Consider the following 72,089-nt stretch of genomic DNA (forward strand, 5'->3'; position numbering starts at 1 on the left):
GTTTTTATATTTCATAGATAATAAATGGACAACTATTTGATATATAGATAGATAAGCATTGCAGTTAAGTGGGAGTTAAGTAGGAGTAAAATGCCAGGATGTCTGAGCTATATTTTCAAATATTGAAAGAAACTTTAAAAAAAATGTTTGGAGTTTCATTACACAGTTATCTTTTTAATGTAAATTTGATTTATTTTCAAGATAAAAATTATATTTATTTTTAAGGTAGTAAATTTTATAATATTAATTTTAAATGAAGGTGGGTGGGTTTTTATTTTTATTTTTGAAAAATTCATATGGAGAGAAAAACTAGCCCGTATGGTCTGGAAAAAAAAAATAGGTCATATATTATAACACTGGCCTAATTCTTTAAAAGCTGATATTAGTTGGAAAAGGAGGACTTAGGCTTGTGTGTATAGACTTTCATGAGCCCAAACTTACTAACATGACTAGCTAGTAAAAGTGGTAGCAAATAATTCGTATTGAAAAGCCCAGAACTCAGGAGGTTGAACTACTAAAATGCACACACACCATTATACTACCCAGGATCAGATTGTGTATATCATTGATGTGAAATATATTTGGTAAAAAACTGAGTATAAAATAAATTTGTTCTTCAAAAATCATAGTGTAAAAATATCACATAAAGATGAAATCTAGTTACATGTTTTTCATGAATGTTCTCTCCATTTAGGTAGTCGTTAATAGATAAAGTTTCTAAAATGAGATATCCCACTCCTCAAAGGCTGCATATAAGTTGAATATTTGGTTCTTTAAAAATAATGTTAAAAATTATTCAAATGTATTTCTTATTTCACAAAATGTCCAAAACTTTCTTGAACTTCTTTGAAGAAAGCCTTATTTCAGTAATGTCAAACAAAATCCTTTCAGGATAATCTAAACTAGCAATTGTTCACAATAGGTTGCTTTTAAAAATTATGCATTTAAAAATTTTCCTATAATAATGATGACTTCATATATATATGTGTGTGTGTGTGTATATATATATATCTCATGCAAAATTTTAGTCTACACAAAGAAAAAATAATCAAATAAATAAATTAGATGCCTAATTACATTTATTTTGAAATTAAAATGTCTCTGAATCACTACCTCCATAGGAAATTAAATTTAGAAATCTGATTTTAGGCATCTCTTATTAACTTAAACTTTGCTTTAATCAACATGCATCAAGTTGTTTTTAAAGTGATTTTTTGAAAAGATATCAGATAAATCCTAAACTAACCCTAACTTTAATGCATTTATTTCCATCTTTTATAGTCAGGTGAATTAGATTGGCAATGATGTGAGCATGAAACTGGATCATAATTACATCCATTTCGCATTTTTTTTTAATTTTAGTTTTTAGGGCAGCCTAATATTTTTGAGTAGCTAATGATAGACTGCAGAGGGACTGAGATAGACTTAAATGCCACAGCAGGTGAACAACACACAATCTTTGGGAAATATAATAAACAGTTTTCACCTCTGCCCCGATGTGTTTATCATGTCTCTGAAACTCACCCTTTAAAGCACAGACACTATGAAAGTAGAAGAAAAATGGCAAAGAATTGTTGAATTAAAAAAAAAAAAGACAACTATAGAACAAAGAAATGCTGTTATAGTGTGATTCTGCGATGGGAAAACAGGTATCCTCTCTTAGCTATTACCCCAACCAGCCATGCCATTTCCTTTACCTTACTGGGCAGTAGATGCTATCTGGTTTCTGCTTGGATCCTTCTAATGGACTATAGTTTCAGTAACTGTTGGACACTCCATTCTAATATTTGTCATTTTAGACCTGTGGACTTTTCTTTCTTGCATAGAATTCAGAATCCACCTTCCCGTAACTTCGACCCATTGATCCTACCCCTCCTCTTCCAATAATCAAGTCTAATTCTGTTATTTATGTCAGCTCTTGTCATTAAAGACCATATCATGATGATTTCTGCCATTTCACTTTAAAAAATCAGTGTCCTTGCAAATGGAGACATAAGGAAAGAAACTTATATTAATTATGTTTCCTTTCCAGAAGGATGTTCGTAGATCCTAGAGAGAGAAATATTTATATATACATATATACATAAATTATATAATATTTTATGCAATATTAATACAAAGTGGGATTCCTCTTTGTTTGTTTTTGTAACTGAGAGAAATAGAGTTCTGATTCAGAAGCAGAATGATTAAACTTGATCATCTTTGTACATTAATCATGTCTAGTTCCCCTCTACTGCCTTGGGGTTGAAGCAGACCTTTGCTGGTGTCCAGGAGATATTCAAATGTGCTTTGAACCCAAAGCTAGCAGTACCAATACTCTTGTGTTCTTGTTCCAAGTATTTCTAAATGTTTGCTCCCAGGGTTTAGAAGTTGAGAACATGGACTCGTGTTCTCAAAGCTTAAAGATTATTTTGTAGTAGAACAACAATGTTTCTAAGACAAGAAAAAAACTGAAGTTCATCGGTGATAACTATTTGGAGACCCAATGTTATGCTCAGAAAACTGCACTGAAATAAAGAAGTTCTTGATTATTCTAAAAAAAACACATTGTGTTAGTTTTATTCTCAAAATTTTATTAAACAAAATAAATTAAACAAAATAAAATCTTATTAAAGATTTCTTATTAAAAGTGCAGATTTTTGGAACCCATAGTCAGAGACTCTTTTGAAGCCATCTTTGTAGCAGTTCAAAAATCTTCATTTATGTAATACTCCTACCCCTAAGTGATTCTGACTGACATAATTAACCTGCTGGCTTAAACTTAAGAAATGCTGTTCTAACAAACACAGAAATCTCTTGTAATGCTTATAACTGCTTGATTTTCTCTGAAGCAGTGCAGAGAGGGGATGAAGGTAGGGGGGAGAGTATTTTCATGGCAAATGACAGATATCACTGTTCTTAAAGAGAGTCTTCCTTCCAGGAGAAGTGCAAACATTATCTTATCACTTATATTTTGAGATCAATTATGAAATTGCCTCGGATGAAAGTTAATAAGAATAATTACTTCTTATATAAACATTTTCTGGCACCCCACTCAATGGTAATTTATTTTTGACTCACACTGCACCATTCCATTCTCTTCACCTTTGTAACCTCCGGCAGGTAGTTAAAACCTATAATTACATCTCTAGCAGTAAAGAACATTCAAATTCATTCCACTCCTTACCACATTCTAAATGTGATCTCTTTGGTTTCCCATGGTTGCTTGGTTACACTTCCTGTTTGTCCAAATGAATTCTGATTAAAGCAGTGCAATGTGAGCATGCTCAGATATCTGTAAAGAAAGACCTTTAACCATAGGGATGGATATCCTACCCCTCAAGTTATTTTCAAAACTAGAAGTTGAAATGAACTTCTGTGTATTTTTCAGTCTCATCAAGTATCAGAAATAGAGATTCCTATTCTGTGAGTCTAGAAATATCTTGATGGCAGTCACTTTGTACTCCATCTCCCTCCCATTTTTTCATGTCTCCTTCATTCCCCTCTTTCCTTCCCTCTTCTCTCCTTCTTGCCTATCCCCTTCACCTCTGGCATAATTGCTAGTAGCAACAGCAGTGGCTATGAGAACCTGGACATGTTAATTCATATGTGCACCTGTTTTCTCATATTAAACTCAAGATAATAAGACCAACTTCATACTATTACTGTGAGGTCTAAATGAGCAATGTACACCCAGTGCTTAGAACTGTGCCTGCAACATAACAAGCATGCAATCGATATTGCAATTATGATTACTTTCATTATCACAACAACACCTACTACTCCTATCCTACACTTCCCCTATGGATGGAGAACATGCAACATGTGTGCCAGGTGTGCACAAGTAACTGCTTTCTACATTATCTTATTTAATCATAAGAATTCTGTGATGTATATATACATTTGATTTTTTGATTGAAGTATAGTCAGTTTACAATGTTATGTCAATTTCTGTTGTATAGCATGATGTTTCAGTCACACATGCACAAACATTTATTCATTTTCATATTCTTTTTCATTAGAGGTTACTACGAAATATTGAATACAGTTCCCTGTGCCATACAAAAAAAAACTTGTTGTTTATCTATTTTATATAAAGTAATTAGTATTTGCAAATCTTGAACTCCCAATTTATCCCTTCCCACCCCTTCTCCCCCCTGGTAACCATAAGTTTGTTTTCTATGTCTGTGAGTCTGTTTTGAATAAATTTGAATAAATTTTGTAAATTTATTTTAGTGGGTAAATGAAAACTGAAACCCAAGAAATTAAGTAATTTTGTGTTCTCATGCAGTGACCCAACTAAGCTGGTACAGCCCCTGTGCCTCTCAGAACCGGTGGAAAATGAGGGCATTGCTGAACTGATGAAGCTGCGTAAGAACCTACCAGTCATAGGTGGATTCTCTCCAACTCATGGCAACAGCTCCACGGTGAGCCCACCCCACTCCCATGTTTCTAGGGACCGAGAAGCTGCTTGGAAAGAGAAGTAGGAAAGCAGGAGTCTGGAGGATGTGAACCCTTTGGGTAGGTGGAAATCTCAGAGATCTCTGTCTTTGTTCAGAGGATAGACTGGTATCTTGTTAACAAGATGAGTATGCTAACCATCAATAGGCTTGTGATTAATTCTGCAGCTGCAACTGGGGACTTGGAAACCCACATATAAGCTATCATTGCTAAGGGATTCCCATTACCTTTGGCTTCAGGGCATCTACCTTCTAACATTTTGCCAATAGGCTCTAAGCATAAATGAGTAAAAAGAACCAGACTAAAAAGTATATGCCTTCTTTTCCCTCTCCTCTTGCCACAAAACCAGTATACTGATCCTCACTTAATGAAACCTTTGTTCACAGAACAATGGAGGCTTTTGAAGTGAGGAGGGCACTCAGAGGGTCATGCTAAACTTTGCTATGAGGTCCAGTTTTGCTAGCTAAGCCAATGATCACAACTAATAAGTGGCAGAATTGAGACTTGAATCCAGATCAAGTTGATTTTTAATTCCTTCACTCTTCTGTTACTTAATATTTTTTGTTTATTTTGGTTGTGTCCAAAACACACCGCCTCATACCACATTCACATACACTGTGCCTCTGCAGCACTGTATTCCTTCCCTCATCACAAATTTCAGGGATGATTTACTATTCTTCACCCACGTAGAAAGGGTGCCTAAAGGAGAATGGAAAACGGATGATTATTCTGTTATCTATTGTAGTGTAATAAACTGCTCCAAAGCTTAATGGATTAAAACAACAACCATTTTATTTCATCTAAAAATTTCAAGAATTCATACAGGACTCAGAAAGGTGATTATTTCACTTTTCATGGCATCAACCAGCATCACTCAAGGGCTGGTAGCAGAATGGTCAAGACAGTCAAAGATTACTTCACTCATACACCTATTACTTTGGTGAAGATCACTGCAAATCTTGATCGTCTGGGTTCTCCTTATGTAATCTCAGGGCCTCTATACAAAGTTTCTTTAGCATAAGGTCTCAGTACTCCCAAAACCATGTTTTAAAAGGCCTGGATAGAAGCCACAAGGTTTCTCATGACCTAGCCTAGAATGTCCCAGAGTGTCATCTCTGTAGTGTTATACTGGTAGAGCAAGTTACAAGTCCAGCTCAGATTTAAGGGCAGTGGTACTAGACACCACATGTCAATAGGAAAATTAGGGGGAAAAAAAGCATCCATCTTTAATTTATATGGCCACAAAGTATTTACATTCCCACCACATGCAAAACATACACTCCTTTTAAGGCCCCCCAAATTCTTATGCCATTATAATATCAGCTCAGGCTCAAGGTCTAGGATATGATTATCTAACAACTAAGGTCCACTTCTGGACGAAGCTCCTTAAATGCAACTCCTTGGCTGTGGTATCAATGGACTTGTAGACTTATGATGTGAAGAGACATGTTATTTGCCCTTTACATACCCAACATAGAGTGGTAAGGGAAGCATAGGATAACTGCAAGCTTGCAGTACATAATCTTGTTCCCAAAAGGTGAAATGGAAAGAGCATAGAAGCCCTGGCACAACAATTCCCTCACTGTCCTTCTAGTCCATCAACAGCCTCTTCCAGGCCCTCTGGTTCTATTTATTGCTGCGTGGTTCCAAAGCCATTGACACATGGCTGAAGTTGGCACAGTATTACCTCGATCTTCTTTACCCCAGATTCAAGAGAAGGAGAATGAAGCTGTGGCTCTCAATGGTTAGAGTACCAAAGAATTTTTAGCCTCCATTAATCTACTACAATATTATATTCAGTCTATATAAAAATACATACATAGGCATTAGATTTTGGATATCTAATATCTCCCTCTTCTTTCCTTCAGGGGATATTTTCTTAAATTCTCTATGGTTATTATTACTGTTATTCTTATTTTATTATTTATATCACAATACTCCCAGAAAAGGCCTTTAGACCACAGTTTCAGGACCTTTATTTAAAATTCTTTTTTCTTAATTTACAAGTGAGAGGCTAATTTCTATTTTTGTTTCAGTTACTTGCCTCCAGCTCAAATTTTATTGACTTTTCAGAAACATATTCAGTTTCACTCAATAGACATATGTATGTGGCATGATGTTAGGAATGTGTGAGTGTGTGTGTGTGTGTGTGTGTGTGTGTATGTGTGTTTTCATGGGCAATTTAACAAACTTCCTTGTAATGGGCTAGGTTCTGGGATATTAGACATGAATAAAACCAAATCTAGCTATTGAGCAGCTTATGGTTTGTTGAGGATAATCCACAGTATAAACATAAAATTTTAGAAGAATGGATTAAGGGGTTTAATTGAAGTATTCATAGAGACTGGCTACTTCTATTCCTGTTTCAAATCTTAGCTTGGTATCACAATGCCAGAAATAATATGTTTTGAGTGGAGTAAGATTATTTGTAGCCCACAAACCACAAAATTAATGCAAAACAAGAAAAAAGAAAAGCTGATGATAAGGACTTCAGTTTCAAGTGTTACTGACTCCCCAGTCATGTCTGGACCAGAATCGAAATCACAAAGAACCAGCTCTAAACTGAACTCTGATGGTGTAAATGCACAGTTCATCTATCAAACAGGGAAACACATGGATTCTGTGCAGTACACCTTAATAGAAATAAATTTATACCCACTTTAAAGGCCCTAAAAATCATGAATTGATTAAGAAAGATAAAAGTATCAGTTTTACTTAAATTCTAAGATATATATCGTAAATATATAGTGTATAAAAACTTGTAATACCAATAAAGTATAGTCATAGTAATAATAGCAATTACTTCAATAAAAACAAGCTAACATTCACTGAGAATTCCCTTGCTCCAGGCACTGTTCTGTGTTTTTTCATGAGAGTGACCTTTTAATTATAATCCTAACTGGGACATTCTTGAAAGTGAAAGGGCGTACAGTTTATTATTACTCTAAGGCTGTCTCATGCAAAGTGGGCTATATGACAGCCTAATGATATGCATTGCCTGATAGTCTTCGTACAACCCTGATATAGGAAATATGCTCACTGCTGTACGACAGATGCTCCATTACTTGCAAAAGGTCCTACAGGGTCCGTGGTGCTGCCAGAGCAGTCTATCTGACTCTAGACTTGCAGCTAACTAACCACCCCATTAACCAGATTCTGTAGGAGAAGGGTGTTTGTTCTCCTCTTTTTGCATATTTAACTGATTCTGTCACATCCATAGACAAACTGTCCCTCTATTTGTTTTCCAGATTGAAACAGCAGAGCTGAAAAGCACACGGTGGCTATGTCTCACCTCCACCACTATATTTTCTTAAACATCTTGGGCTCCAACACTAACCTGCTTTACACTGTGAATCTGATTAGTTTTCTTTTAAACAAGCAAATAAAACCGATATTGAACCTTGATGTTAGCTGTATTGAAGTGGGACCAGACGTTCAAGGATCATGGCACCATCTATTAATCACCACTGGCTCCCATGTGCCTACTGCACTCAGATTCCCCTCCAGTCATATTAAAATGTGATTTTGCATTTAAATGCCATTCTGTTAGCCTCCTTTAATTGCTATAATCACATAAAATTGTGTTTTTGCATTATCAAGGCTTTCAGTTCATAGATTCTACTTGACTTTTTTCCCCTTCAAAGACTTTTTAAAAGTTTGTCTTAAAAATTTTATATTTTATTATATATTTTTAAAATTTACTTCTATCAAGAGGCAAATTCTCACATATTGAAAACGTAAGAGTAAATATCATTTAAAAAAGGAATTATGTTCAATTGAATTTATGTTATTTTTGGAGAGATGTTAAAAATAGCTCTGGAATAGACTTAGGTTTTAATCCATTTTATGAACAGGGTATAGATGTGAGTTCAAATTCCAACTCTACTACTTCTTAGTTGTAGGACCTTGAGAAAGTAATTTAAAACAGATCTCTGGACTGCCTTTTTCTCATCAATATAAAGTGGATAACATTAGAAATCTATTTGGCAGGATTGCTGTAAAAACTAAATGACTAAGAAAATATTTGCAAAAGACATATCTGTTAAAGAATTGTTAGTCAAAATATATAAATGACTTAGAAATCAACAGTAAGAAAACAAACAACTCAACTGAAAACATGGGCCAAAGATCTTAACAGATACCTCAACAAAGAAGATAACCAGATGGCAAACACGTCTATGGAAAGATGCTGCACATCATACGTTATTAGGGGAATGAAAATTGAAATAACAACTCTATACCACCACACATCTATTAGAATGACAAAAATTCAGAACAGTGACATCACTAAATGCTGGCAAGGCTGTGGAGCAACAGTACTTCTCATTCATTGCTAGTGGGAATGTAAAGTGAGTGGTACAGGTACTTTGGAAGACAGTCTGGTAGTTTCTTACAAAACTAAACATACTTTTCCTGTATGATCCAGCAATTGTGTTCGTTGATGTTTACCCAAAGGAGCTGAAAAATTGTATTCAAACAAAAACCTGCACACAAATGTTTATAGCAGCTTTTCCATAACTGCCAAAACTTGGAAGCAAGCAAGATGTTCTTCAGTAGGAGAGTGGATAAATAGTGATATATATATTATATATAATGTATATAAAAACAGAATATTATTCAGCACTAAAAAAATGAGTGATCAAGGTATGAAAAGACATGGAGGGACCTTATACACGTTACTAAGTGAAAGAAGCCATCCTGAATAGGCTACATACTGTATGATTCCAACTCTATGACATTCTGAAAAAGGTGGAACAATGAAGATGGAACAAAAAAAAAATCAGTTTGTCAGAGGTTAGTAGGGAGGGAGGGATAAAAAGGCAGAACACAGAGGAATCTTAGCTCAGTGAAACTATTCTCTGTGATACTATAATGATGGATACATGTCTTTATGCATTTATCAAAACCCACAGAATAGTATCAAAACCCATGAGTGAATGGTACTATGGACTTTGGAGAATATTGACATGACAGTGTAGGTTCATCAATTGCAGCAAATGTACCACCCCAGGGGATGTTAACAAGGAGGCTGTGCATGTGTGGGGGTAGGAAGTATGTGGTAAATCTCTGTACTTTCCACTCAATTTTTCTGTGAATCTAAAATCGCTCTAAAAAATAAAATCTATTAGAAAAATTAAATAAGAGTTCAATTTTTATTTTTAAAATTATTTTTCACCTTTATTAAGGTATAATGGATAAATACAACTGTAAGATATGTAGGGTGTACAATGTGATGAGTCGATCTACATGTTGTGAAAGGATCCCTTCCTTTCACAGGAATTGATTTAACTAACACATTCTTCACAGAGGCAGGTGCCAGCCCCAGCAGGGGACTGTGGTTCTCAGTACATATCTCAGCTGGCCAAAGTAGCCTCCTGCAATTTCCCCCTGAGGAAACTGAGTAGGAGGGAAGTGCCTGGAAGTTAACATCCCGCAGGCATCAGCCCACAGTCACTGAGAAAAGGTAAATAGCTCATTTCTTGGGAGGGATACCTCTGAGGGTATCCCTGAGGGGCATTCCATAAGACCTAACAGAGGTCAGTAATAGGAAGGAGCCCCAATTGTCCATAAGGGTTACCTGCTCATTAGCGTACGTACTCCATATTGCCTTCCTTCTCTTGCCTGTCTAACTTCCCCACTCTCCTGCTGGTTCTTCAGGGATGATTTATCAAATCAATGGCTTGCACTCAATCTGTATCTCAGCTTCTACTTCTTCAGGAGCTCAACCTAAGACAATGCAATAAGTACTTAAGCAAACAATGAGTCATTCAGACCATGCCTCATGTGAAGTCAGTAAAGGAATCTTTCAGCAATCTAACCAACAATAAGCACAACAATGCTAGTTTTTAGGTAGCACTGTGCTAAGTACTTTCATGCATTATCTCATTTAATCACCTCAACAAGCTTTGTGGGACTGATAAACTATTCATTCCCATTTTACAAACAAGAAAGCAAAGTGCAAAGAGATGTTAGTAAAACTGCCAATATTATACAGCTACTATGTGTTAGAGTCAGGACTTAAACTCGGTCTATTTTAAAATCCATGGTATACTTATCCCACACTTTTTCCCATGACAGCTCCTACTGTCATCCTCTATAACTAGTTCTGTACAGACTAACCAATCTATCAGTCAGATACATGATCACAGTAGGAATCAGAATCAAGGTTATCCTTTCTTATACAGTCTCTCTACTTTCAATGTTAATCCATCCCATATATGATTCATCATGACGATGCAAGAAGGGCTTCTAATAGAATCTCATTTTCATTCTTCACAATTCTAGGTAAGTCATAATCATATTTCACAAGCCTTGGCCTCTCTTTACATATTGCAAGATGGCTAAGTAAATAACTATAGTGCTGGCATGTACATGTAAGAAAATTTAAATTGAATAACCAAGAATGGTTAAGGTAGTCTTTTATTCAGTACATGTTCTGACACAGGACACAAATATAACCAGATGAAGGGATAGTCTCCATTGTTTGTTTTCTTTAAATTTCATGCTGTTGTTGTAAACACTAAGAATTAAGAAGTGATGAACAACTAGTAAAAATCATCTACTTATAATGAGAATAGATGAAATATAGTAAATTATTTTTCATTATATCTATATATTTATATTTTAGGGCACCAAATATTTCATCATTTATTATTATCAAAACATCATAGATGGTTTGCTATATTTATTTTAAACAAAGCCTTTTGAACAGAGATCACACTAAAACCAGCTTTAACAAAATTATAAAGCTAGATATTTCTATTTATTTCTTATCATGAGACATGGGGCTCATCAGATCCCTAAGACATTCTGGAAGAGTTTACACATCCGAAAGTCAAATAGACACAGAAAAAAAAAATTCTTCTGGAAAGAACAGACAAATAAAAAGACTGGCAATCTTTAGAAAGAGAAAAGTAAAGGCACAGAGAAGTTATATGACCTCCTCAAGGTCACAAAGGGAATTAGTGACAGAGCCAGGAACGATGGCCAAATCTTTTGGACTCATTGTCCAATGCTCATTCCACCATACTTTACTCTCTCCATGGTGTGCAATTTACTTCTTAGCTCAAGTCACTCCGATGTGCTCTTTGGCAAAGTGGACTGTTCAAGGAAGTGGGAGACTTTCTTCCTCTCAAAGTCTCCCCTGCATTTGGCCCAGCAGGGGGGGCTGCCTTCCTTGTCACCTTGCCACTGCCTCCCCACAGAGATTTTCCACTGGGTGGGGCTCTGAGTGCCCAGAGAGCATGTTAATCCTTAACTTACACAGTTTTTTGGTATAGAACATCTGTGGATTCCAAGAGTGAGCAGATGGTGCTGAGCTGTGCCAGACTCAGCACTTCTCTCCTCCAAACTACATTCCTCTCTTAGAATCCACAAACCATGGCAGGAGGGACCCTGTGCTTCTGCAAAGCAAGAGGGCAGAACTATGGGCAATGATATGCTCGAAAAAAGATATCTTACTTAGTTCCTCTCATTTCTAGTATTAATTTACACTAAACGTGTGCCATCTTCAATTTCCTGAAGTCACCAAGCTGTGGGAGCATATGGCCAATGGAAGAAAGACTCATTTTATTGGAGAAGTCACTTTTCCCCATAGGTATTCTTTTAATTATATTCTCAGGATACACCTGTTGGAAACTTCTAGGTCCATGTACTAGAGAATGACTGCTAGCAGGATACCTTTAAAATATGCTTGTAACTATTTCATCTTACTAAATCTCAGTTTGGATAAGATAAAATCTCAATCCAATATTTGTTACAAAATAAAAATATTTTTCTTACTTTAGACAAAATAAAAGTCAGAAATTTGAGAAATATTATAAAATGTCCTACATGTGTATGGGGGGAGTTAAAAATCATTTTATTTTCCATTTTAAGAAAGCTGTTATTTCCTTTCTGGTTGAATTAAAATCAAAATAAAACACTAAATTAAATATTCACATTTTATCACTAACATTGACCTTCAAAATCAGAATGAAAATGCAAGACTCACTGTCTTTTAGCAAAGAAAAATCATGAGAGAAATTTAGGAAATTTTATTTGAAAAGCTAAAATCCAAATGTAGAAGCTAGGAAATCACAGCTCTTCATTACTGGGCCCAAGTAAACCATCTTCATCCTATCCACTCAATGTTTATTGAATGCTCATTACAAACCAGGCTGAGTTGGAGAAACTCAGTTTTTCACCTGTGAATCTTTCTCTGTGTGTCTCTTTTACTCCTCACACATAATAACTACACTTATAACATTTCACCTCTGATACTTCAAGTCACCAAAAGTGTGGGGTTTTTCCCTCACACCTAGCAATTCTCCAAGATACCAGCTGGGGGTCCTACAACATAACTTAATTATGACACCATCTACCTGAAGACAGCATCAGAATCCCACAAGTTAAGGGCTCAGTCCCATAGGACTGCCTCCCCGGCCCACCACAATCACACCTGCCCCACTTCAGATGCCAATTACAAGTCCGGAAAGTCACCTGTGCTTCTGACCAACTATCTACAGATTGGAGGTTCAAATGACCCCCTCCTTGGGTTTGATTAGTTTTATAGAACAGCTCACAGAACTCAGGGAGACAGTTTACTTACATTTACCAGTGATGATATCAATTTCTAAGTCCGAGATGGAGCCACTCCAGCCCAGGGTAACTTGCATGTTGTGGCAAATTCTGTTGGACCAGAAACACAGCATATCCAGTCAGCCAACCTCCAAACACCAGGCCAACTCTGGACCTTCTCACCCCAAACAAGGTTGACTGTGTGACCACAGCCAATCAGGTATTTTCTATTTGTCTATTCCTTGTTTTTTTATTCTTTATGCTATAAAAGCCTCCTGTCTTCTGCCTCATTTTTGTAGTTCTCTAAAAGGAGACTGTCCCCTTAATAAAATGTTAAATAAAGTTTGTTTATATCACCTAAACTGTCTTCTTTAATTAATTTTAACATTGGTTTACTATAAAAGAATATGATAAAGAATACAGATAAAAGTCCAGATGGAAGAGATGCGTTAGGCAAGGTATGTGGGAAGGGGTGCGGATCTTCCATGCCCTCTCCCAGCACCTCTAAGAATTCACCAATTCACAGACCCAAAAGTTCTTTGAACCCAGTCCTTTCTGGGTTTTGATGGAGGTTTCACTACATAGGTATGATTAATTAAATCTTTGGCTATTTGTGATTGATTCAACCTCTAGCACCTCTCCCCTGCCAAGAGGTCAGTGAGAGGTGGGGCTGAAAATTCCAACCTTCTATCTAATCAAATAGTTGGCTCTACTGGCAATCAGCCCAAAAGTCACCTCATTAACCAACAAAAGATAGCTTTATCCTCTCATCACTTAGGAAAATTTACAAAGGTTTTAGGAGCTCTGTGTCAGGGAGAGGTCAAAAACCAGAAAAGTAAGAAGGGAAGTGCCAAGATGGCAAAGTAGCGAGACTCACAGCTCATACTCTCCCACAAATACACCAAGAATTATATCTACAAACCCACTGAATCGACAGAGTATCTACTGAACTCTGGCAGAGAGTCTCTCACTTTGAAATACAAGAGGATTCTCACAAAATCCGGTAAGAAAAAAAAAAAAATGAAAAAAGAAAAAAATCGGTGCAGGACTGGTCTTGCAGGGAGGGAGCAGAAGAAGAAAGGTACCCTTATGCTGGGACACCCCCTCTCCAGCCTGGAGATCAGTGGGGACAGGAGCAGAGCATCCAAGGCTCAGAAGAGAAAGTGGCAGCCACTTAGCAGACAGAACTAAAGAAAACAGATCCCCAGCCCTAGATGCCAGCTGGCAGGGACAAGCAGGGATTGGCTGCTAGAGATTGGTGAGGAGCCCGGGCAGAGGGCTGGGGCCCACTGCACAGAGGCATCCTCAGGGGACTAGAGGGCAGTGTGAGCTCTGGCTGGGGGAAAAGCCTGGGACCCCCATAAAAAAGCATCAGTGCTGGTGTGAGCCGGGGTGAGGGGCACAATGCAGCCATGCCACAGCCACTTTCTCCGCTTGGTTCCATTGTTGGTGTGTTCTCTTGAGAAGAGAGGTGGGGCTTTGTCATAGCCATCACTGCTGTGTAGAGGCCAGGCTGAAAGCTGAATCCATACCTTGCAACTTCACAGACTGGACTGAAATTTGTTTACATCCCCAGAGAGGGTGGATTTGCTCTCTATGGGCCCTTTGTGGACTGGCGCCTATGTGATGAACAGGCAGTGAGCAGAGTTCTGACACATGATGGGGGCGAGTACAGGTATTTACAACATGCCAGTGTACCATACCATATACAGAGGTGGGGCTGGGGTCTGTGCTGAACTTGTGGTGCACATAGATTCAGGTGTGTGACAGCACGCTTGCTATGGCGGGTCCTAGCACCTGACATTGGCAGATCTGCACTGGTGGTTCCTGGGGCTCAGAACCTGGGGGACACCAGAGTGGGTGGCTAACATTCCTGCAGCTAAGGCAGGGACAAAGGCAGCATCAACAAAGAGTACTTGGTAAGCCCACATAGCAAGTGACAGACAACACAACAGAGGGCACTTCCCAGTAGACATCTCTTGCCTACTCTTCTTTCCACCTGAAGCGCTACAACCCTGCCTACTACACACCACAGCTCAGAAACAGGTCTAAAAGCCTCTATTCCAGCAACAGGAGAGCAGTCCCAGCTCCTGTCAAGGCTGTGACAACCACAGAACTAAAAAGGAGGCTCCACTCAACAACAACAATCAAGGCAGTCTCTGGTTACCACAACACCAACCACACCCCCAATCAAAGAGATAACAGCCAACACACATGGAAGAACGATGTGGCAACCATTCATCTAAGAACAGCCTTCACAACAAAACTATTAGATGTACACAGTCTACACAGGAACATTCTCACTTGAAATAAAAACAAACATAAAAGAAAACAGTCCTTCAAGACTACAGTAGATAACTGATACTCCTAAATTCATAGAATCAGAAAATATAAGTAAAATTAAGAATCAGAGGAACCACTCCCAATTAAAACAACAAGAGAAGTCCCCTGAAAGAACAAATAATGAAATAGACCTCGACAGTCTACTAGATCATGACTTCAAAAAGGGGGTGATAAAAGCACTAAAGGAAATAAGAGAGAATATGAATAGAGACAGAGAATACTATGAAAAGGAAATAGAAATTATAAAGAGAAGCCAATGAAAAACAGAAAACTCAATTGCTGAGATAAGAGCTGAGCTAGAGGCAGTCAAAAGTAGACTATATAATGCAGAAAAATGAGTAAGTGACTTACAAGACAGAATAACAAATCATTCAATCAGAACAGCATACAGAAAAACAAGTAAAAAACAATGAAAGCAATATAAGGGACCTATGGGACAATATAAAGAGTGCCAACCTACACAAAATAGGGGTCCCAGAAGGAGAAGAAAGTTAAAAGGGGATTGAAAAGGTACTTGAAGAAATCATGACTGAAAACTTTCCAAACCTAAAGAAGGAAACAGGTATCGAAGTACAGGAAGCACAGAGGGTCCCAAACAAGAAGAACCCAAACAGACCTACACCAAGACATTATAATTAAGATAGCCAAAGTAAAGATAAAAAAATGATTCTAAAGGTGGCAAGAGAAAAACAAAGAGTTAGTTACAAGGGAACCCTCATAAGGCTTTCAGCTGATTTCTCTACAAAAACACTGCTGGCCAGAGGGAGTGGCAAGATTCAAAGACCTGAATGAGAAAAAGCTGCCATCTAGGATACTCTATTCAGCAAGACTATCCTTTAGAGTACAAGGAGAGATAAAGAATTTCACAGACAAGCAAAAACTAAGAGAATTCAGCAATACTAAGCCTATGCTAAAACAAATATTGAAAGGTCTACTCTAAATAGAAAAGAAATAGAAGAGTTTGGCAAGGTAGCAGGATACAAGATTAACATACAGAAATCGCTGTCATTTCTTTACACTAACAGTGAAATATCAGAAAAGGAAAGAAACAATCCTTTTTAAAATTGCATCCAAAAAAATAAAATAAAATACTTAGGAATAAATCTGACCAAGTAAGTGAAAGACTTATATACGTGGAGAACTATAAAATATTGACTAAGGAAATTAAAGATGACTTAAAGAAATGGAAAGATAGCCCATGTTCTTGGATTGGAAGAATTAATATTGTTAATGTGGCCATACTAACCAAAGCAATCTACAGATTTAATATGATCCCTATCAAATTACCCAGGACATTTCTCACAGAACTAGAACAAATAATCCTAAAATTTATATGGAATCACAGAAGACCCAGAATTACCAAAGCATTACTGAAAAAAAAGAATGAAGCTGGAAGAATAACCCTCCCAGACTTCAGACAATATTCAGAGTAACAGTAATCAAAACAGCATGGTATTGGTACAAAAACAGACATATGGATCAATAGAACAGAATAGAGAGCCCAGAAATAAACCCACAACTATTAGTCAATTAATCTTTGACAAAGGAGGCAAAAACATACAATAGAGTAAAGACAGTTTCTTTAGCAAATGTTGTTGGGAAAATTGGACAGCTGCATGTAAATCAATGAAGTTAGAATACTCCCTCACACCATACACAAAAATATACTCAAAATGGCTTAAAAACTCAAACATAAGACAAGACACTAAAAAACTCTTAGAAGAAAACATAGGCAAAATACTCTCTGACATAAATCTTAGCAATGTTCTCCTAGGGAAGTCTACCCAACCAATAGAAATAAAAGCAAAAATAAACAAATGGGATCTAATTAAGCTATAAACTTTGCACAGCAAAGGATACCATCAACAAAGCAAAAAGATGACCTATGGAATGAGAGAAAATATTTGCAAAAGATGAGACTGACAAGGTCTTAATTTCCAGAATATATAAAGAGCTCATATAACTCAATAATAAAAAAACAAACAACCCAATCCAAAAATGGGCAGAAGCAATTCTTCAATGAAGACATACAAATGGTCAACAGGCACATGAAAAGATGCTCAATATGTCCAATTATTAGAGAAATGCAAATCAAAACTACATTGAGGTATCACCTCACACCAATCAGAATGGCCATCATTCAAAAGTCCACAAACAATAAATGCTGAAGAGGCTGTGGAGAAAAGGGAATCCTCCTATATTGCTGGTGGGAATGTAGTTTTGTGCAGCCATTATGGAAAACAGTATGGAGATTCCTCAAAAGACTAAAAATATAGACCTACCATATGACCCAGCAATCCCACTCCTGGGCATATATCCAGAGGAGATTCAAAATAAAAAAGATACATGCACCCCAGTGTTCATAGCAGTACTATATACAATAGCCAAGACACAGAAACAACCTAAATGTCCATCGACAGAGAAATGGATAAAGAAGCTGTGGTATATTTATACAATGGAATACTACTCAGCCATAAAAAAATCATAAAATAGAGCCATTTGCAGCAACATGGATGGACCTGGAAATCACTATTCTTAGGAAGTAAGCCAGAAAGAGAAACAAAAATACCATGTGATATCACTTATATGTGGAATCTTAAAAAAAAAAAAAGACAAATGAACTTATTTACAAACAGAAACACACTCAGAGACATTGAAAACAAACTTATAATTACCAGGGTGGGAAGGGAGTGGGAAGGGATAAAATGGGAGTTTGAGATTTGCAGATACTAATATATATAAAGTAGATAAACAACAGGTTTATACTGTATAGCACAAGGAAGTATATTCAATATCTTGTAACTTTTCATGAAAAGAATATAAAAACAAATATATGCATATTCATGTATGACAAAGCATTATGCTGTACACCAGAAATTGATACAACATTATAAACTGACTATACTTCAATTAAAAAATATATGTATATGCAAAAAAACTCCAGAAAGGTGAGGATGGCAAGACCAATAAATGCATTTTCTACTATCTCATACAAACACTGTTTCAGGTGTGAGAATAAAGAACAAGGCAGCTAAGAATCTTGCCCTCATGGAAACCACAACCTAATATAGAAATAATGGAGATAAATATAAGCCATACAAAATGATATAGAAAGTTTTTCATGAAATTTTGCTGTAAAGGGTATGTAGAAATGTTGCTCCACCACTCTCTGTCCACTGTATTAAACTTGCTGCAGCTGACTAAATTATTTGCCACTTGGTTTCCATGGTTTTGCACATCCTCTGCATATTCTTTATGAAATGTCATTCCCTTCCCTGTACTCAGTGTGCACCTCCAACCCTACTCAAGAGTGAATTGCTAGCAAACTATCTTCTCAAAGATTCAGAAGAAATGGGAGGTGTCAACTTCATTGATTTAATCCACCCCTGAAACATAGTAACTCTTGTCTTCAAGCTTTCATAGCAAATTGCATGGAGATATTCATCATAACAAAGCCCCTTGTCTCTTTAAGATTTGTTGTTCCAACTCTTCACTTAGCCTGTGATTTTCAGAAATGCATGGATTGTGTCCTTTATCTCTTCAGTGACTGATACTAAGCAAATGATATGATCATGTATTCACCAATCACATCTTCCTGCAATTCAAATCAATTAACCTTTTTAAAGATAAACAAATGAATAAAAAATAAATTAAAAAATGAAAAAACGTGGCCATATCCAAACTATAGCAAATAAGAGAAGGTGATGTATCCAAATTTAACTTTGTCAGAATCATTAGTAATTCTGTCTTTTGAATCTATTAGAAAAATGGAGGGGTGAAAGGCAGAGAAAAGAGAGAGAGAAAATTTTTAGAAAGAAGGGAAAACAAAGTATATTTCGTGATATAATTGCAGTTTTCTGGTGAACCTCAAAGCAATCACAGACTTAAATGAGCTATGTCCTAGTTTTCTTATTTTGTTAAATCTGTGCACATACGCCCAGCATGTGAGCTGTTCTGTAGGAATTTTTTAGGGGCTTTTGAAATCTGTATCAACATCACAGACCAGTTTGCCTCACTTGGGCAGTTCTGTTTTAGAGAACCTGAAGGCATACCAGTAGCCAAAGATGTAAGCTGAACTGCCAGCAAGAGCTGACACAGCCTCTGATGGATTGGGAAAGGGGTTGGGGTGTTTGGATTTTTATTCTGTTCTTATGTCCACAGATCTGACCTTGTCCTTTGTCCTTTAGCATTTCCATTTGCTTATCTCAGCTTGAATTTAAAACTGTTGGAGGCTAGGAGGAATAGGAGAATATTTTATTTAGATGAAATGTTAGGTGGGTAAGTATTTCCAAAATGGTCTCTGGTTTACACGAACATACCAAATCGGGAGATAGAAAGACACATATTTTAAGTGCCGCTTGCATGCTAACTGCTTTACATAACTTCATCTCATCACATCATTATTTTTAAGTGGATATTAGGACTATTTTTCAAAAACACACACACTGAGAATTAGACTGAACCACTCAAAATAGGTGACAGTACTAAGGAAGAGAGACAAGAATTCAAATTCAGGTCTGCCGGGATTGAACCCCATACTCTGCACTAAATCAGGCTGTTGCCACTGCAAAATGTAGTCTCTTAAAAACAAACAAAAATGTTCATTTTCAGGCGCTAGAGGTTAGGTGGGAGATCATGTTATTCCTTTACTTAGAGATCTTCCCCAGGGATACAGACAATTTTGGAAACAGGGGATTTCAATTTGAATTCTAACCTGTACATGAAGTTCTATAAATTATTCTTTCATATCACTATGTATCAAGTCACATTAAAGAAGGTCAAATTCAACTACTTACTTTGAATTTAAGCATCTTCTCAAACTGTTGTTTATTTTTGAGTGTCTGTGTGCATGTGTCTTTGTACTTAAACCTGACCACTAGTGAATTAAAAACTAAACTAAAAAATTTAAAGTATAAACTGAATAGTTCTTTTATTAAATGATTAACATAGCAAACTCAATATAAATTTTCTCAAATGAAACCAAAAACCAGAGAAGGACCAACGCCACTTCTTCATTTGCAAAATTTGGGTACATCTGTCTATAAAAAGGTAAATATAAATTCTATTAAACAATGACATCTAAAAATGCCTTGAGGTCCTCAAAAGAAAGCATCATTGGAATGCACTGTTGTTAAGAGAATAACAATGATATCAAGTGATTTGTCAATAACATAATTAAATCATGTGTAAAGGCAAAGATAACACAGGGGAGTAATTACAATTCTAAACTACTGTAGTTATTTTTGATATGTACTCTCATATCAAAATACACCTTAAAGAAGGCAGACATTTTCTGATATACTCATGACAGGAAACGTAAAAGAAGGAATATCACAAAATAGATTAGAATCCCATTTCTCTCTTCTGTATCCTCATGACACTTAAACAGATTTATTTGTATGTTTTCATAGCTTCCTAAGTGCTAAAATACAGAATTTGCCTTTATTAGTTCACAGGGGATTGTAAAAGATCTTTCTTTTCTATTTTCGTATCTCTACTTTCTACCATACAGTAGATACATACAGCTCAATAAATATGGGTTAATATTTACCTAAATGCATTACAGGACTAGATCTTAATTGAGATAAAACAATACAACTGGTTGGAGATACTTATAGAAAGAAACTGTGAATTACATGCTAATAGGTTTAATAACTTTCAATAATTCCCTACTGTCTGCCAAGTGAAGTCTGTAAAAGGATATCTCATGCATAGAGATGTGTTTTAAGGAAAGAACACTGGTTACAATTTGCAAAATGGATAGCATAAGTGAGGATCTGAGCTCCAGAAGACCACTTAAAACTCTATTAAAATATTTCGTATCAGATGTATTACAGACTCAAATTAGGATAGTGGTGGTAGAATATGCGTGATGAATTCTTGAGTTAGAACTGGGAGGAGTTGGACATTGATTAGATGTAGTAATGCAATAGACAGTGGCTATGTTTTTGGAATCAAATGATCCTGAGGCTGGTAGGCCATTAGAGAAAAATACAGGAGGGAGAAAGGAAAGAATTGCTCTAGGGAGATAAGATTTTTCCACTCTGGATACATATTCGTAATGACTTCTAGGCACTGCATATGTGCCTTGCTGCTGTTATCTTCTTTAAATAAAAGTGATGCAATTTTGACTCATTTCCTTCACAGAAAGTGTTGTCAGGTTAGCCTTTAATAATTTCCTTTGCCATTCTAAATTTTTAGTTTAACTATCCATCAGGCTTCCATCATCTGGCTCAATCATCATAATCTTTTTACTTCAGCCTTACGTAACTTGAGCCATATATATTTTAAAAACCACCTCTTTTGGCACAATGTAGACAAAAATATAGGCTGCACTCCATTAAAGTAAGAAAATCCTTCTCAAGGTATGACATTCTAAGATTGGGAGGATAGACATGATGCTCACGGACTGCCATTGTTACAGTTAATTCATAAACCTGGGTACTATTTAAGGGCAGACGCTCCTGCCAAGCTTCTAGAAATTCTTCACTTTATTCATTTGGAGGGGAGGGGCAGTGCAACACCCTCTAGCAGCCTACTCAAAGCAAATCTTCCTCAGGGAGGCCCTCGATGGCTTCCATCCTTAGGCAAATCACCTATCGTATCCTCATATTCCTCTCCATCACAGCATTTTACACAATTGAGAATTTACTTCAAAGTACATAATTATTTGATTAAAGTCTGCTTTCCCCATAAGACTATACCTTCATGAGGTTATATTTATTATTACTCAATATTATATTTATAATGCTCAGTGTAAGCCCTGGCAAATGAAAAGAGCAATAAATGAGTGAAAGAGGCTGGAAAATTAATCTCAATTGGAAGAGCCTTCTGAGTCTAAAATACATGATTCCATTTTTCCATTTAACTCTAAGAAACTGATTTGTTACCCTGTCAGAAAGTTTTGGAATATTCAGTTTTTAAAATCAGCTTTATAAATGAAGAAAATATATATTACAGGAATTTCAGATGTATATATATTTCATTAACAATAATATGACCTTAGCACAAACACAAAATAAGCAAATGAAGATAAAGTCTTAGACAAGAAATCTTATCTGTGTATTAGATTTGCTGTCAAGCTTCACAGGTGTATGGAATAAATTGTTGATCTACTTATATGCATGAGATAGTTTGTTACAAACATTTATTTTTAGAGATTGTTATTTTCTAACTGCACAATAAATTGCTGTTATTTGCATAATAGAACTGTTTGCTTCTTTGATTTTCAATCCAGATTGGGAATTATTAATATTTAGTCATACTTGAGATGGATGCTTTGTCACTGAGTATGTTAAGTGTAAAGTATATATCCCCATTATAACTTTTATTTTCACTATCCCACTAAAATACACATGCATTTCATGGCTTCAACGTGGCCTTGTTCAATGCCTGACATAGCTAACAAATGTTAATGAATTGATGTTCAGTAAGGGTCCAAGGAGTAATGAGTCAACTTTCAGTTGTAAGAATTTTATAAGATCAGTAGCATAATTGCTTTATTCAAATTTCTTATTGGTAAATTTACATAACAATTTTATGCTTGGTAAAAGGACATTTTCTAATGCATTTGATTTAATTAAAATTAAGAAATTATTAAATTTTTAAAATTTTCTAGGCATTTTGTTGAGCACAAAACTTTTTTAACTTTAAAATTATATACTCTATTATAGTATCACATTTAAGCTGATGAATATGCAAATTTCATACTTGGTGTTTTGTGACTTTCATGCCATTTTTACTTTCTTTATGTATTCCGAAATCAACAAACGAACAAATATCCCACCCCCTCTCAATAAATGGGAAAGAAATTCGAGTACCTGATACAATGATACATTGAAAATTATTTTCAAGAGGAAAACAGACTAGAAGATATACACTCTTGTGCATTCTTTCCTACTGAAAGATATGGTGATGGGAGGATATTGAATACTGAAATGCAGAGAGTCTACAGAATTGCTTAGAAATACAGAGTAAAGACGCACTGTATAGTTTCAGGGAGTCAAAAATATTAGTGAGGACATCTTTGAAGGCTGACAGTCTTCCAGCAAGAGGGTTCCCTGGATGCTGAACAGAGTTAACACTATTGACTAAGCCACTTTAAGTCTTAGTAGAGAACAGTAGTGCCAGACATTAAATTATCAAGTCTCCTTTCTGTGGGAGGCTCCTTCTCCAATTCTAGAAACTCTCCCAAACTTCCATTTTCAGGATCTTCCATCACAAAACTTGGCTGTTATAGTTCTAAGTGCAATCCAAAAAATCACTCTGACAATGTATCTTACTGCCATAAATAGAGGATACAGTCTCTCTTTACTGTACTTTAACTGCTGGGAAGATAAGGTCTGTGTACTACTCACCCTTATATCCCTAACACCCAGCATGATGTCTAGAGCTTTGAAGGTGCTCAGTAATGACAGCTGAATGACTAAAACTATATTTTTAATAGTCCCCTTTGACTGAAAATTTAAAGTATACAATGTGCTATGCTAGCATATAATCTAGTGCATGGTATCTAATTTTATTTTCTCAATATGAAAATAAAATGTAATAAGTGATTCTTAGAAAAATTTTCTCCTTTCCTAAAATGTAATAAGTGATTCTTAGAAAAATTACATTACATTACAGAACCTTGGATACAGAATAGATCTATGGTATGTCTAGGCGTTGCAGTACTTTGGTTGGAGTTCCACAGTAGCTTTCTCAACTCTATTATCATAAAAACAAGTAATGCACGTTTTATGGAGTATTATTTAACAGGCACTCTGGGAACAACTGGGGTTTAAAGTCAACTATCATAGTTAAATTAATTTTGTCACTTGGTATTTGGATCCTCTGAGGGAAAGTGACTTAACTTCTTCGAGTATCAGCTTTTTTAGATAATTTCTACCTTACAGACTTTTGTGAAGAGTAAGTTAATGCACTTAAAATGTCCAGCACAATGTTTAATACAGAGAAGACCTCGATAAATGGCATTATACATATTTATTACTTCCTCCACTGATACTTTTTAAATGTTTAAGCTAACATTAGAAAACAAATCAAAATGAGGACAAGAATAACAATAAACTTCTTCACCATATTTTAAAGTATATGTAAGACTAAGGAAACTACCAATCTGGAAAAAAAAATTAAAGTCAGGTTGACATTTACTTTGGAAATTTGAAGCATTGTAAGTAAATTATATCCAATAATTTTAAAGTAGGTAGTTCAGTTTATGCACAGACACAGTCTGACCTTTTTAAAATTTAATTGGATATGTGTATGATATACCTACCAAGCTTTCTTAACAAAAGCTGGGGAAAGGGCAGTTCACACAGTGCTGGGCATGGAATGATTAAATGAAATTCTTGTTAGCTGTCACAGTCCAGTGGGTGGGAAATGTTTAATGATATTACTCTGAGCATGGTATGATTACACAGGAAATGGCATGGTGTTACACAGGAAGTGGTGCCAGTACCATATTTCTGCCCAAAGGCTTAAGTGTAAAAGTCAACCAGGAAGATATTATCTATGACTGAAAAAGCAGAGTTAATATGTCTCTTATTTCAGAGTAGAAAAGGGGAGAACAAAGAACACTCAGAATACAGTAGGGTAAAACTTCAGGAACTGTGCAAACAAGGACATAAACCTTTCCCTACAAAAATGTAAAGTCCAGCAGCCATTTCAGAACTACATAGTTAAGGAAGGCAAAGCCATAGGAATAGGATGGTTAAAAGACTAAAGATCACATGAATTTGTAGCAATATTAGTGAGTCTGACCTTTCCTTCATATGAGCCCTGAAAATAATACTGAATCCTAATGTAAACGAGGAAAGGATGGCAGCAACTCGGGTTAGCGTAAGAACTTGGATACTGCAAGAAGAGGAGCGAGGCAGGGCAGTTCATTCCTTAATCCAAAATTAGTTCAAGTATTTTGCCAAGTTTTTAGTAACAAGGGAATTAGAAAACATCATCAGAATCAACTTATATAATTTGAACTTTGTAATACAATTACACATGTAAGACAATTTGTAAAGTATAGAGCACAGAGTTCTATATGCATTATTTGGGTAGTTTTTAACAGTTTCTTTTAGTATTAATATTCAGATTAAAGTACTCCTCTGGGAAGTCACAGAGATAAACAATCTATCAAACAGATTAAATCTGAAAACTTACATGTAATGTAATATCATCCTCACAGGATAATACCATACTGGGCTTATTTAGTATGATATGCCCATGTCTCGAAAGTTATGTATTTAAAGGAGACATTTCCTTTGGAAATGGAGTTTAAACATAATAAAAATCCCTCTGGAAAATCTCCAAAATCTTACTTGTCAAAATTATTTGCCAAAACGCTATGTTTATTTTTAACACTGAAGTAACAAGTTCTTTTTATTTTTTCTAAATGGAAAAATTCTTCTATATATTCTTCCTTTACACTAAATTGAGAAATTTAGCTTCAACCAAGAAATGCCACCATAGTGCTGTGGCACTAATAGCTAAATATCTCAAAATTTTTCTTTAATAGAAAATGTGGTGGTGATACACAGAAACAAACAAACAAGATTGAAAGCTTAAACATGTTTGATAGTATAAAAAGGTGTTAGCTTATTATCATGTAATGAAGTTCATTTTCAGCTATTCATTGGTATTATTTGAAAGCATGGATCTCTCCTGAACTCCTTGGCACAAATCCACAGAGGAAATCAAAATCCAACTGCATATTCTGTTAGTTGGACTCAGACCAAAAAAAAAAAAAAAAAAAAAAAGAGTCAATAAAGCCAATGGCTGGTCAATTCAGCAAAGTTATTTTATCCCACAGTTAACAACGGCCATTTCTCCAGTAATATTTATTGAGTGACTCACATATCTGGACTTATCCCAGCACAATGGAGATACCAGTCTAGTAGGAAAGAAAATAAAGCCAAAAAAAAAGGCAATTACAATGCATCATAAAATGCACTGTGAAGAAGGACATTAGAGGATGGATGACTTTTAGTTGTAGAAAATGTAGCTAAAGAATATGTCCTGGGGAATTTGAAGAAGGATTAGGATACTTCCAGGACAATTTAAGGACACAAGAGTACACATGTTGATCTCTCCATCTAGAAGAAAAATCAGGACTGAGAACAGAAGGCATTCCAGTAAGATCAAAGTGTGTTCAAGACAATGGGAGCTGAGGCAGAGGTGGGGAAGAACATATCTGTATCAAAGCCCCTCCATGATCAGATCTCTGATTTCTACTCCTGTTTACAGAAGGGAAGTGGGAAGCCATTAGGAGATGTTAAGTAATTTAAAATTTTGCAAACACAAATACAGTCACTTTATCTACTGTTGGAGAGGACCAAGGCTGACTCTAAGATCATGTCAGTAGCTATGGCAGTATTTCAAGTGAGTGATTACAGTGGCTTCAGAGAGGGTAATGGTGGTAAGAATTGAGAATTTAGATTACTTGAGAGGTGGTGTGGAACTAACTAATAAAACTTAGTGACAATTTTTCAATGTGCAAAGTTGAAATTGTTCTAATTAAGGGTGTGGACAAGAGCGTGTGCAGTGATGTCATCCAACATCATACTCAGAAGTGACATGAAGTATCCATTGATCTTAGCATGACCTTAGTGACACCACTTTTCTGCTGGTCTTGACAATACCAAGCAACATCCACTTAGTTTCTTAACTGCAGTGTACCTGTGAGTCAGCAAGGCTAGAAGCATAGGAAACTCCTTGAGGCTCTGCTCAGAATTACAGAACATGATGGCATCAGGACTGCGCTGGGCTCTAGATTTAGCTCACTATTTACTTTTGGTTCTGCCACTACTTTCTCCCCTTTATCTTGTTTTATTTTCCTTAATGGTGTTTCTTACAACTTTATATAACATATATTTATTTGTCCACTTATTGTATGCCTCTCTCATTATCAGTCCCCTCATTCCCAGGCAATGTAAGCTTAATGAGACTGAAGAATGTATGTTTTTTCCTTCTAAGTCTTTGTAGAATGAAGAAAGGAAGGAAGAGAGGAAGGGAGGAAGGAAGCAGAAAACACAGCAGGAAAAACTTTCTTAGTGTAAGCAGTTTCATATAATGTATTTAGTTTAGTCATAAACTAGAAATGTTTTTACTGTTAATATATTTGCCTCTTGTCTGAAAAAAAACTGAAGATAATAATATGCCATTAATAGCCTGTACAATCTGTGAAATCTCTGTTATTTATATCTATCTCCTGCTATTGAAACTGCAAGCTTCTCTTAATCAGGGATAATTTTTCTACTATCTTTTCAATGAGAATATGCAGAATATTAAACAAATAATAATTTGGTTAGCTGAGTTAGAGTTATGATATTCTTCCAAAACACAAAGTAATTTTAGGTACAAAATTTTGTTTTGTATTGTACTATAGTAAACAAGTTGACTATGGTAATAAGTAGAGCCAAAAGCTACCATTTATTGATTAACTAGTACTTGTCAGACAGTATGCAAGCTACCATATACATGCTAATAGATTCCTTACTCAAAATAAACCTTTAAATTAGATAGTGTTCTCATTTCACAGATAAAGAAATAAAAGTTTAGAGAAAAATGCCAAATTAACATGACTCATTAACAGCAAAACTGAAATTAAATTCTAGGTCTGTTAATTTCTGGTGCCTATATTTTTCTCAACACAAATACTTGTTCTTATTCTGATTGGTTATTGTAGATGCCAATAAATCTAAACTTTCTAAATAATTCAATAAACATTTACCAAGTGCTTTTGCATATGCCTGCTTGCTGACTATCTCTGTATCTATCATCTATCTATCTCTATCTGTCTACTTTGTCACCCTTTTTAAGCTGCCTTATTTCCTTCTCATAACAAAGATTTATTCAATACAGTAAGATAAAATTAATTTTAAAATAAGTGAGAAAAATAAAGTAGGAGAGGAGTAGGTGTGACTAACGAAGATGGAGGAAGAATAAGGTTATTCTGCTACATAATATAAAATCTGATAAACTTACTTAAAGCTAGCCAAAAACTGACCTTTAAATCATTTCTAATAGTCAATAGGGAATATCCACAACATTTATAGTTGATAATATGGGGAAAAAAACACAAAAAATTCACAAACTACATTTTGGGTAACTATAATTATCCCTGATGGGAAGAATTAAAAATGTCCCTTCACAATTAGCATCGTACTTGTCCATTAGTAGCCACCCAAGGCGGACTCAGTGAATGAACTGCTGAAGTCATAAACAGCATCCTCTAGAACACACAAAGATTTCTTGGGGCTCTTTCAAATCAAGGCCCTCAACATAGCTAATGGCATCATGCCAAAATCTGATTTACCCATTGCAGTTATATGGTAATTGAAATTAGTGCTATCAGTATGATACGTGACAGGTTTAATTTGCAAATAAATTTTAGGACACAAAGGAGAATGTTTCTATCATGTGTCAGGCAGTGTATAAAGCACTAAGAAAATAGGTCTGGATGGTGCCGTGTGTTGTTTGTAACCAAAGGCAAGAAAAAGACAAAATAAGTATAAAAAAGAGTAAATTAAAATCTGCCGTAATGAGGTGGATATAAAATACAGTGGTAACAAGTGAAAATTCCTTTTCAGAACTGGATTAAAAATACATAGTTACATTAATATTGCACTTTTAGTGAGGATGAACTAAGTTTTCTTCTGTATATAAGCATCCCTCACCCCAATCTCCAGTTTAATGTAATAAAACTTTTATTTCTCACTCAGGCTCCATGTCAGAGTTTGATAGGGGACACTGGTGATCCTTTGTGATCTTCTGTTGAGTAGGGAAACTGATTTTCACCTGATTAGTAGAATGTGGAAAAGTTGACAGTATGCCACTTCCACTATCACATTTTATTATAAATTTTGCTAACAGAGTGCTTTCTAGAGACTCTCCTTGCTGGCTAAATGAATTAAGTGTTCATGTTGGGAATGCACATATGGCAAGGAACTGTGGGAAGGCTCTAGGAGCTGAAGATGGCTTCTAGTTAACAGCCAGCAAGAAGCCTAGACTATCAGTTTTACAGCTGCAAAGAAAATTAATCCTGCCAACAACTGGAATATGTTTAAAAATGGATTCTTCTCCACTGAAGCCTCCACATGAGACTATAGTGCAGCTGAAACCTTGATTTGCAGACTACTGAGATCCTAAGCAGAGAACTACTGAGTCTAAGCCAAGTTCAGACTTTCGACCTACAGAAACTGTGAGGTAATAAATGTGCCTTGTTTTAAGCCAATAAGTGTGTGGCTATTTGTAATCAGCATAGAAAACCTCATCTCAATATGTGCTTTCTCTATCCTGCAAAAGAAAATGTATATAGTATTTCATGCCACAGACTCTCAATACATCTATTCAGAAGCAACACACATTGCTTTAGCTCACATTTTATTATCAGACTAAGTCATGCAGTCATGTAAAATATCAAAAGCATGAGAAAATGCATTACTTCCATATACCTAAAAGAGGGGAAAAAAACCTAGAATATATGTATAAATGGCACTGATGACAACCACATGAATTTTATACTGGGAAATTTTCTGTTAAACAAGACATAAACTGTGAAAGAAAAAGTATCTTAAATTAATATAATAGAAGGAGAATTACTAGTGATAAATCAGAGCTTTTCTGACAGTCACAGTTCTTCACTAAATCTGTGATTAAAATTCTCCCTAGAATAAGTGCAATCAATAAATATTCCTCTTTCAGGAAAGCATCATCAAAACCAAATATTTGTTAACCACAGTAAACACTTTAACAAATAAGTATTTTATAGATAAATAATAGGATACTACTACTCATTAGAATTCATTATTTTATTTTCCCATTATACCAGCAAATACATCAAATATGTTTTAAAAGGCAGCGTCACACTCAGATCCTCATTTTTTTCTTAACCGTGTATTTCAAGATATCATTCAATAAATCTCCTCAGCAAATGAAAAAAAAAGTCTCTTTTGTAAAATAAATCAATTTTTGGTTCCCTGGTTACCATCCAATTTGACCTTTTAGTTCAGTATTTATTTTTCAGCTGACTTTCAGAAAACAGTTCCAATCTAACAAGTACATAGACCTCATGCTTAGTCTATCTAACTAAATCCATATAGACGTCCTAACCTTGATTTTCCATTCTGCCTCAAAAATTTTAAATGACATAAAAATCTAAAGTCATGCTAGGGTCACCTATCTCATGCTTATTTGAATTCAAGAACAGATTTGAAACATTCTTGGTCAAGGTTTAGGGTTTGAAAGTCTTTCATTTTCAAGATCATGATGGTAAAATTGGTGTAAAAATGTCTCCCAAAACAAAACCCAAATATATTTATAGGAAAGATGTGTAGAATGAGAATAGCTTGATATCTGCTTTCACTCTTTTGGTATAAAATCTGCTTATTGAAAAAAAAAAATGAAAATCACCAACTTGTAAAAGTATCTATATTTGGCCCTGAATGTTTAAGAAGAAATTTAATATAAACCTACAATCATATTAAGTTCACAGCCCATAAGGGGAAGAATGTTCACATGATGTCATAATTATATTTTTTATGTGTAAGTGTAAAAATAAAAAGATAGTTTATGTATTTTATTTAGAGACTATTAACTAATAAAAAAGCACAAATTTGGTACCCAGTGTAGATGGTTGATCATGGAATACTTCCTAGAGAACCTTAAAATAATCAATAAAATAACAAATAGCATTATTTTATAAGTAGTATTTTTGAGTGGTTAATATTTAGTGGTTAATAACAGCATTTTGAGTGGTTAATAACAGCATTTTGAGTGGTTAATGAACTTTGCTAAAAAACTTTAAACAAATTTAGCTATCATCATAAAAATCTTATTAAGTAAATGTTAGTGGCACATCAATGAGGATATTAGGGTTTAGAGAGATTTATAAGCTGGTCAAAATCACATAGCTAGTAAGGGGTGGATCTGGGCTTCCAGAAGACGAGATTTTATCTACTTGACCATCCTACCTCAAAAAGGGTGAATGAGAATCTACAAGAAAGTGCAGAACCTTCCAACATAAAGGTGGACAGAGGTAGCTAATAACGTGGTAGAAGCCATTCTAAATGAATGGAGATTGGAATGAAATTAAGGAAGCAGAAGTATTATTATAGGCAAAGCTGAGTTCATTATTAATTTTATAATGGCATGGTATGTGATTCAGCCTCAGTCAGGAAATTGTGGATAGACAGTGCTGAATTATGAAGCTAGAATAATAGAAACATCTCTTGCAGCAAGGACTTAAAATTTAGAAGAGGGGTATATATATATATATATGGAGAGAGAGAGAGAGAGAGAGAGAGAGAGAGAGAGAGAGAGAGAGTAGAGGGTTTAAGTTCAATATATCAGTATAGTAAGCCTGCAGCAGTAGAATTTTGAGATTAGGAATGAAGAAGAAAAGAAACAAAAATAGTACAGGTGAGAAAGAGCAAAAAGAAGAGAGCAGAGAGGGATTCTTTGGAATTATTTGCACCACTTCATAAAGAATACAGATATATTCAGGCCTCCATGATGAGACCCCAGGTACTCTTCTATAAGTTCTGCATAAGACAAATTTAGCTTAGCTCTTGAATAATCATTCACCGTCATTATCACCTGTGGCATCCACTCCCAAGATAAATTACATTTCCCTCTTACTAAAATCTAATAAAAACTGCACCTAAAAAGAGTCCCAAAATACATATGGCAAAATTGACATAACTGAAAGGAGAAACAATTCAATGACAGTAATGAAGACTCCAATACTCCAATTTCAAAAGTAAATAGAACAGTTAGAAAATCAACAAAGAAATAGAAGATGCGAACAACACTAAAAAAAAAAAAAAAAAAGAAAAATACCTAACAGACCTCTATATAGCATTCCATTTAACAACAGCCAGAATACACATTCTTCTCCAGTTCATATGGAACTCTCCCAATAGATCATTATGCCATAAATCAAGCTTCAATAAATTTAAAATGATTAAAATTATACAATGTGTGTTCTCCTAACACAAGAAAGTGAAACTAGAAATCAAAATGGAAGAAAACTAAGAAATTCACAATATATGGAAATTAAGCAACACACTCTTGGTAAATGGGTTGAAGAAGAAATCACAAGGAAAATGTGAAAATATTGTGAGATGTATGAAAACAAAAACACGATATATCAAAACTTATGGGATGCAGCCAAAGTGCTTCAAGGGAAATTTATAGCTCTGAGTATCTATATTAAAAAAGAAGAAAATTCTCAAGTTAATAATCTAGCCTTCCAATTTAAGAAGATAGAGAAAAAAGAGTAAATTCAATCCAAGCAAAAAGAAAGAAAATATAAATAACGTTAGAGTGGATGTAAATAACAAAAGAATGAGAAAATAATATGAAAAAACCCCTAAAAGTTGGTTCTTAGAAAAGAATAACAAAATCAATGAACTTTTAGCTAGACTGATGAGAATGAGAGAGAAAGGGAGAGGGAGAGAAGAGAGGACTCAAATTACTAAAATTAGGAATAAAAGAGAGGGCATTAACATTGAAAGATGACAAGAAGGGATTATAAGGGAATACTATGAACAGTTACATGTCAACAGATTAGATAATCTAAGTAAAATGAAAAATTCCAAGGAACATAAACTACTGATACTGACTCGAGGAAAAAAATTGCATAATTTTATAACAAGAATGAATTAGTAATTTTAAAACTTTCCACAAAGAAAAGCCCAGAATCAGATGACTTCACTTGTGAATTCTAGCAAACGTTAAAAAAAATTAACAATGACCCTTCACAAACTTTTCCACAAAAAGAAGAGAAAGGAAAATATCCCAACTCAGTCTATAAATTTAGTATCAAGCTGATCCCAAAATCAGATAAAGACATCTCAAGAAAAATTCAAAGCAATATTCCTTATAAATATAGATGCAAAATCACTAGCAAACTATTAGAAAACCAAACCCAGAAACATAAAAAAGGGAAATTACCCATATGACTAACTGGGATTTATTTCAGGAATACATAGGAAAATGTATTCAATATATGCATATGAATTAATATAGTACAGTACATTAATAGACAAAAACCATATGATTATCTCAATAAATGCAGAAAAATCATCTAGAAAAATTGAAAACCCTTTCATGATTTTAAAAAAAAGAATTAACAGATTAGGAATAGAGGAGAAATTTTTCAACCTGATAAAGCTTATCTCTAAAACACCCAAAGATACACATATCTGTGAAAAGACGTGAAAGACATAAAGCTTTTCCCCAAATCAGGAACAAAACAAGAATGTCTGATTTCACCACTTCTATTCAACATAGTTTTGGAGATTCCAGACAAAGCAAATGGGCTAAAAAAAACAAATAAACAAACAAACAAACAAAAAGAAAGAAAGAAAAGAGGGAAGGAAACAAAGTCATCTAAACTGGAAAGGAACAAGTAAAACTATCTCCATGTGCAGATGACATGATATTGTATGTATAAAATCCTAAGAAATTCACCAAAAATAGGGAGAGTGGGGGAAAATATCAGAACTAATAAAGGAGTTTGGCAAGTTTGCAGGACACAAATCAGTATAAAAAAACAAATATATTTTTATACATTAGCAATTAACTATCTGAAAATAAAGAAAACACTGTCATTTATAGTAGCATACAAAAGAATAAAATTCATAGAAGTAAAATAAGCAAAACAAGTGCACGATTTGTACACTGAAACTACAAAACATTATTGAATATATATACCACAATTTCTTTATTGAATCATCTGCCAGTGGACATTGAGGTTGCTTCCATGTCTTGTCTATAGTGCTGCTATGAAATGTGGGGTGCCTGTATTTTTTTGAATTAGAGTTTCCTCCAGATATATGCCCAGAAGTGGGACTGCTGGATCATATGGTAATTCTATTCTTTTGTTTTTGAAGGAATCTCCATGCAGATAATTGGAGATATATGTGTGTATGTGTGTGTGTGTGTGTGTGTGTGTGTGTGTGTGTGTGTGTAGTACTAGCCATAAAAAAGAATAAAATAATGCCACTTACAGCAATATGATGGCCCTGGAGATTGTCCTGCTAAGTTAAGTAAACCGGAAAGAGAAAAAAAAATACTATATGATATCACTATTATGTGGAATGTAAAAAAAAAAAAGACACAAAAAAACTTATTTACAAAACAGAAACAGACTCAGCCATAGAAAACAAACATGGTTACCAGTGGGTAAAGGGATAAATTGGGAGTCCAGGATTTGCAGATACTAACTACTATATATAAAATAGATAAACAACAAGGTCCTATTCTATAGCACAGGGAACTATATTCAATACCTTGTAACAGCCTATAATGGAAAAGAATATGAAAAGGAACATATGTATATGTATAACTGAATCACTATGCTGTACACAGGAGATTAATACAACATTGTAAACCGACTATACTTTAGTAAAAATATATTGAAACAACTAAAGAAGACATAATTAAATAGAAATGACATCCCACGTTCATGAATTCAAAGATTCAATAATACAGTTGGGATGGCAATATTCCCCAAATGTATCGAATTCAACACAATCCTGATCAAAATTTCAGCTGTTTTTGTTTTACAGAAATTGACAAGATGATCCTTAATTTCATCTGGAAATTCAAGAGATCTAGAATAGACAAAAGAATCTTGAAAAAGAACAAAGTTGGAGGACCCACACTTTCCAATTTCAAAACTTAACCACAAAACAACAGTAATCAAGATAGTGTGGTACTGGCAACTAAGATAGAAACACATACCACAGGAGTAGAATTGAGAGTCCAGAAATAAACATATGCACCTATAACCAATTGATTTTTGACAAGGTGCCAAGACCAGTGATTGAGGAAGGAATAATCTCAGCAAACGGTGCTGGTACGGCTATTTATCTGTGTGTAAGAATGAAATTGGATCTCTTACTCAGATTACATATAAAAATTAATTTAAAATGTCTCATTGACCTAAAATGTAAGATCTAAAGCTAAGCTAAAACTATAAAGCCCTTAGAAATAAGGAAAGAGTAGCTTGCAGAATGGGAAAAACATTTGCTAATAATACTCAGATAAGGGCCTTGTATCCAGAATACATAAAGAACTATTTCAACTCAACAATAAAAAGACAAAAAAGTTTTAAAATGGGCAAAGGATTTGAATAGATATTTTTCCAAAGAAGGCATAAAATATCTAGTGAGAACATGAAAGATGCCCAACATAATTAGTGATTCAGAAAATGCAAATCAAAACAAAACGACCCATCACTTCACACACTGGTGGGAATAAACATATGAAGGCCCTTTAGAAAGCAGTTTGGTAGCTCTTTAAAATGTTAAACAGAGAGTTATCATAGGACACAGCTTTTCCACTCTTAGATATACCTAATAGAATTGAAAACATTTTTTTACAAGCTGATGAAGCTCTCTGGAATTAGGTAACAGTAACTGTAATACAACTTAATACTAAAACCCATCAAATTGTTACTTTAAAACTGTGAATTTTGTGGTATGAATATTATAGCATTGTATATGATTCGTATCTAAGTTAAAAATTTTTAAACAAAACAGACCAAAAAAAAGAAAGAATCATCCCCAAGGTAAAAAGCTATATGCATGAATATTTATATTAAAAAATCATTTTAATGCTGACATTGAAAACACATCAAAATGTCTAACAATTAATCATAGAGTAACACAATAGAAAATTAAATAGTCATTGAAAAGTACACTTATGAAGATTATAACAAATGCTTGACACATGTTTAGGTGCAACCTCAAGTGGAAAAGACTAAATATAAAACTGTATGTTCACTTTGACTAAAATTATCTTTATTAGGTACGCATGTGAAAAAGGCAGGGAAAGTTAATGAAAATTCTAGGCTTCCTGAGTTTTTGCAGCGGAAGTTTAAGTCCCAAGGGCAGGGATGCAATAAATAAGGGAAAGAAATGAATTGACTTGTCCAAGTTCCCAAGAGATAAAGGGCAGACATAAAAGTAGAATGTAGATCTTTCTATGATTCAGTATCTGTGAATACTTAAGATAGTAGGTTTATGAGGCCAATACTTCTTGAGTTATCTGTGAAAAACAGCAAATTTTTCCCTCTTGCAATCTGTCACGCATTTCCCATGGCCCAAGTGTGCCTAAGGGATACCCAGCTTGCACCACGTGTTCCACAAAACCAAACTGCTTTTTACCCTGTTGAATGCAACAAGACCATTGACTACTTCCCTAGGTGTCACCGCAATATTAAATTACTCTAAAAGTTTCTAAACTCTTACTCTCATTATTCGTACTTATTTCACTGCATTCTGATAACAATTTATAGAGAGCTGAGTTGTCCTAGTTAATTAAAAAGAAAGAAAGGTAGAAAAGGAGGTGATTGAGGTAGGGAGGGAAGGCAAGAGTAAGGAAGGTAAGGAAGGAAGGGAGGAAAGACGAAAAGAAGGAAGAATATAGATAAGAAAAAATGGCTTAGAATACTGTTGGTTTCAAAAAAGTGCATCTTTAATAGAAACTGAAATAGTCAATTCAAATTAGCAATAGTTTAATAAAGTGACAATCCAATTGTTTATCAAGCACTCTGGGAGCCCAGGATCACTGTTTAAATAGATACATTTTCAGAGCTACCAACAGAACCATTCTGAGTAGTCAAAATATACAAATCATTATAGCCATTACACTTTAAAAATATCACTTTTAATTGAAATTGAAAGTTTTCTGCCCATAGACTTACAATATGCTTTCAGCAAAACTTTGGAGTTTTATTAGGGCAAATGACTATGAAGTCTGTTTTAGAAAGCAATCACCAATGGTTATTATTTGCTCAGAAAAATCAATAAGCAGATAAATAGCCTACTATCATATGACATTATTATTATGAATACAGAGGTCGTGCTGTTTTACAGGGGGAAGTAAAATGAGTACTACCCATATGGCACGTGTTTATCTAATATTCCCTGCTAAGCTTTCTGTACCCTGTATACTGATGGAGGGCTATTTTTTTTTCTGTATTGCGAGAACAGGATGCCCTTACTTGCGTGTTAGGTATTTAAGTTTAAGGCCAATTATTTGCTCTTTCACTTCAATTAAGAGGACATGGCTTCATAGTTTAATTTACAACAGCAAGTTAAACACCCTAGAAAATACTTTAGAGTGCCTAAATAGTAATTAGTCATTTAAAAAAAAATAGGCAGCCAAGTTCAAATAACCATCAGATTAGCACACATATCACATATATTAACTTGTTAGTAAAGTGCTTGGGATAAAGAAATGATGTATAAAGACTAGGAAAGATGTAAGAATTACGTTAAATGTCTATTATATTGACAAGTAAACTAAGGAGGAGAATGATCCTCTCAGCATGTTTTATTGGTTTTAGGAAAGAAAGATGATTTTTTAAAAAAATATAGACATGATGGTATCATTTATGTCCATATTTAATTTGTCCCATATCAATGTTTTGATAGTTTAAGTGGCTTGTGATTCAAAGGAGAAAAGGGAAGGTATTATAAAGAGTAGTAGCTACCATCTGATTGGCACCTCTCATGAACTGGATACTGGGTTAAGTAATTAATTTGCATAATTAAAATTTTTTCTTAAGTATTATATAACTATAGCTTATATGATACAAAAAATATGTATTAAAACTTCAAGGTGATAAAATACCAAGTATGGGAAACACTAGCCCAGATAACATTTGCAATCTTTTCCAGATTCAACAATCATTAATCTCTAATCCTAAAACTTTGGTTTTAAATGGGATAATGCTCTCTAAAACCCATTTCATGGTGTAGTTCTATTCGCTATTCTGTGGTTTTGGCCAAAATATCCATATAAAGATCCATGAAAATATCAAAGAAGAAATGAATGTCAGTGTGACCTTCTTGAACTCATTTATCAAGTTTTTTTTTTTTTTCCCCAGAATTTAAGTAGCTGAGGAATATCTGACTGCAGAATTTTGTTCCTTTAAAGTATATCCAAATGCTTTTGTGGAGGGGGGATTTTACCTCAAATGAAAACCTCTTCCTCTGTTGCTGAAACTTTTTATTGATTTAAGGTCTTGCTTTAGGGGGAAATGCCACAGTGTCAAGAAAATTGTGGGAGTTATGTGAAAAGTGCTTATTTACTTTGCTTTTTGGGAAACAATGCCATGTTGCTATGACAACTGCTACATGACTGTTTCTTCTCAAATACGTGTGTGTGCGCGCACACACACACACACAGCCTTTCACATACATTTTCATATACATGCAACCTATTCAAAGGGTATTTGTATTCCTAGGCACAGATTACTCACAGTAACAACTAGACATTAGGAAAATCATGGAAAAATAATTTGTTTTCCTTCTTATCAAATATGAATTGAATCAATCCAAGGATGCAATATGAATTATCATAATATAAGTATTAGCATTCAAATAAAAGAGTTTAGAAATTAAGGGTTGAATTAATGAGCTTAATATTTGTAATTGACATTGGATTCCTACCTGCGAAAAGGGTATTAAACCTTCTATTTAAAAAAAAAAAGATTAAGTTTATTATCACAGAACACTTTAAATATCTTCAAAATCATCCTTCTTATTTTTCGTTTGGTTTGTAACACTGTGATTCAAACATGTACATCTTGTATAATCCTTATTTTTTTCTATACCCTCATATTACCTGTAGTCTTACTAATTCATAATTTATTGATTGATTTACTTTTATATGAAAATAGATTGATATGAAAAGAAAATTTTATATTACCAGAGTAAATGAAAGACCCAATATTACTTGTCATAAAGATAAAGTAACTGCAAAAGGAAATGCATAAATTCTCTCATCTATGTATCATCAAACAATCTTTTGTGGAACTGCTGAATTTTTAATATACTAGAAAAGACTTCAATCAATTCTATAGCATCCTCAACAAGTGTCTACTTGATCATTATATCTACAGACATGGAGCTCATCACATCCAAGGAAATTATTCTTTAAATAAAATATTCTAATTGATATGAGACAGAATATAGTTCACACCTCAAATTAGAAGTCATAGTAGCTCTCTTCAGAGTATTTTCCTGTGTAAATACTTCTTTCAATGAGAATTTTTTTCTAATTTTTCTATTTGTATCTTTAAAAGTTCCTTCTTCTGCTAGCTGCTAGGATGAAAAAATAATGAAAAAAATACTCCATGCCCTCAAAGTATTTATGTCCCGATGGGGATAAAAGCAAGTCAGATTTTCTTAAGTACAAGAATAATATGGAGTAGGTATAAAAGAAAGTAGTCCTACAGTCTGCTGCTGTAATTTCCTGAATCATAGAGTGAAGAAAGAATTTGTGTTGAGATGAGGAATAAAATTTTGGCAAATGAACAAGTGGTTGGAAACTTTTCCAGACAGAGAAGCAGTATATACAAAGGTATAGAGGTGGGAAAGTCTGTGTTAAGTGGCTGCAGCACAGGTGTGAGTCAAGGAAGATGGAGAAACCTGGTAGGTGGTGAGGTTTATCAAGAAGATAGGAACGAAGACAGCAAAGGCATTGTTTCTTAGGCAACATACTCAGATTGCAGACAATCGGGAGTCACTGACTGATACTAAGAAAGAGAGGAGTATGATTCAATGTCTGTGTGTTCTAAAAAGGAAAATTTGACAGAACTGTCTATAATGGAGTGGAAAATCTTAAAACTATTAAAAGGAAGATAAGGGACATGGCTCAGCCTAGAACTAAATAATGTGTCCAATTGGCATAGTGAGAAGAGGAAATTAGGAGACAGCAAGAAGATACAAAGTACAAGGTTCTGTCACTGATCAGATATGTGAGTAAGAAAAGGCAAGAAGAAACTAAGCTTACTGGTGGATTTTTTTACTTGGGAAAGTGGGATGGGCAGAGAAGAGATGAAGATGAGCCTGTCTGAGGACCTGTTTAAGTTAAAATTTTCTTGGGGATGTGATGTGGATAGAGAGGTCTAACCTTAGGGAATGACAGACCTAGAGGTACAGACTTGTGATAAAACAGCCTTTCCGTATTAATCGAAGTTTTGGTGTAGCAATTTGAAAGACAATAACACTGGGAGAATACTGAGGGAACACAGATATTTAAACATACAGGAAAGAATAATTTTTAGCAACATCACATACTACTACAATTTCTGGTTACTCATTTTCAAATAGGAATGACTGGTGGAGAATTAAAGTTAAGTGAAGACTAAAAAGGTTTCCATGTAGTCTGGTATTGCTTGGCTCTCTGATGACCAATGAGAACAGTTTTAGAGGAATAGTGATGGAGGATGGCTGAAAACAGGTGGAGAGTAAGGAAGAAGAGGGGTCCTTCTGAGAGCTTACCTAAAATTTAAAGGCAGTAAGGTGAGTTGATGTCTGGAAGATAATTCCCAATGACAACATATTGTTTCTTCTTCTTAAAAGAATATTGCATAGAAGACAATATAATATTCCACAGGTATCTCACCACAAGGACCAGACTATATGAAATAAGTATCTCAGATAAGAGCAGTATTTCTGTTTCTATCCATAATTCATTATTTTCTATTCTCTCAATCCAGATCCTATAGCTTAAGAACCCACTGTCCAGAGATAGTCATGAAGCTATTCAGACATAAATTGAGAGACAAAATACAAAATACTCTTTTAACTTTTATTTAACTCAGTTCCCCCAGAATTGTTTGAGCATGTGGCCCTTTTCTTATGACAATTCTGTCAACTAATGGTTTGGGAAACATTCTTTGAAAAATGTTAGCACACATACAACAATAAGTGATACCTTAAGTAAACAGCAATTTGGCATGCAAAATACGACAAAATGCTACATAAATATTTATCCCCTTGCTTTGTGTTTATTTTAATACACTTCAGTTGGAAAAGTTAAACATTTCCTATTATAGCAGTGATTCTCATCTGACTGTATATGAGTCATTGCTTCATATACTATCCTCCACTTGAAATTCACAAACCAATTGGACTGTCATATTGTTATTTGTTTACTAGCTTGTATTCATTGTTACAGGTTAGGATCTTGTGGTACTAGTATTCTATGGTGTATATTTGGGGAAATACAATTAGGAATATAGACAACCTACTATATACCAGACTCTATGCTAATTCCTTTTCATGTCACAGTTTATTTTTCCCTTCTAACACTCGGAATTATATTGTTGTTATCATCCCCATTTTCTGGCTGAAGGACCTTAAAGGTTAATTCATCTACACAATGCCAACCAGGTAGACTGGAGCCAGAGAGATCTGAATCAGTAGCATATATTTTTAATTACGATTCTTTACCACTTCTTGTATGTCCATCCTGATAGATGCTGGAAATTTGCTCAATAAATGTTAATTTGCAGAATAACTGATTTGCTCTATCATGGTCATTTTTCCTTCATTTTTAGCCTCAGAAGGATGCCAATTGGCTCAGACTTCTAACTGATACTTTATTGAGGTCTGAGCATTATTACAAAATCATTTAGAAACTGTAGTTACAAAGAAATCTTGTTAAATGGGTTTCTCACTCGTCAAAAAATGACTTTGGATACAGTACACAGTTTTTATGGTTTTCTTCACTCTTTTGCTTTATATAAATTCAATTTCACATTTACAAAGTATTCCAGATAATACTTTCTAAACTGAATAATACATATATGGGCTTGTTAAAACCACTTGTCCTTCAGTTTTCTACTTCCTCCTAAAGAGAACCATAACCTGTAGGAATGACTGCCTGTTGAGTTATATGACTGTGGAATTCCACAATAATCCTGTTATTCTTACCCCACAAGATATTTCTATGCTGTACACTGTACCTGTCTATTATTCTTACAATGCAAAATCCTATTAAAGTCAACGGTGCATGTATCCATTTCATTTCAATGTGACTTTGTATAATAAAAATAAAATATAGTGAGGCAAATACATAATGAGTTGCCGGCCCAAACTGCTTAAAGTACAATTAAGTACTGAGGAAGTGAGAAATTACCTTAGTACAAAAGATGTATCCCCAAATAGATTACTGTTAATTTGGTATGCCCCCAAATTATACACAATTGCAGAAGACTTCCTTAGTCCACAAAGCATCAAACTACCTATAGGGGTGATTAATGACATTGCCTTTCTTGGGAGACAAAAATATCAAAACACACTATCCATTTTTCTTTTAGTTTCTTGACAACTACTCTGCACCTCTAAGTGACAAAAAGTATGGAATATGTATTTAATATTTTAAATAAAATATATTATTTTCCACATTGCAATCAACAATGTAATAATTAATTGAGCATATTTTTAGTGGTTTCAGAATATATTCCTATTATTTCCAACTATATTTTTCCACTGATCACATAGAATAGGAAACATTTTAATATTATAATTTTATTTTATCTAGACTCTCAGTTATTTCCAAAAAATGCGTTCTATTGAAAATAAATGTGGTATAGAAAAGCGGGGGATATAATTTAATACATTAAACAAAATAAATATTATAATTATAGACAATTTATAATGAAGTACTGAAATCTGACATATGTTGGACTGCCTAATTTTAAAATGTGGTTTATCCCACCTTTATTAAAAAAATATAAAGTACCAGTTTTATGTTTCACCCTATGATGTTCCATTAAGAAAATCCACTTTCTGGACCAATATATTCCCTGCCCATGCATCTCACATTAAATTCTCCGCAGCAATTCTATGGCATTTTGTCATTCACTGATTATCTTCTCAAGCAACATAGTTCATTTGAAAGAACTTGGGCTTTGGGGTCAGAAAGACTTAGATTGTAACCCCAGTTTAGGCATTTTGCTGCCATCTGATCTTGTGTGATTTATCACCTCTAAGCCTTATCATGCTTATTTATAGAAAAGCTGTTAATGTTTATCTCACAAGCTATTTGTTAAGATATTGGTTAAAAGAGATGCATCTGAAGTATTTGTGTCATAGAAGGACCTCAATAAATATCAGTTATCTTTCCCTTCTCTAATTTGCAAATATTAAATAGATCTTCTGTTATATAGTATTTCCTCAATGAATTAATAAATATATTGACTTTCTGGACTCTTATTTCTTTTACCTCTTATCATCTGTCTTGCTGAATATCTTAGCTTCAGCTACTTCATCATTCTTGGATACTGTGATACTATGACATAATAAGAAATATATATTTAGTCTTCATCCCTGACTTCTGGTGTGCAGCTCCTAAAGCCCTTGGGATTTCTTGAGTGAGAGACATGTCTTTTTTTTAACTCATAATAAACCTCTTTCAACCATATTTATGCTAGTGAAGTAACCAGAAAAACTGAGGATGATGGCTGGATATAAAAGGAACTATCTATGTGATTAGACAATTAGACTTTCAGCATTCATATCCCTGACCACTGGGGATGTAAGAGGAGCTGGACATTGAGCTAAATACAAATGGCAAATGATTTAATCAAACATGTCTATGTAATGAAGCCTCAACAGGAACCCTAATATCTAGGTTTTGAGAGCTTTTAGACGGGTGAACACATCCATGGGTTGGAAGGGTGGCACACCCTAGCTCCATAAGGATAGAAGCTCTTGGCCTCGATCCCTTTTGAATCTCACTCTATGTGTCTCTTCATCTGCCTGTTCATTTGTATCCTTTATAATATCATGTATAACAAATCAGTAATAGTAAGCACAGTGTTCCCCTGAGTTCTGTGAGTATTTTGTCAAATTATTGAATCCAAGAAAAAGGTCATAAGAATCCCTGATTTATAGCCAATTGGTAGAAGTGACAACCCGGGACTTATGATTGACATCTGAAGTTAGGGGCACTCTTGTGGGACCAAGCCCTCAACCTGTGGGGTCTACACTAACTCCAGGTAGTTAATAGCATATAGAATTAAACTGTAGGTCATTCTTTTGGTGCCTGCCAAGAATTAGAGAATTGCTTGGTGTGGAAAAACCCACACATTTGGTGTCAGATGTTAAATGTGTGTAGAAAGAACAGTTTTTTTTTTTTCTCTGTATTCTTGTCCAAGTTGTTTCTTCATCCAACCAAAATCCTAGCAGTCTTTTAAAATGTAGATGACATACCACTACTTACATGAAACCAGTAATTTTCCACTAGGCTGTAACATTTTTTCCCTTTAAACAAAGATAAACAAACCAGTACAATAAAAAGAAGTAGATAAAATATGTATATCTGAAAATCATATCTAGTCATCTTCTTCTTCTTGTAACTTATGATCTAGCTGACATGGTATGTGTTTGGGAAGTAAGTAAGGTAGGCTGTATGTATGTGGTAGACCAAGATGTCTTCTTCATCTTTCATCCATCTATACATTCACAGAGTAAGTATCTTATATCTGTTAAGATTTAGAGAGTTTATCCAGAATAGCCAAACACTCTTTAAAAAGAGGACAAAGTTGTACTCACATGTTCTTATTTCACAACTTACTTCAAAGTTAGAGTAATCAAGATAGCATGGTGCTGGAATAAAGATACATGTATCAACAGAGTAGAACAAAGAGTCTGTAAATAAACCTTTATATTTATGGTCAATTGATTTTCAACAATGATTCCAAGACAATCGAATGAGGTGAGAATAGTCTTTTCAACAAATAGTGCTGAGACAACTAGCTACATACATGCAAAAAAATGAAATCCTTATACCATACATAAGAATTAATTCCACGTGGATCATAGACATAAAAGCTAAAACTATAAAATGCTTAAAAGAAAAGAGAACAAGGGAATTTTTGTGACCTTAGGAAAAGCCTTTTTATATATGATGAAAAACTGTAAATGACCAAAAAAAAAAAAAAAACGGACTTCATCATAATAAAAAAATTTGTGCTTCAAAAGACACCATGAAGAAAGTGAAAATACGAATATCACTAGTCATTAGGAAAATGCAAATCAAAACCACAAGATAGCACTTCATACCCACTAGAGTGACTAGACCAAAATGATGGAAATCAGTAAGCATTGTCAAGAATATGGAGGAATTGGAACCATCATACATTGCTGGTGGAATTGTAAAGTGGTACAGCTACTGTGGAAAAGTATTCAACAGTTCCTCAAATAAGGTAAATATAGAATTCTTCTATGACCCAGCAGTTCTACACCTAGGTATATTTCTAAAAGGCATGAAAACAGGTGATCAAATAAAAGCTTACATGGAATGTTTACAGTAGCAATATTTACAATAGCCAGAAAGCATAAACAACCTAAAAGTTCATAAACTGATAAATAGTTAAACCAAAAGTGGTATATCCACACTATGCAATATTATTCAGCCATGAAAAGAAATAAAGAACTGATATATCCTTTCAACATAAATGAACATTGAAAAATTATGCTAATTAAGAGACGCCAACTGCAAAAATCACCTAATGTATCAAATATTGAGAATGAGTAAATCTACTCATTTGATTCAGTAAGTCAAAAGATAGGCAGAAGATCTAAATAGACATTTCTCTGAAGAAGATATCAAGATAGCCAATAGGCCCACAAAAAGATGCTCAACATCACTAATTATTAGAGAAATGCAAATCAAAATTACAAAGAGGTATCACCTCACACCAGTCAGAATGGCCATCATTAAATAGTCTACAAATAACAAATACTGGAAAGGGTGTGGAGAGAAGGGCACCCTCCTATACTGTCAATGGAAATGTAAATTGGTGTAGCCACTGTGGAGAACAGTATTGAGGTTCCTTAAAAAACTAAAAACAGAGTTTCCATATGATCCTGCAATCTCAATCCTGGGCATATACCTGGAGAAAATCCTAATTCGAAAAGATACATACACCCCAATGTTCATAGTATCACTATTTACAATAGCCAAGACATGGAAGCAACATAAATGTCCATTGACAGATGACTGGATAAACAAGATGTGGTATTTGTATACATACACAATGGAATACTACTCAGCCACAAAAAATAATGAAATAATGCCATTGCAGCAACATGGATGGACCTAGAGATTACTAAGTGAAGTAAATCAGCAAGAGAAAGACAGATACTATATGATACATGTGGAATCTAAAGTATGATACAATTAATTTATTTACAAAACAGATTCATAGACATAGAAAACAAACTTATGGTTACCAAAAGGAATAGTGGGGTAGGGGTAAATTAGGAGTTTGGGATTAGCAGATTAAAAACTATTATATACAAAATAGATAAACAACAAGATCCTACTACACGTAGCACAGGAAACTATTCAATATCTTATAATAAACCATAATGGAAAATAATATGAAAAAGACCATATATATAGTATAACTGAATCACTTTGCTGTACACCAGAAACTAACACAACACTGTAAATCAACTATACTTTAGTGTAAAAAAAAAAAAAAAAGAATGGGTAAGCCTATAAATACAAGGAGTAGATCAGTGATTTTCAAGGGCTGAGGGATAGAGAAGGCTTTAGGGGAAATGTGAAGTACAATGAGTTAGACAGACTTTATAGTTGGAGGGAACAGTTCCCACAAGAATTTCCTTCCTTACTTCAGCTGCAAATTTAGAGGTTCTCAGGACCACCATCACTTCAGATCAGCTGGCTACAAAGTTGGAGTTTCCCACCACCACCCTTAGGTTTGATGGTTTGCTAAAATGAATCACAGAACTCTGAAAACACTACACTTATGATTGTATTTGTATTGTAGTGAAGGGATACAAATTAGCATCAGCCAGAAGAAGAGATGCATATAGTGAAGTCTGGAATTGGTCTGAACATAAAGTTTTCCACTGTCCTCTCCTATAATTCTTAGACCTCGTTATCTCCTGGCTATGATGCATGATAAGATTCAAAGAGTGTTCCCAACCAGGAAAACTCACCCAAGCCTTTGGTGTCCCAATTTTATATTAAGGCTTGATCACATACTGCCTGTATGGCTAATCTTCCTTCTCCAGACCCGCCTGAAGGTTCAGGCTAGTTCCTTTAACCTTTAGTTCCCTGGAGGTTGGAACTGATAACAGCATATCCCAAATCCTCCATCATAATTCACATGGATAGAACGTCTAGTGCTGAAAGTCCCCAGGCAAACAAAGACACTCCTAACAGGTAGGAGGCAGGACATTATGGGGACCTACAGATCACCTCCTAGTAGCTGAGGAAAAAGATCAGACTTCCTTTTGGGTAAAGTTAATTCTTCACTGTACAGGAAATGACTGTTCATGGGTATGGCAGTTTCTCTTTAGGGTGATAAAAATATTCTTAAATTGATTTTAGTGATGATTGTACAACTCTGTGAATACACTAAAGAAACAGAATTTTACCCATCATGGGTGAACTGAAGGGTATGAGAATTATATCTCAATGAAGCTGTTAAAAAAGATTAAGAAATTTTGTATGGAGTGGTCTTATCTAATTTGCTGACAGTGCTGCATTTTTGAGAGTTTTTATTACACCAGTTTGCATTTTAAGTATTTAGGTTTTTAAGATGATCAGCAACAATCTGAAAATGTTTTCCTTTTGCCTCTCCCAAGCTCAAAATATAGCTCCATTTCTATATGAGAAAAAAATATAATTGCCAACTTATTTTCCTAATGTCCTCCTTTATCTAAGGACTGAACAAGGGTTTCTCATAGGGCCTTTAAAAAAAAGAACAAACTATGCTTATTCCTACATTAAGAAACTCATTCAAAAGTGATCTCGAAAGGTGGTGCAAAGCAGTCCTTTGATAGATGGGAAACTTAAAGTGCTTCAGCAAAGTGGTTTGTCAATGAGCCCCAAATTGAAGGGGAGAAGTTCAACTTCAAGTTTAATCATACAGAACTGCTATTGCTAGAAGAATAAAATCTGCTTGTTAGGGAGAAATAGGAGAAAAGAGCCAGGGAAAGAGTCTCCCATAGTCTAAAATAGCTGTAACTAGTGTAGGCAGTCTAAAGCTTAGTCTAGAGAACTGTAAGTAAATAGAAAATCTAAGAAACAGAAAGTCTGTTTGCATCTGGCACAAATCTGACAACAATGGAAATAAACTGTTGGTATGATGTCTTGGGGATGAAAAAAGAGGAAATAACATTTGAATGGTATCCACCGTTTGCCTTGAACATAGCAGAGTGGAGAGGCTGAGTGTTTAGCGTTTCTGCTTAGTAGACACACTTTGATACAACATTGGCTGTGGTTTGAATCCTTCACACTTTCAGTGTGACTTTGGGGAATTCACTGAGTATGTTCAAATCTTGGTTTCAATATCTGCAAATTGGAAATAATAAAAGCATCTCTCTCAAGGGCTTCATTAGGAAAAAACAATGAGATAATATATGAAATACATATATATCTTATAGATGCAATGCATGAACATTGATACCCCATCTACTACCATCAGTAGCGAGATCAGCCTGTGTAATGATCTCATTATGTTAGGTAGTAGCTCTACTGTGCCAGAAGGTGTGGTACCAATAAAACTTGGAGAAAGAATATACCACAATACAAAAACAAATTAAAGAATTTAATCTCATTTATAAAACTTCCTAGATTTTAATATTTTTGTATATATGCTTTAAAAATCAAGCAAAAATTAAGATGTTGATAAGGACAATATATATATTTTTTCATTTCAGGTGACATTTATAGTTTCCTAATATGAAATACGGTAGAAAGAAGAAAGGAATTTTTTCATAGTTCTTCTTCTGAACTAATCTCTAATTTTTATTCATAATAAATCACAGAATATAGATTCAGCACATACTAGATTACACTGTTGTGGCATTAAATAAATAAAGCCAATCAGACCAGAAATGTTTAGAGATTTTTTTTTTTAAAGTTTGACTGTTGGGTAATTCATTACCACAAAGACTAGTGAATGAGGTTTTAATTATCTTCAGAAGAAAAATTTAATCAAGATAAAAGCTCCATAAAATGTACTAATTTGACAGCTGATGACATAACCAATTAACTATTCAGAACAACATCTAGAGTTTTAGGTGAAATAATTTTATCATCAAACAAAAGGCAATGTTGCAGTCTATTCATTCTAACTATACTGTGTATTTCAACAGTACACTAGAAAAGAAGCTAAAAAATGAGTCAATATTAGTTCTGATTTCATGACATTAAACTTTAAAATGCCTTAGAATTGTTTAAAATGAGAGGTTGATAAAGTATTTAAATATTATGAATATATCAATTAAATTTAATAGCTAAAGAAGGAAAACAATTCCATCCCAGGTTATGTAAAATACCAATAATATTGCTACCTAATTATTTTGCAATCAAGGCAAAATGACTGAACACCTCTATGTTAGAGTTCAAGAAAAGCTCATTGTAAACCATTAGGCTCATGCTACTGCTGAGAATTTTATTTATGTATTTCTGATTCATTCTGAAAACAACTTGACCAATTATTAGACATAAATCAGAGTTGGTGAGATTTTATGGTATAAATTTTTATATAAAATTGATGTAATTCTTCTTTAAAATGGTTATTGGGTAATTCTCTTTAAAAGAAGGAAGGAAAGAAGGAAGGGGGAAAGGAGGGAGGGAAGTTAGTAACCAGCTTTTGTCAGGATGTTTTAATAGAATTAAATGAAAACTATTTGGGGGTGATTCTCAAATGAATGAATGCTTTCTTAAGTTTATCTTATATATACCTGTAGCTTATTTTCACATGCACACACACACACACGTACACACAAGTATGTGTGCAAGGTTGGATTGAAAAAAATGTTTTCTAAGGCAGAAACACAGTGGAAAAGCACCGCTAACTTCCACATAGCTTTGGTGTATAAGATCCCTGGTAGAATCTCTAATTTTCAATCCATCAGCATGCAATCTGAGTACTCAGCCTGAAGACCAAGACCATACGTGCTTAGTAAATATTCATTGAAGGAAAGAAAAAAGAAAGGAGAAAGAGAAGGGAAATATTTTAGCTAATTCTTTTTTCCCAAACAGGGCCACAGATCTTTTAGGGCGTTTATATTTTAGCTTTGATTACAAAGCCCCGATTATTTTCCCTAAAACCCCATGAGCTCTAATTCAGTGAAGTAAATGGCTTATAGCATCACAGAATTTAACTGTGTGCAAGAACGTTGTTCAGTGACAATGTTGTGGTAGCTTTGGAAACTGCTAAGGAATTAGTCCCTCAAAAGGAGCTACTTTGAATGAAGATATAAATGGGTTTAAATTATTGTTATATGCAGAATTTATAGGTAAAATATTCTTTATTTCCTCCTTTGCTATATAGTTGGTACCAAATTAATCTTTTCTCCATGACATATTAAATTCACATGCATGTCCAACACTCGCACACAAGTACATGCAAACACACACACTCTTGAGAAGCATATATTGTTATTAATTTCACTTTTCAGAGAAGAAAACAGTTAAGTGTACAGTTGAATTTGCTTAAGGTTATGCATTTGGGAGATATAAAAATGGGATTCAGAACCTTCCAAAGACTCAGCTATTCAATCTGTTTACTTCCACTGATTTGGGAAAAAGAGCATCAATAGCTAATTAAGGTCAAAGCATCAGATGTATTTCTTTGAAATCCTAGGGATCAGGAGAAACGAGCAATTTCGGAGACGATCAGTGTGGCAGGTTGGGAGTGAGGTACCATGCACAGATATCCAGGTTTACAGACATCTCCCTGCTTGGGCCTCAGTGTACCCAACCCTCTCAGGGAGAGAAAGGAAGAACCAACCTCTGCTACTTCTAGTTCAGCATCTGACTGTGACGATTTAAGCACATGGTTATTCCAGGAATTAAGAGCAGACACATGATTCTTTCCTCTCCTTAATCTGCAGAGGCCAAAGGCCTTCTCTAACCCCTAGCCTCATTCTCCCCACAAGCCTCAAATCTACCTCTCTTCAAATTACACATACGCCCATTCTCTAACAACTTGTCTTTGTTTATCCTAATTCACTTTAATTGCTGAAAGGAAAGTGGTAAGAATGTTGTTACACAAAGAAGCACATAAGGAAGAAGCATCATTCACTTTGGGGTCCATTTCTGCTCATTTAACTGAAGAAAAATGAGAAACCAAATACACATCTTAATTTGTCAATAGAATCTTCCCCTTCTCTCTCTCTCTCATTCTCCCTTTACACAAAGACACACACAGAAGGTTTATATACAGAATCAACTGCATTACTCATACTCCTCTGCCCACCAAGAAATCTCCACAGACTTCTATTACCTTGTCAGACTCTTACAACCAAGTAAATTACAGTGGTGTAACTAAAATAATAGGGGTTTTGTTTTGTTTTGGCTTAAGACCCCTCCAAAACAAACAAACAAAACCATATATGGGATGGTCTTTACCATCTCATTATATTTTTAGTAAAACAAGGTCAGCATTTTTTTTTATGATTATATCGACAAAAAGGCTGGCTGTCAGAGACATTGTAAAAATCCACATTCCATCCTTTCCTTTCTGAACACAGATTAAGAGAATGGCAGATGGTGCCAAGTTGTGTGAAATATCCCATCCCCTCCTCCAGTTACAGTCTCATCCTCTTTGGCAGCCTTCTCGAGCAGCTGTATTGGCAACAGAGAGTCTATCAAATACAGGGGACTGATGAGCTTTCAGAACTTCCCTGTTAGGGTACTTAACATTTGCTTTGTACTCACCTACCTGTCTCTGAAGTGTATGAATGAACCTCCTTCCTTCCCTAATCAAAGCTCCTGGGAGAGTTCCAGTCTGGAAGATGATATTTTTTGTCATGCAAATTGGTTCACAGACCTTGGGACTGTTTCCCTATTCACTGGGGGTAGAAAATAGGGATTTAGGCAAATGCTTGAAGACCTGAAATAAAATGTCATTCCAAATGAGGCTTTTATTTATCAGAAATAAAAAGGGTCAAATAAAATATTTATGGGATTTGTATTATAAGTGGGAAGCAAGAATATAGCTGCAGTGTGTTTCTTTTACCTCTTCTGCATTTTTCCTTTCTGTCCCATCTCATGGCAGTTTCTAAGTGTTCCCCCAAATCTATTATTCAAAATAGGTCACTTCTAAAATACTGTACACTGTGTGTGTGTGTGTGTGTGTATTCTCTCCCAAATAGTGAATTCATTTTATGTGAAATTTCTGTTTTGAGAATTTCAAATCAAGTATAGGTGTCTGGAAGCAAGGAACATACTATTCCTCAAACTTTCTTCTTTCACACCACCCCACCCCACCCCTCATTCTCTATGGAGGCCAGTGGTAAGAAAAATAGACCTTCTAACATAAGGCCTTTGATGACAAAAGACCATTAATAAGAAAAACAGTTCTTCTCTTAACAAATTGAAATTATTAGCTGAGAAGTTTGAAAGAGTGGGAAAGGGCCATTCATTCTGTATGTAAGTCACTCTACAAATGCAGCAAAACCTATGCATTCTCTACGGACAAAAATTAAGGATGTTTTTATTGATTCTCAGATTTAATTCAGGATCAACCTCCAGGGAGATCAAGATCTACTGCTAGAATAAAGGTAGAACTCTGGAGGGAGAGATGGCAGCGAGGCAGAAATGTCTTAGGTCCTGCAGTGGGAAGAGAGAAAGGAAACCAAAGAACAGTAAGTGGGAGTCTCAGATACCCAGAAACAGTAGACTGCTCGGACAGAGATGACTCGATGGACAAAAAGTGTTCTGCATTCCCAATGTGTTCAGGGTTTTAATAGACACATTTCTGGTGAGGGATAGTTTCTAGGGTAACTAAAGGGTCGCATATATTAGAAAAAAATCAAGTCAATCAGAGTCATGAGGTCAGGAGAATGATATGGACTCCAAGTCCAAGAATCACTTGACTAGCTCTTTAACAACAGCAAACTCTCTTAACATCATCGTAATTTGCAAGAAAGCAAAATTATCTTAGAATTTCTCCAAACACTGTGTCAATGTTATGATTCTGGGAACTTTCTAGTGAGCAGAGTATAAAAGATGAGAATTGATTGCACTTTACTCAGTGTTTCATATTTGAAATGTGTCAAAAATAATGAATATACCACTTGGTACCTTAAAAGTCATTTAATTTGAAAGGAGATCAACTTATTTATAAAAATTTTACATATGTCCCCAAGCCATTATTTTGTTGTTGTTGTCGTGGATTTATCATTTTGTTTTGTTTCTGTGATGCCTAGGGTGAAACAGAACTCTTTTTATTTTTTTTTCCCTGAGAATTTTTGGCACTTACTTTGGGGGCATTTTTGTAGCTGAGATTATACAAGTTACATAATTGGATAATTTAAATTATAAACATAAGAATGATAAGCATTTATGAGACATAGCTCCTTTTACTTTTTATTACCTTATTTAGGAAGCTGGGAATAAGGTCCTCAACATTTTAGAACATTATGTAAATTCACTGGTAGAGTGTGGAATTCCAGGAAGACTGACTGGATATTTAATATTCTATAATTTTAATATTCTATAATTCTTAACTCAAAGGAAGCTCAGGAATTATACTAACTGATCTTTGTATTATAGTCCCTGGAACAAGTAATTGATTTATCTAGAACTCTGGTTGCCAACAGGGAAAAGACACTATTGTTAATCAAAATGTCTGTTGTAGGGTAAATATGGAGTTGTACAATTTAATTAAATTCTCAAATATCTAAGTTGTGAGAGAACTACTTTCACCCCATTTTAAAGCTGAGAACAATTAAGGTAAAAACAGGCGAGCAGCTTTCGGAAGTTGGACCCTGATTTGCACCCAAATGCCATGCTCTTTCTTCTCTTTGCTGTAAATTGAAGAGCAGAACCCAATGTAAGGCATTAGCATTGACGATTCTTGGATGAAAACTTGGGAGATGGAACATTAATTAAATAATGTATTATTTCCCTGGATTAAAATAATAAAAATAGCACTGCTTACTTGATAGCTATCCATAGAGTAGAAAAAAAATTATTTATTCCAGATGCCCAGTAAAGGCTTAAAATATACTTATCAAATCACTTGGGGATGTTTTGAAATTGCAATTCTAATTCAATAGAACAAGTGTATAGCCCAGAAAGGTCTATAAGTAGGAACTGATAATCTTTTTTTATTTTTTATTTTCTTTTTAAAGTCCCTTCCTTCACAGCTCAAGTGATTCTTACCATCATCCAGATCCTAGAAGCACTAAAAGCCTTAGCACAATTATGTATTCTTCAACTTCAAAAGTCCAGTTTGGGAAGAGTTTGATTACAAGCCAAAAGCACATGCCAGGTGGGGATTCAGCTGCTTGGGCAGTTTTCCAGGGAAGCTTACACCTGGATTACCATATGTTTCCATGTAGCCAAAAAGTTATTGTGCTAAAAAATAAATGCACGTGTAAAACAGAAACTTGCAGTTGAAAAGCAGTTTTACAGATATGGAGATATTGTAATAATAAGCAATATATGTTAAATAGGGGTCAAAGCAACTATTCATAAATGTGTCCAAGTGTTATTACACAAATTTTAACTTTGGCATTATTGTAAAGTAGTGTTTAAAAAAGTAGTCTAAAGTGATATAAAAGAAGGAAGCATTACCTTGACTTGCTAAAGGGTATTCAGTGGTAACTTAGGACCATGGACAGGGAGGCGAAAGGCCCAGCTGACCTCTACTTCTCTACCTTTCTGGAGTGCAAAGCAAATGTGTTTGTGTGTGCGTGCATGCATATGTGTGTGTGTGTTTTCCTTTGAATAACAACTAACCTGTGTTTGTTCTTGCCTAAGCGAGTAGCAATTTCTCTCTGAGGCAAATGGAACTCTGTTTAGAGAAGCTTTCATACAGTACATTGTTTGTTAAAAATATTTCTCTAGATCCCATCACATGTCTTAGTGTGAGGAAGAGAACATAAAATTGCCCAATAGTGTAACAAGAGTCGAGGGATTGGCAGCATGGATCACTGGCATGGAAATGAGCAAGAGTAAGAGAAGAGCCTGATAACATGGCTCGTGAGTTAGTTTTAGGTGACAAGGTAGCCAGAAGAACCCAAAATATAAAATTTTAGACAGAGTTGCCTAATTGTTTTAACATTCTCTGAAATAACAAACTATAACCATCACTCACCACTCACCATCCCCAACTCTGTGCCTGTGCGCGCGCACACACACACACACACAGGACACAGCATGCAATATCATCAATGGCATTATTAAACAGTGAACACTGAATTGTATTACAAACTATTTTCAATAAATGTTGTGTGCATCCTTATAGAAATATGGAAAGTTTTGACTGGTGCATTTGAGAAGCCACCAGGCTAGAACGGGATAGTAGGGGTTAAGGCTTGACCAAAATTAAAAACTGGAAATTGGAGCAAGAGATGACAATGTAAAATACTAGATTTCTAAATATCCTGGAGCTAATCTAGCTATAGGACAGATGAAGATTTAAGCTGGGTTTACTTAAAATTTATAAGATAAAATGAGCCCAGCAAGCTGGATGATTTAAAGCATTCTAGGCAACTAGAATCTGCTTTTAATATAAATTTGTTTATAATTCCTGCTTAGAGATAAAAATGATCATACTTTCCAACATATAAATACATTAATTAAAGCATAAAACCATTCAGCCTTCACTCTTAGAAGGCATTATAGTATGTTGGGAAATGCAATGCATTTAGACTTAGGGTTTGAAATCAGATCTTTTGACTCATATCTATTTTGGACAAATTAGTTAAATTCTTGGAACTTTGATGTCTTTACTTATAAAATGTAAAAACAGTAAGAATTATGCTATAAGAATGTGTGAATATCTAACTAAATGAATTAAATCTATACAAAAGTGATTTAGCACACTGTACAGCACAGATACTCATGTTCGTTAACTACCTTGGGCCAAGTAGGTATTCATCCAGTAAGAAATATAAAATCAGAAGTAGGGGAAAAATATATATAAATATATGCATACAAATATATGTGTATATATTCATGTATATGTGTATACATCATATATATGTGTTATATATTTATACATATAAAAATCATCGTCTTCCTGCTGCTGTTGAGGAAATGAATAAGGTGCTCTAATAGCCAAATAAAAGGCAATTTCTTTAAAGACAATCAGAAAAATGGTGGAAAACAAATTTCATCCTAGCAATTTTTCATCATTAATAAGTAATGGAATTATTCATATCTATTCAGCATGCTAAATGGCATTGATTACTGAAGTGCTCAACTTACCAGAAAAATAATACCCATTAAAGGGGTGGGGTGGGGTTGGGGAAAGGATAAGAAGAAAGAGTGGTGAGTGATGGTTCTGTGTTAGCATCATAGAATTCAGAATGGAGGCTCCCCTAGGATCTTTCCCTTGGTTTAGTGCAGTGCTGCTCAAGTTCTCCCTCCATCTACCTGCATTAGACTAGGGTTAAATCTTAATATTTAATTAGGATGAGGGAGGAGATGATGTAGTGGTCCAGGAATTTGCTTCCTGAGAGGAGGATTTACCACAAAGCTAAGAAAGCTTAAGCCTCAGCATTCCTCATATGCTTGGCCTTGGACAACATGTTCACCTGACCATATATTTTTTGTAACATTTTCAAAAGTGAACAATTTAAGCCACATGTTAGAGTGTTCTCTCTTTCCAGTTTGACATCCTTCCTGTAGATGTTACTAGAGAGGCCATGGAAAGGTATTAGGGTAAGAGTTACAACAAACCACTGACACAGACACAGACTGTCTACATTACCATGACTACTATTAGACAGCTTTACCCAGATGACTCTGCTCTTCAGTAATGTGACTTTTCCATTCTAGGAAATACTTGCCAGGAAGATAAAAATCACACATTTACTTGGTTGTTAACTTCAAGATCATCCCCAAAAAAGTAAATAAACATCAAACTGTTCAACTTGGCATTTATGGTTTATGTCCCAAAGTCCTTTGAATTAGGCTTCAAATATCTCACTTTGCTCTATCAATTCTAAACTGTCATAGAATGATCCTTATTCAATCTTAATCAAACACTGTATTGAAAGATTTGCTTTAACTAGACTCCAAAATCTTATCTATACCCAGATTTCTCCCTCAGACTTATTAACAAGGTATTTGGATGGTATTTTAATGGAGCTAGCATTTGATATGGGAATGTGGAGAAGTTGAGTTGGGAACACACTGAATTTTGGTTTAATAGGCTTCATTTAAGGGGCTTCCAGTTTCTTCTGTCTGGTTTAATTATTGCTGGTGGTCCAGGTATTAAAGCGGCTTCTGGGAATTTTCTTTCTGACTGCTGTGCTAACTCAGACAGGCTTGTGACAAGAAAGTGCAAATTTAGAGGCCCCATCACCATATAAACATGCCAAGCAGCAGAGTTAATGGGATAATAGAGGAGGAGAAGCAAGGTTAAAGATTCTGATGCCAGAGTCTGTGGAAACATTTTTCAATCATCAGATATGCCCAATGAAAAGCAAAGAATTCAGTTTTCATCAGTATCTAGCCAAAAACCTGTTCTCAAGTCAGAAGTAAACTAATAATACAACCTGTAGATTTCCATATGTAGTATGCACTTTCAATTCCAAAAGTATTGAAGATTAGTTACCATACAGGAAAAATGAGACATGCCATGAAATTTTAAAGTTTAAATATAAAAGGAGCTTGAAAGAGTTTTTTTTCTAATTTTTTTTTCTAAATTTGACAACAATTCTAAATATTTACATAATGTTATTGACAATTGTTTTAAAGCATAAATTTTTTCTAAATTATCAATAATTAAAAATTATTTTATTAGCCATTCTAGATAAAAGACTGATTTCTTTTTTCTTTCTAATGAAAATCACCCCACAACAATCATTGTTCAAAAAAGGGCAAAGAGTATGTAGTACAAAATTTTAGGGAAAAAAGGCATATACAGGAGTGCTAGACAGTTATTTGATAAAAATATTATGTTTTTCTTCACATAGGTTTTGTTATGTTTGTAGTTTTTGTTAATTTTCCCTTTAATTTGTAGTTTGTTGTGACAAGTTTCCTGATTCTAAATCAATTGTGTACTTGACGCTATTTGTGAAATAATATTGAGTCTTGCCATGCTCTCTTTAAGATTAAGACACATGAATTTAATGATGTGGTTCAGAGAGGAAGGGAAGAAGAACACAATGAGAGACATGCGGATTTGCATTTTAATTTGTCACTAACTTGCTGTGTAATATTAAGCAAGTTACTTAATTCTCTGAGCCTTGATTTTTTTACACTTGAAACAAGGGATTTTTTTAATTCTACTGCACTGTGTTGGTTCTGAATCAAAAGTACTAAGAAAAGGGGGAATGATACTTTTTAATAATCATCACATGACCTTTCTTTTGCTCTCATTTTCCCTCAAAAGACTAAATGAGCCTCAACTGAGATTCCTCCCCTCTTCTGAAAGCAACTGGTATTTATCCCCCAGGTAAAGTACATTAAAATTCATGTTAGTCCATTCTGTCTTTTCAAAGAAATCACAGGATAGCTGGACTTTGTGTCTATAGAAAAAAGGAAACCAAACAATATAATTTTAAATAGAAATTGTATCATTTTATTAGAAATTATTTCTACCAAAAACTTAACTAGTCACAATAAATAGGCTCTTTTGAATGATCTGATTATTTGGTTAAGGTACTTACATTAGCTCTGCAGTTTCCCGCTTTACCAGCTGGGCTATAGAAGGGTGCGAAGTTATTTACATTACATTCAAAGAGCATTGGCCAAAAGGCTTACTCCACTTGGCTACATTGATTTTGATTATTACAAAAACAATTGCAAATGAAATCTATACCACTAGCCACACCAGGAGATGGACATAAATGAGACTAGCCTGCTCTCAGGCTAAAATTTGTCTTTGCACTGGCTACATCCTAGGATGAGATTTCCAAAAGAGGCTGTCCATCACTCTAGACTTCCTCTGCAGCTTAGGAAAAATATATAAATAAATAAAGCCCAAAAAGTAGGCTGGGTCAACACAACAGAGTACAGAGGTCTCACACTGTGGTTTTTGGACCAAAGTCAACTCCTGTATGTTCTGGGTTGACCATCACACCTCATTGGCCTCACAGGGTTAAAAACAAAACAAATAAAACAAACAAACCAACAAAAATAGGAATGGTTGTGTTTTTGTCAACATTTAAAAACTAAGATTTTACATACAAATCTGGATTTCTTTAAGATTTTTTAACATCAATATCTGTCACTACTTGACCTTCACTCACACATGGCTATACTCTCTTGAAGGTACACAGCAACTGCCCCTTTAAACATCACCTTACCCTGAATTCTTGTAACAATTTAGAAAGTCTAAAGCACTTTCCAATATAATGGACTTTTATTTTCACAGTCCCTGTGGAATTCATTTGGGAGACAATTATTGTTTGTCTATGATGCATCACACACTGTCTAGGAAGGGGCTAAAAAGATACTCGGGCAGACACGGTTCTGGTTCTCAAGGAATTCTAAATTCAGTGAGAGAAGGGATCTTAAGTACTGAAATAGCTATTCAGGCATCTGTTGCCTTGTGATTTATTATCGTTTTTAATCAGTCCTATGAAAGTGTTGGGGAGGAAGAAATTTTTCTTTACCCTTCTAGGTTCTTCCGGCTGATCTAAGAACTAAAGTGACATGAGACAGATTATCAGGAGAAAATCAAACAAAAGTTTAATAACATGTTTACATGTGAGAGACCCAGAAAAACTGAGTAACTCACCAAAATGGCTGAAGCCCTCACATTAAATATCATCTAAAGACAAAAGAGAATGTTGGGGGAAGTGGTTTGAACCTTCAAAGGGAAGGAAGGCAATTCACATAGAGATGGAAAAGCAAATGTTTGGGAAACAAATGTTTGCTGGGCCCTGCAGACACAGAGGAATTTTATCAAAGACTCTGCTAGGTTCCTCCCTGTCTACACACTTAGTTCATACTATAGTTAACCATGGTGACAGCTCCCTTCCTGGAACAGGTCCTCTACCTTCTTCAGGCATTTAAGGAGAAGGTCAAAGTTTTTTTCTGGGCCTGTTGGGCCTTGAGTATTTTCAGCTGTAAATAACCTACATGCCACAGAGACACTTGAGGGTGGGAAGTTTTGCTCCCCTACAAAACCAAAAACAAACAAACAAACAAACAAAAACAAAATTGCTCTAAAGAACAATACTGAGAGATCTGACATACCAGCAAAAGGAAGGCTTTAACTGAAGTGTGAATGAAGAGGGGGCGCTTTTTTATAGATGAGAGGTTTGGACTAGGTCAGTTTTTCCCATCTGCCTAATAATCAAAATCACCTGAGGAGCTTTTCAGAAATACAAGTTAAAAGGAAAGGAATTGAGAACAGGAGAAAGAATTCTAGTCAGAGAAAGTGGCAGGTACAAAAGCCCTGAAGTAGAAAAAAGGATGCCTGATTCCACGTACTTCTGGACTGTTTAAATACTCCTTGGTGTTCATTCCTTTCAGCTGTTAGAGTGATGATGCAGGTCATAATACTAAGGATAGAAATAAAAATGGGTGCCTCCCAGATGACTGATACCATGTTTTATGGAATGTCTATCTTCCTCAACAAAACAACTAATTTACATTTCATTCAGCTGTTAGGAATCTAATTTAGACATAAGTCAAAATAAACATCCTTTTCTGAAACTTTCATAAAAACATATGCCTACTTCGATATTTTCATCCCTCTCTCGAATTTTCCAAAATAGTAGCATATGGTGGGATTGTCAAAAAATCACTGGAACAGAAGCCATTCACATGCTCCTTGGTATAACAAACAGGACAGTGCTTGGATGAAGTGTTAAAGCCTTTGACTGCATAGACAAGTATGTCTGTTATAATAATCATTACTACTCTTGGTATGAGCCTTTGAATGCCTATAGTCTGTCACTTATAAAAGACAATTAATATTGACACCATTAAAATACATTTCACAAAGTACACTGTTAATAGCTATTTTTAAAAGAAAAATTTATACTATTACCATGTTACTTCCTATAAGCAGAAAGTCGCTATGGAAATAAATACAATATATGACACACAAACACACACATGATTCTAGCTTAATTCTTGTGTCTGCCAGTCTCTGAACCTGATGTTTGCCCTTCTCCACCCCTTCTCCTCTTTCTTCTGCTTGGTCCCCTCCTCCTCCTTCTCCTCCTGTCTTTGTTTTCCTCCTCATACAAAAGAAAAATTGGCAAGTAAGATACTTAACACCATGTTAGCTTCAAACAGACTGTATCTTTGACCTCATCAGAATAATTGAAATATAATTAAAAGGGATGTGGCTTTCTAGTTGCTTATCAATATTATTTTATATTCAATTTGTACCTTACCAATATCATCTCACAAAGTATCAGGGGAAGGGTGCACGTGCTTCCGGTTTGTAAAAGATAGACCTTTTATCTATCTATCTGTAGAGCTTAATGACCAAAAATGCTAAGAAAAGTGTCTGGGGATAAAGAGATATATTACCTGTGCAGAGAGTACTAGAACAAGAAGCAGTAGATTAAGGTCTGATTCAGGGGGGCCAGTCTTCACTGATAATTAGAATCACGTAGGAAACTTTTGAAAAATAGCATTGTCCATGCCTCCCTTTCCCTAGGAAAGTCTGATTCAATTGGTCTTATTGGGTTTTGTCTTTGGCATTTTCTTAAAGTTCTGCAGACTTATTGTCAACCCCTCTTTCAACTCAGAATGTGTCCATGAATGAACTGCTTTTACACTCTTGTTCCCAGTCTTCTCATTTATCATTGAAGGACATTTCAGTTGATGATAAAGTCATATGACTGAGCACTAGAATCATTTGGAAAGTATTTAAAAGTCCTAGATATTTTTAAAGGATTGAAATCCAGGTAACAGATGACTGGTGAAAAATAGCCTGTGTTGAGTGATGTAATCAGTCTGTAATAGCACACACCTTTGGTAGAAAAAAATTATCTCTGACTGATGTGACTGTCATTCAATTCTAAATAATTTTATGAAAGTCTTCTGTGTTCTAATATAGCACATGTTAAGTACTGTTTCTTGCCAAGAGCTTTAAAACAAATTTGGAAATCAGACTATTTATTACTTACATTTCCCTTTTTGATTTATGACCAAGAGACAAACTTTAAGGCTGGGGGACAAATATTTGGAGCACTGAGTATGTCTAGGCCAAAACCCATGACATAGATGTTATTAACATGCATGCTCTCACCACAGAAGTTCCTTAAATCATGAGGCATCAAGGTATGGCAAACACATGTTGATTAATCACAGAATAACTTCATAAGGTATCTAAAAATACACATTTCACAGTTTAATTCCTAAGCCAGATACTGATGAAGTAGGAGATAATCCAAGAGACAGGAAAAGACATGACTAACATTTGCCGTAGGCTAATAAAATGAAAATGAGATGATAACTTTGGCCTAGTGGAGAGAACTTGGACTTAGAGAAAGATTCGCTGCAGGCCTAGATCTAAATCACTTGATTGATTTATTGGGCGGTATGTACTAGGCAGCGAGATTATACCAAGGAAAAAGATGTGGACTCAACTCATATTCACAAGCCAGCAGAAGAAACATACTCTATGTGTGTGTGAGTGTGTATCTTATATATTAAAACAGAAGTGTATTCAAGATACAATAGATCCCCAGCTCAGAAAGCTGCCAAAGCTATTGGGGTAGAGGTGATTTTTCAGCTCATTCTTCAAAGATACGGTGTGTTTGAGTATGCATGTGTGTGTAATCTCAACTGATCATGAGCAATTCACTCATTTTATAGATGGGAAACTAAGGAATGTGTTAACTCTGATGAATAGAGTTACTCATTAAATGAATACCTATTGTCATGTCATCTTACTACTAGACATACTCCTTAAAGGAAGCAGATGCTTTTTGGCAGCATTAATTTAACACACTAGTTGTTAAATGAAGTTATGGGTCAAGCCTTGTGCTGGTCACTGGAACTTACTGGATCTTCACAAATATCCACAGCTTCTAGTCTCAGGGAGCTTACAGTTTGGTGCCTATGGTAAGTTCTGGAACATTCAGAATGTGCATGTGAAGTAATATGAATGATGAATTTAAACACCATAAAATTGTGAGAGTTTGTTAGCATTGGATTAACTGAAGTGACCATGGCTTAACTCGTAAGACAAATAGAGGAACACTTGGCTGTCAGCCCTGTCCACATAGCAAGGTCAGCTTCTGGAACATAAACATGGGCTGGTGATAAATGACTGTGTCTGGACCTTAGGGATGCTGGTGAGGGGGCACTGCAGGACCAGTGTAAATCTTTATGTTTTATTTTCTTCCTTTATTAATGATCAGATACATCTAAGTAAACAGCGTAGTAATCAAATTTGCAGATGGTGCGACACAGATCAATCTGAAAGGATCTGAACCAATACAATGAGAAACTAGAAATTCAGTGGAAATTAGATAATTTAAAAATAATACAAAACAAAAGAGTGGCATTAAGACAGACTTGAGCCATCTGCAGCAACATGGATGGACCTGGAGATCGTCATTCTAAGTGAAGTAAGCCAGAAAGAAAGAAAACTGCTGTATGATACCGCTTAAATGTGGCATCTAAAAACAAAAGGGACACAAATGAAATACTTATTATATAACTTAGATGACTGATTTCTTGAATATGTATAAGCACATTTGACTGTCCTTTATGATTGGATTATGGCATTCTGTCGATTCTTATTTAGTGGTTGGCTTTATTCCTTTGACAACTATGTAAGTTTAAAAAGCTAAACCTCTAAACGCTTAGTAGAAACAATGAACAGTACATTAGTAAATTTAAAAAAAATTTTTTTTTAAAAGGACAGACATGAGGATGTTAAAATGTGATGCATAATTAGGCTGGAAAGAGAGCTGCCCAAAGGTACAAAAACACCCAGAAGCAACTTGACGTCAAAAACACCTATTTTGTTTTTTTGTTTTTTTATTCTGTGTGAGATTGGGATTCACTGTTAATTTCTTCTTTAAAGGGGACAGATGTGTTGCTTATTCTTTATTACTGAAATATGTGCATTAACTGAACTAGAAAAGTAACACTGCCTTTCAAAGAAAAAAGAATCACAAATATGAAGACTAGGATGAGGGGATTAATGAGAGTCCTTGAGAGTGACAAGCTGGAGATCAGTTACTTCATCACCTAAACAAAAGTGCCTTCTAGTTTTTACTAACAAAAGGAAGATATGCTTGACAATGAGGTCATAATTAGCTTGATTTATCAGTGTTTTACCTGGAGTTGATATTATTCTAGCCCAAAGCAAATTTATTTGATGTGCTTATTAATCTCTGTAGCCAAATCTAAGTCAATATTTAATTTCTGGTAGAATGGTGAAATATCTGAATTACCTGAAGCCCTCTCAAAGAACCTCCAAGCAACCCATAAGAATTTAAAGAAGTGGTTAAGAATTGTCTAGAGTCATATAACCTGAGTTTTTAATCCAATGGGTATCACTAATCATTTTATTTAAGCTGGGTAAATAATTTTCAGATGAATATCTCATCTATAAAATAATAATAATAATTTCACCTATCTCAAAATGTTTTTGTGAATATTCTTTGAGATAATATATATACCCTTAAGCAAAGGACTTAACACGTAATATATTCTTAAGTAACTATCATGTTCTGATTATTACTGTTGAAGTTCTAGGGCCTCTACAGTTAGAACTATGTTGTTAATTAATCTACAAGTATCTTAGCATCCAAAATTCTACTCTTATTCATTCTTCTCCTCCTCCTCCTCTTCCTTCACCTTCTCCTTCTTCTTCCTCTTCCCTTAAGCCTTTATTATTCAGTTTTCTTTCTCAGATTTTACATCTAAGTCTCGATTTGCATACAGCGGGGAGTTCATTCTTTTCCTCTGACATTTATTGAGACTCTAGTTTACTCAGATTTGTGTCTAGGCCCTATTCTTTTCTTTCATCTATTGTACCAAAATCATTACATTTTACATGACAGCTTACAGAAATTTTGATACTTATTAAGATAATATTCACTTTTAAAGTATCTTCTCTTATTTTTGATCATCTGGGACCATCTGTTAGGTCCACATAAAGATCTGTTTTGAAATACTGATTGGCATTACAATTAAATGTATAGATTATTTTGCTGAGTATTTCCATTTTTATGATACAAAGTCAATCCATAAACATAGTATATTTTAAATTTGTTTTTGTGTTCTTTAATGCCTTTTATTAAAAGTTTTTAATTTTCTGCATAAAGATCTAGCCATCTCCTATAGATTTATTTCTAAATTCTTACGGGTTTTGTTGACATTTTAAAATTACATCTTTTCAAATTTTATTTCTCTTACTAAATAAGAGATTAAATAACTATTTGTTATTGATGTATACAGTAATCTTTCTGAACACTCTCATGAGCTCCAATAATTTAGAATTTCCTGGGATTCTATGTGGAGGTACGAGTAGCAGCCTAATCAAATTATCAGATTTTTAAAAAGACAATTTTCAGGGTAGAGGGATCCAAATGGGCTATAGAAAGTTGTATGTGTGTGTGCACGCGCGCACGCACGGTATAATATGTGATGAAGTTTTGTTTCTTCCTTCCTAATCTGTATACTACTTTCCTTTGTCTTACCGTGTTGCTTAGGACCTTCAGCAAAGCATTGAATAGAAACAGTGAAGCGGCATCCTTGATCAGTTACAAATTATGAAGGAAATATTTCTAATCCAATAAGAAGGCTCTCTTGAATAAATTTATCAGGTTAAAGACATACTTTTCTATTCCTAAACTCATGAATGCATGTTGAAATTTATTAAATATTCTTTATTCATCTATTAAGACAGTAATTTATTATCCCACTAAGACGTCATTGTGGTAAACTGCAGTAGTACATTGTCTTTGAATTAAGTCATGTTTTATTTTTTTGAATAAACACTAATTAATCATAATGTATTAGAATTTTTAGTATATCAGTAGATTTGGTTTTGATTCTTTTAAGAAAATTTTGTTTCTATTTCTAAGTGAGGTTATTGTGTACTTTTCCTTTGCTTTTACTGTCTTACTTGGTTGTGGTGTTAAGATGGCAGTATTTCAATATTAAACAATGTTAAATATTGTGAACATATAATTTTTGGTATTTGGTACATAATTAGGTGCTCCATATTGCCCTTATGCTTTTCTCTTTTCTGGTTTCTTAGTGTTAAAAAAGCGGGGGCTAGCAAAACTTACTGCTCAGGGTGTTTGTAGGATTAAATAGAATATCACATGTAAAAGTGCCTAAGGCAGTGTTTGGCATGTTAGAGGATTCATTAAATGCTAGCTCACTTGCCCTTTCCCCTTGGCTGTGAGTTTTTGAAAAAAGGCAGAAAAGGCAGGCACAGTGGAATGCTTTTTTGGAAGCCAGCTTAAAACAGTCATCAACACTGAAGTCAGTGAATGTGTTTGGTTTCCATTCAAAATGCTACTTTCAGAAATACACAGAGAGTTCATTTGCATAATCACTCTCCAGGCTAGGAACCTGTCCCTTAGGGGTTATCATTATTTAAATCTGAGTCAGGTTATTATCATTCTTCATGCTGAGCTGCTTGGCTTTGTTTCCTTCCCCTTCCCTTGACTGCCGCAGCTACATCACTCTGAATAGGAGCTTGACCAGCAGTTCCAATACAGGGAGATTTACGGCAAAAAGCAGTGTTGCAAATGGAAAGAGCACAGAGTTCAAATCCCAGCTCCACTTCTCACTGGCTGCGGTACCTTGGGGAAATGACTTTACCACCTCTGAAATGATTAGGTTTTTGAGAAGTTTAATTGATGCTGTATGGATTACATATACCATTCTAACCCAAGATAAACGCTAATTATATTAACCCCCTTTCTTTCTTGCCATCTCTTTTCAGCAGAAGGCAATAATAACACACATCAGAAAAGAAACAAAGGCAGACCAGGGAAAAGGTACTGACAGTAGGAAAAAAATAAAACAGATTTATTTAAATAGAAGAATATTTTACCTGTGAGAATCATGTTGGGGGGGTAGGAAGATAATAAACGTGATAGTCTAAAGTTAAGGGATGCAGGAAAGAGAGGCATTAAATTTCTTATCAGGTGATGTGGGAAGGAATGCATCAAAAGTTCTTAGGAGAGAGGGGGAGTACACGAGTATGGGGAGAATTAGAATGGAGGTGTCAATTAGAGAAAAGGATAATAAAACATGAAATATTTTAAGCATCTATCAAATGAGGGCTGTGTGATGGAAATAATGAAGTGCAGAAGAAAGAGATCACACATGAGTTATCTTCTGTGCTCTCTTTTACAAGCCGGAATACGTAGCTGATTTAATGTTCACCAAGACTCCTTACAGAAGGTAAGGTATTGTGTCTACTTTATATTTGAAGAAACTGAGCTTCAGACACATTAAACACTTTGTCCATGACTGCTCAGCTAAAAAGTGCCTCAGTTGGACTCCAGCACAAGTCCAGCTAATTGCAAACATCCTGCCACTCTACCACATGGCTTCCTCTTGGGCAGCTAGCCATGTTGGGTCTTCTGTTTTTCAAGACTATAATAGGGTGCCCAGTAGAGCTTATGGAATTTGCTTGTGAGTCTCTGTGCCTGTGAAGGGCTTCTAAACGAGGATACTCACAGTACACACACAGAGGGGGAAGGTGTTCATGGTGAGCACAGTATAAAACTTACTGAAGACTGATGGTCATTGAGGAGACTCCTTACAAAAAAAAGGTGAAAATCCCATTATCAATGGTGTCATGTTTTCTTCATCATCACACATATTGTTTCTTTCCACAGTCCACAGAGGGTTCTAGAGAACTGGCTTTCGACAGCATGGCACTGAGCACTGGGAATAAAATGTAATGCATATACTCCCTTATCCTCAGAGCTGTAGCCAGTAACCATGTGTAGTTATTTAAAAATACACTAATTAGATTAAAGATTTACTTCTTAGTCTTATTTAGCCACATTTGAAGTGCACACTAGGCACAGTGCCTAGTGCTGACCATACTGAACACAGCAGGTATAGACCATGTCTATCATCATAAAATGTTCTATCAAAAGCCTGAATTAGAGGCTCTTACTTCAGACTTTGGTTGGAGTTAAGATACTAAATTTACCACCATCACTGCCCTGATCCTTCCAAATAATTGTCTATCATAATTTTACAGGCGGCTTAATCCTCCAAATAATCATATAAGGAAAGAATTTTGGATAAAGAGACCAAGGCTCAGAATGTTAAAAGTAATCTACCCAAGGACCAGTAAGCAATGGGGCCTGGATTAAAATGTAGGTATGTCTGATTTCCGAGTCAAGGCTCTCAACTAGTGGTTAATATTTATCACATCTAAAATACAGTGTGGTACATAGGATAGTTGTGTGCAAGTTGTATAATGAGTACAGAAAGCTGAAACTACTCAGGGAAATCTTCACCAAAGAAAGAATAATATGGAAAGATTTTGAAATGTCAGTGAAAGTTGCTTAAGTAGACAAGATCAGAAAGCGAAATATAAGCAGGGAGTAGAAAAAGCAACACAATGTTCTGGATTGCCTCCTCAAGCCAGTCCTATTTTACATATTTTTGTGTTGAGATTTTTTCCAAAATGTATGTCTTGGGCACCTACTGTGTACTTGCTATTGTGCTAGACCCTGTGGATATAAATGTTGTCATACTCCATACTCTCAGGAAGTTCAGAGTGTTTAGAGAACACCCCTTGGCCAAGTAAACAAGTTAAGACAGCACTATACTAAGTTGTATGTCATATTAAAACATATCTGTCCAATGCTGTAGCCTTATATAATCTAATAGACTCAGTATTAAGGGAATTTGGGAGGTCAACAAATCCCATTTTTTCTCCAAAGGAAGAATAGTTGTATCTTAATCTCTGATTTTCCTTGTCTCCATTGACCCAGTAAAGGAGCTGAATGTAATTGTTAAGCATTTGCACTGGAAAAAGTAAACCTTACTTTAAATATCTTTTCTACCATTTACCACATGTGCAACTTTTAGGAAACAAAAACTTTTCCAATTTTTTTTTTCCAATCTGGGGAATGAGAATGGTAGTAACTTTTAGCAAGGTTCTATTGTAAATATTTCAGAAATTCATAGGTATAATATGTTTAGCATAGGGTCTGGCCAGAGTATAAACTGAGAAAGCGAGAACTGCATCACTTTACAAAAAAGGGACATATTTGAGCAGTTCTAATTATTACAATCTTTTTTATAAGGGACAAAGAGGTATATATTTTTCTCACTTCTTTTAGCACAATATCTCTTCCCTCAGAACCTTAAAGTGGTGGTGGTGGTGGTGGTTATTATTATTGTTGTTGTTGTTATTATTATCGCAATATCTAATGGAATGGAAGGGAGACATACAATATTACTTAACAGTTACTTAAATAGTCCTTTTCATAGTTCGTCACAATTGTGCCCCTCCAATTGGGCTGCTTCTGCTTCATCAAGTCATCTATTCACATTTTATGGCCAAACAGTAAGCACAGAACGAATTTTACTTTTCATGCATTTTGCACTTTGTGAAGGGAAAAAAAATACACTTTTGTAAAACTAAACTGTCCAGGTCTGCTTCATCACAAAAGATTCTATTCCCCAAATCCTGTCAGTTTTCCACCCATTCTGCATGATTCCACATAGAACATCCAAAATGAGGTTACAAAATGGCATTGCCATAGAGGAAACTGCGTAGCTAACTCAGTTCTCTCAAGAACTTTCCTCTCATCCTTCCTGATGACCTTAAGCCTGTCCCAATATTTTAATAGCAGAATTATTTTCACTGCAACTCAGAGCAGAAGAGCTGTATGTTTGCCTAAAAGAAACTGCCTATTTAAAATTAGTTCATAAAACTAAGTGTAATTTAGTTTTGAAGGCTTAGTGTGGTTTCTCTAAGAAGCGACACCCTAACTATATACTCTATTCTTAGGTTGCACGGCATTAAATTTTTATGAGCTTAATTTTCATCAGTTTCTTAAATTCAAGAAGCAATTCAGTAAAAGTATGTGTGCTTCACAAACAAGTGCATATGCATAATGTTATTTAATCAAAAAACCAAAAAGTTAAATTTTCTGTGATCCTTTCTCAAAAGGATTTTTTTCTTAGGATGGTATAATTTTCAGAATTTTGTTGTGGATGATTCTTTTCTGGTACTGTTGAATGATACTACATATAGCTTCAAATGACTAAAAAAATATCTAGCTATGTGACCAGAATGTTTCTCTAAAATTTGCTAGAAGTATATTTACAAATATAGCTTACATTTGAACATAATGTTCTGCTTCAATTGACTTTAATTCTCATCAATAAAAACAATCGTGTAATTCCATCTTATTTGTATATATCTTGAATTTTAATATTTTAAGTTTATTCATTCAATTATTGATGTTAGAGATAGCAAAAATAACACTATCCATTTGTGGTATATCTACTGTTTTCCTAGGAAGTCTGAAATTTTTCTCTGCATTAGGTATTCTGTATATGAAATAAGACACATGAATATTGGCTTCAATTTTCTACCAGGCTGTATAAGGTAGAATTCTCAGCAGTTGAACAGCTCACTTTTGCTTTCCTTTCCTGGTCCCATTATTTCTTCCCTTTTATCTTCTAAAGCCATGCACTATCTATACCTTGCATCAGAGTGAACAACTGTCCTAGTTTTTCCAGGACTAAGGGGCTTCCCAGGATCAAGACAAACTTGCAAATTTCTGGCCAAACTAGTTTGTTGGTCTTATACCATTTAATAATTCAGGAACATGCATTCATCTATCCTTTTAGTATTTACTGTGAAAATCTTTTATATAAGAATTTAAGGCAAAGAGATACAGAGATCATTTCCATGATGGATTTTTTTGAGGTAAGGACATGTTTTAAACAGATGAGAGAAAGAGAGAGAGCGCACGCAAATTCATGAAGAATTGAAGACCACTTTTAGAGTAACCTTAAATACCTCCACTAGGGCCTCTTCCAAGCAAGCCATCACAAAGAGATGGCTAGTGCCACTATAGTACCACCGTCCAAGAAGAGCACAAAATAGAGAGTGATTATGGATTAAACATAATGAATACGTCCCTCAGATATCCCTTAACAAAGGGTTGAAGACCTAATGCAAACTCATTAGAATTCAACTGACATGGAAATTTGTTTCTATGACAGATAATATTTTAAGGAAATAACTGGAATCATCACTAAAACACTATACCAGGACGTATCAAACATCCATCCATACATTTATTTATACACACACACACACACACACACACGTCTTTATTCAGCTACATGAAATAGCTTTTCTAACATCAACAGAACTTTTGCATATTGACTAAATTAATAACTTTTCTAAATGGAAAAATAAATATGTTACTTCCCCAACACCAAAGAGGGAAGAACAACAGGAGTGAGGGAGCAACAAAGGAAGGGACTTAATTGGAGGACACTATCTGAGGCCTATGAGAATTAAACAGACAATGTGTGAGTGTGTTTGCCAAAGACAGGATTATTAGCACATTTTAAAAAATAAACTTTGAAAATTTTAGAACGGTGTGGATTTACCAAAAATTGTAAAGCCAGTGCAGAGAGACCCTACATACCCCACAATTAGATTCCCCTACTATGAATACCTTACATTAGTATATAATTTGCTACTATTAATGAACCAATCCTAAAACACTATTATGAGCTATGTCCACATTTTATTTGTATTCCCTTAATTTTTATATAATGTCCCTTTTCTGCTCCAGGATTCCAACTAGGATACCACATTATGTTATCATGTCTTCTTAAGCGTCTTTTGGCTGTTTCAGTTTCCTAGACTTGCCTTGTTTTTAATGACCTTGACAATTTGGAGAATACTCGTCAGGTATTTTGTAGAATCCTCCTCAGTTGGGATTTGCCTTATATTTCTTCAGGATGAGACTGGAGAATGGGTTTTTGGGAGGAAGACTACAGAGATAAATTCCCACTTCATCACTTCATATCAAAGG

The sequence above is a fragment of the Camelus bactrianus genome, chromosome 9 (assembly GCF_048773025.1).
Source record: "Camelus bactrianus isolate YW-2024 breed Bactrian camel chromosome 9, ASM4877302v1, whole genome shotgun sequence".
In the NCBI taxonomy this organism is placed as follows: Eukaryota; Metazoa; Chordata; class Mammalia; order Artiodactyla; family Camelidae; genus Camelus; species Camelus bactrianus.